General features: G+C 43.3%; 1 protein-coding gene and 11 non-coding genes across 12 annotated transcripts; 3 read left to right on the top strand and 9 right to left on the bottom strand.

Annotated features, from left to right (window-relative positions):
- Positions 1-14,810: 14,810 nt before the first annotated feature.
- Positions 14,811-14,959, bottom strand: LOC115029138. Its single transcript, XR_003834708.1, has one exon. It is a non-coding gene; the product is annotated as a small nucleolar RNA SNORA48 (small nucleolar RNA).
- A 2,802-nt stretch (positions 14,960-17,761) lies between these two features.
- On the top strand, positions 17,762-23,904 carry Gpx5 (glutathione peroxidase 5). Its single transcript, XM_021180738.1, has 5 exons — positions 17,762-17,868; positions 18,890-19,043; positions 21,022-21,139; positions 21,548-21,647; positions 22,773-23,904. The coding sequence occupies exons 1-5, from the start codon at positions 17,782-17,784 to the stop codon at positions 22,977-22,979; spliced, it is 666 nt and encodes a 221-aa protein (XP_021036397.1). The 5' UTR covers positions 17,762-17,781; the 3' UTR covers positions 22,980-23,904.
- A 4,759-nt stretch (positions 23,905-28,663) lies between these two features.
- On the bottom strand, positions 28,664-28,736 carry Trnar-ucg. The gene has a single exon. It is a non-coding gene; the product is annotated as a tRNA-Arg (tRNA).
- Positions 28,737-32,352: 3,616 nt separating this feature from the next.
- On the bottom strand, positions 32,353-32,426 carry Trnat-ugu. Its single transcript has one exon. It is a non-coding gene; the product is annotated as a tRNA-Thr (tRNA).
- Positions 32,427-37,579: 5,153 nt separating this feature from the next.
- Positions 37,580-37,651, top strand: Trnaq-uug. Its single transcript has one exon. It is a non-coding gene; the product is annotated as a tRNA-Gln (tRNA).
- A 3,795-nt stretch (positions 37,652-41,446) lies between these two features.
- Positions 41,447-41,520, bottom strand: Trnat-cgu. The gene has a single exon. It is a non-coding gene; the product is annotated as a tRNA-Thr (tRNA).
- A 4,958-nt stretch (positions 41,521-46,478) lies between these two features.
- Positions 46,479-46,550, bottom strand: Trnaa-agc. Its single transcript has one exon. It is a non-coding gene; the product is annotated as a tRNA-Ala (tRNA).
- Positions 46,551-51,458: 4,908 nt separating this feature from the next.
- Positions 51,459-51,530, bottom strand: Trnaa-cgc. The gene has a single exon. It is a non-coding gene; the product is annotated as a tRNA-Ala (tRNA).
- Positions 51,531-56,653: 5,123 nt separating this feature from the next.
- Positions 56,654-56,727, top strand: Trnat-agu. The gene has a single exon. It is a non-coding gene; the product is annotated as a tRNA-Thr (tRNA).
- A 4,291-nt stretch (positions 56,728-61,018) lies between these two features.
- Trnaa-agc lies at positions 61,019-61,090 on the bottom strand. Its single transcript has one exon. It is a non-coding gene; the product is annotated as a tRNA-Ala (tRNA).
- A 1,603-nt stretch (positions 61,091-62,693) lies between these two features.
- On the bottom strand, positions 62,694-62,765 carry Trnaa-ugc. The gene has a single exon. It is a non-coding gene; the product is annotated as a tRNA-Ala (tRNA).
- Positions 62,766-69,968: 7,203 nt separating this feature from the next.
- On the bottom strand, positions 69,969-70,040 carry Trnaa-agc. The gene has a single exon. It is a non-coding gene; the product is annotated as a tRNA-Ala (tRNA).
- Between the last annotated feature and the right edge of the window lie 882 nt (positions 70,041-70,922).

The raw sequence follows: 70,922 nt of genomic DNA, 5'->3' as shown, positions 1-70,922 counted from the left end.
TAAGTCATCTTTCTAGCCCCATCTTTTTCTTAAAGAATCTCCCCTCCCCCACCTTTAAAAATGAAATTACAAAGCTGTTTAATGAGATTTACAGTTTATATTTACAGATGAATGAGGAGTCCTAACAGAGTAAAGCTCAGAGTTACAAACATTCTGGCCCTAGGTAAGCATAACCTAACAGTTGTTTTTAGCATCCTTCTTTGAGATGTTTCTATGGAAACACAAATTATCTCTGCAGGCAATTCTGGCTTGATCCAATGTCTTGCCATTTCTTCACTTTCAGGCACCAAAATGAGCAAACTGGCTGCCAAGGTAGGGGCTTCTTTCTCTTCTTATGTCCCTTGATTTTCTCATCTTTTTGTTCTGTCTCAGGATGACTATCATTTGTTCTGTCCCTTCAAATTTCACCAAACAAACAAACAACAACAAAAAAAAAAAATGTTGAGCTTTTAATATATGAAGCCAGACTGTTGGTGCTAAACCTCTCAGGCTCTGTTACTCACTCTGGCCCCTGGAGGAAAGTTCCTTAATGGAAAGAAGAAGCAAAATGAGGGACACCCATTCACAGAGGAAGTTATCACAGAGAAGGCTTTGGGCCATGCATCAGGAGTGGCCAGGCTTCGGGCTCCCCTTCGGCAAGCATTCCCAATCATCCCTATAGGATCCTACTCTGTAACTTTAACAGACTGCAGCTTGGTAGACTGAAACTTACAATGTAGTCCAGGCTGCTCCCAAACTCACATCAATTCTGCTTCCATGACCCCGTTGCTGGAATCACAGGCGTGAATCGCTTTCCTTCATGGTAATACATTTGCTCAAGTTTTCCTTTTATTTACCTGTTTGTTCATGTTTTGCCTTATATTACCTCATGCTTCAGGAAAACTCAGATCAAGGCTGGCTGTGGCTTTAATCATAGCTTTCATGACAACCACTGACCCTAACTTAAAGTCCTCCTGAGGCTCGGTTATTATTACCAGAAATCCTACCTTCATCTGTTTATGGAAATAGTTCTAGTAGTACAGAGTAGACCCTGTAAAGATGAACATGTGCTTTCCTGGGTGATGTTCATGTCCATGGCTTCCACCACAATGTGCCTCAGTGGTCCCACCATGTGCACACATGACCAACAGCATCTGAAACACTGTGGCTCTGGCCCTGGATCAAGATGCTTTATAAACATGGGACAAAAAGAATTGAAATCTCCCCCCTGAAGTCCTGAGCTGGAGTCCCATGAAGCCCAGCTATCATCCAGAGGAAGAATACTGACAGCTTGCTTGACAGACCAAAGTTGAGACAGTAATGAGCCATGGGTGGACATAGCCACACGTTGATCAGGACTTGTTTGGCACACCCCTTGCCCTCTATGTGAACCTAAACCTCAGTTTCAGTATCCTGGAGATGCTCCTGGGAAATCACTACATCTCTTCACTTGTTACTCTTCCCACGTGGCCACAATGAATAAATTCTATTTTCTCTGCTTTTCACTGTTGTCTCTTTAATTGGCCAGTGGGGGATATAGGTGGCTGAATCTATTTACTGGGACTGCCAGGGCCCAGGTTTTGACCCTAATAACTCCAGTAATGATGTCCATAGTGCCTTTCATAACCTCCATTGGTTTCTGCTTTACATTTTTGCCCCTTTGTTTCCCATTTATGGTACCATAATTCTATGGGGGTGGTCTGTGTTACAGGGTCATTACAGAATCACACAGGAGCATATCAAAACTGCTTATACTACGTAGCTTCTTTTTGTTCTGAGAGAGTCTTTACCCATCACTAAGTTTGTGGTATTTTGTTACAGGAGAGTAACACCGATTTAGTAGAAAGTGAGGTACAACTGTGACAGGTTTCCCAAGTAAAGTCTTTGGAATTGGGAAATGGGCAAAGCTGGGGGGGGGGGGATGTGAGCTACATGATAGAAAAATGTGAATGTGTAGTTTGCCAGACTGTTGATAGACATATGGATGTCACAGATGCTTCTAAGGAGGGCTTGGCAAGAAATGAGGAAAATATTATTACAGGCTGAAAGAATAAATAAAATCACTGAATAGATATTTCTCAAAAGAAGACAGATGTGGTGCACACATGTAATACCAGGAGTTAGGAGGTTGAGGCAGAAGGATTGTAGAGTTTGAGGCTAGTCTGGGCTACATAGAGTCCTTGTCCTTAAAGGGGGGAGGAGGGTATGTAGGGGGGAATAGGGTGGAGATAGAGAAGCTATAAGTGACCAATATGAGAAAAATATCAATATGACTGATCAAGATTTAATTTCAACTTAAAAGCACAGTGAAACATCCCTTCATACGTAGGATGAATATGTAGGAAAGACTGAAAAGCATCAGAGGGGATGCATGCCGTTAGTGGAAACTAGCAGACCCTCCATTGCCTGCATCTCTCCTGTCTTGTATAGTAAAACGTCCCTCTGCCTCCCTCAAGGATACACGTGGCTGCCTATAGGGATAATCCAAATAGTCCAGAGTAATCCCTCCATCTCCAAACCCTTATCTTAATCACGTTTCCAAAAACAGTTGCCGTATAAGAACATTTACAGACTCCAGAGGCTAAAACCCTCTTTGCCCCTTGCCCCATAACCCTGAACACACGTGCACGCACACATACACACACACTTCGTTGCCTATATCTTTTTCTTTTGCTCATCCCATACATGGTCCCAAGAGACCAGACGCGTGGCTCTGACAAAGACTGAGAGCTAAGGGACTAGCCATGCGAACTCCGTGACAATAAGAATCAAATGTGCACTCTCCTTTCTCAGCTCTCTGAGATGAAGTCTTCATTTAAAGGGCTCCTGTAGCTAAGAGGAGTAGGTGAGTCAGGAGACAAAAGCTTGGGTTTTTTGTTTAGTTACTTCATTGATTTGGATTTGTTTGTTTGTTTGTTTGTTTCTTCCAGATCTTACAGACTAAAGGTTTATTGCCTTGACATTTTGCTGTCTTAGGACGTAGTCTTAAGAACAAGAAGACAACTTCTATTTCTGATCAAACAGCAGTAAATTTTACGTCCCTACAATATCCTCAATGGTGTTAATGCTTCTTTAACTAACTCACAGAACTCAAGAAAGCAATTAATTCTCATTGACTGGGCTATTATAGAAGATACAATGGGAAATAGCAAACAAAAGGAGTGTGTAGGGCAAGATCTGGGGTAGGTAGATGCAATCTTCAATACCTTTCTGTGTGAGCACTTTTCTCAGCACCCCAAGAGCTTACTCCTTCAGAAGCTCTGTGTATTGTTCTTTAGGGCATTCCTGGACGTTACCAATTAAATTGGTCATTGATGACTGAATCGATCTCAAGTCACCATCCCTTCTTTGGAAGAGGGTAGAAATGAAGGCATCACGTTTTTAATCAATCATGCTTTCCTTGATTTTTCTAGCAAATAGCATCATTTTAAAGGGACACCTGAGTTATCACACTAACAAATAGAAGACACACCTGCAACTCAGGCAATTCAGAGGGTTTTTAAACCTTTGGATCAAGAACAATGGCAAAGACTAAATACTTGCTAATGTACTTTAGACATGCTCTCACCAAGTACTAAGTTTGGCCTCAAACCTACATTCTCCTTCTGCAGCCTCTCAAATGCTTGATTACAGGCTTGTACCATTACACCAAATATTTATTTCCTTTTAAAAACTGTATTGTAGAGATAAAAGTAAAAAGCAAGGGCAAAATCCCCATACTTTATTTAGACTCGGACTGGCTGAAGCCTGACCCAGTGACTTGTGATGTTCTTTTCAAACATTCAGAACCCATTCCCAGTGACTCACTGTCTGATTCTAAATTGCTAATCTCAAGAAAAACAAAAATTTACCACATAATATAATAGGAAAAAAATGTTTCACTGAACTTCCTCTTCAGCTAGGCTCTCTGATCAGCCAGTGAAGTCTTGGGGTCTGCTTGTTTCTGTCTCCCAATCCTGGAGCTACAGCCATTTGCAGCCATGTCTAACATTTTACATGGGAGCTGGACATTTAAGCTCAGGTCATTACACTTGCAGGGAGAAAGTTTTTTTATGCACTGAGCCATCTCTTCAGCCCCTACAACAAGCCACTTTTAAATGAAGTTCTTCACACTTATCCCAAAGCAGGCACATTGCATACTGGATCTTGTAGCTCCTCTCCATCATCTCTCCTTTTGCTCTCTCCCCTAAATAGCTTTGTGTTTCTCCATTTTTCATTCTTAACTGCCATATCACTGCCATGCCCTATAAAACTAACAATAGTTATTTAATATTATTTAGGACCCAACTCGGGCTCAAACATCTTGAATTATTTCAATGCTGCCGATTCTTAAGCAAAAACATTTGATGAATATTCAAAGCATAAAACGTAGTCAGATAGTCACTGAAAAACTACACACTGGTCACCTATACACATGACAACTTGTTTATTCATCCTCCTGATGAAAGCTGTTTGTTTTACTTCCATTTTACACTAATGGAGTGTGACCTGGCAGTTATAAGATGACCTTTCCTCCCCAAGTTGCTTTTGATCATAGTGTTAAGACTAGACTGGCATGAACACTCTTACTCAAGCTTTTCTGTAAATGTGTTTTCATGTTTTCTTGAGTTCTTAGGAGTGAGATTGTCGGGTCATTGGTTCTATGTGTTTAACTTTATAAAATATGCTAATAATTCCCCAAAGTGGTTTCACTTACTTAGCTCTTTAGGGGGTCATAGTTTTCATCTTCTCCATCTGCAACATGTACACACACACACACACACACACACACACACACACACACACACGTCTGAGCACATAAGCACATTGAACCTTAAGATTCTTCTCTGCTTTAAGCAGTCATCACCAATACTGGTTAAAGATTGTTAAAGATTGAAGTTTTGTTTTAGATTTATATACTGTGTTGGCTGGTTGACATAAGCTACAGATATTTCAGGGAAGAGGGAGCCTGAATTGAGGAAATGACCTTGTCATACTGATCTGTAGATAAGCCTGTGATGTCTCTTCTTGATGGCTGATTGATGTAGAAGATCCACTTCACTATGGGCAGTCTCTAAGGTCATCCTGAGTGCTATAAGAAAACAGGCTGAGCAAGCCATGAGGAGCAATCCAGTAAACACCACTCCTCCCTGGCCTCCGCATCATTTCCTGCCTTGACCTCCTGCCCTGACTTCTGTAAGTAATGGAGTGCGACCTGGCAGTTATAAGATGACCTTCTCTCCCCAAGTTGCTTTTGATCACAGCAATACAAACCCTAAGACATATATCTTGCATGCAAAAACAAATTGAATGAAGCTCAGGATGACCATAAATCCTAAGAGGTAGAAAGTAAGAATAGGACATTCTGTGTCCTGTGGGTGTGGAGAGGTGCTAGTAGGCAGTCATTGGGCTGGGACCAGTTAAAAGAGACATTTAGGCCACAGAGTCTGAGACACTATAGTTAAAAACAAAGTAGCAAGGATTACAACTGTGGCGGCTCATGCCTGCAATCCCAGTACTCAAGGAACTGAGGCAAGAGGGTTACTGTAAGTTCAAGTCTAGCCTCAGCCACAGGGTGAAACTGTCTCAAAAATAAACACTGAAACAGCCCCCAACAAAATGCCCCCCTCGATGCTGTGAGAAGAATAAGCCACCCTAAGAGTGTTGTTTTAATAAAGGGATTTGGATGAAGGATTTGGGATAAACAAGGAAATAAGATAAGGTAAAGTTTCCCTCATCTTAATCCCATTTATTAAGTAAGCTCATAATCACATACTCTTGTGAAATACAATCCCTGCAGATCCTAGTGTGTCTCTGCACCATGGCCCAGGCAGTGGCTGTGGTTCCAACTGTCTTGTGAAGAGTGTTTCTACGGCAAACAACACTGGACAAAAAATCACATTCCTTTCAGAAAGGGAAAGTTTGCCTGCACCCTGAGGGTAGAGCTCATCTCTACTCCACAGAGAAGGCTGGCATACCCACTTCTCTTTATAAAGCACTGAGGTCCCCACTGACTCAGAATGCCTCTCCTGAAATGCAACCCATCACAAGGCAGGTGTAACCTCTCCCTCTTTGGTCACTCAGCCTCCATGATGTCATAAACCCTATGCTCTGACATCCTAGATGGCCTGGTCTGGTGTTCTAACCTATACACTCTGCCCCAGCAACCACATGTCTTCCTAGAACCACAATATGTTAGAACGCTGACTTTTAGCTTTCAATTGGGACAAAGTTTTATCACTTCACAGTTCTTTCCAGTTACATATGATGTTCTCAATGGCCGTAAAACATCTTTCTCTCCACAGCTCCATATCCTAATTTGTCAACAAGTAGAATTCCACCTAACAACAAGGGATTAAAAATAAAACAAACAAAAACCATGGGAGTTTGATAACAGAGATACCTCAAAAAAAAATAGAAATAGATGCACCTATAGGACCCAGATAAACCTCTGTTGGGCATAGACCCAAAAGACTCTATTCTACTGCAGACTCATGTGCTTGTCAGTGTTCCTTGCTGCTCTATTCACAATCACTGCAAAGTGGAAACAATCTGAATATCCATCAACTGAAGAACAGGCAAAGAAAGCATGATACATAGACACGGTGGAATTTCCTTCAGCTACAAAGAAATACAAAATGTCGTGTAAATGAATGAATCTGGGAAAATTATACTAAGTAGGGTAACCCAGGCCTAGAAAGACAAAACAGTACATATTGTTTTACATATGTAGATTCCCAGCTTCTAATCTTCAGTGTTTGACCTGAAGTAACTGTAGAAGACAGAAAGCTAGAAATGTGCCTTTGAAGGTGGGGAGAGAAAGTGCCCAGAGAGGGGGATAGTAGAGCATACAGGTGTATGAAGAAATAAGAGAGAATCATGGGTGGTAAGTGAGGACAGGGAAGGAAGGGTATGGCAGAGAAGGGGTAGAAACCCACTATTTTACAAGCTTTCTAAAAATATTTTTTTTTAAAAAGAGCTTAATTGGAGTTCCCTGCGTTGGGGCTTTTCTCCTAGAAACCATAAGTTATTAACAAAAAGCCCAGTGCCAGGTGAAGTTGTTGGTTGGTGGGGTTCCAGAACACCCGCCCTCAACACAAGGCAATTCTTCTTGGCTGTCCACAAGAACTTGACAAAAAGACCCTATTGGTGAAGTCACTGCACATTTTTCTCATTGTGCCGTGGATTTATAAACTTTGGGGCTCTGGGGCAAGCATCTTCTTGCATTTTTTTAGAAAGTTATTTCGTTGGAACGTGTTGGAAGAAGGTAAACCCTTTGCTCCAGGAAACAATCCCATGAAACGCCTGTCAGATCCTGAGAATCAAAAAGTAGCAGATTTATCTGAGCTCCCTAAATCGACAGTGGTGCCCAAAATCCAGAGTTGCGGCGTTGTCCTGTTGCAGACCTTTCTCCCTCCCCCTGGCCTTCTCTTGCATATGAGTCATAGCGGTGTGGGTGACTCGAGTTCCTGGTGTTAGGCATGGACACAGCACACCCACACCCTCCTACAGCCCACTAAATCCAGTGCACTGGACAAGAACAAGGCCTCAGGGAGGACACGTTATTCCTCTCGCCACCGCCCTATCTCAGCCTCTGAGGAGCAGACTTCCTTTTGGAGCCAGTCAGAGGAGGGATACTTGGCATACATGACAGACCCATCAGGAAGTCTGTACCAAGTCGGCTGCTTCAGTGAAGGCTCGGTTAAGCCATGTTGCCCTAAAGCTTATCACGACAGGCATGGCGGTGGGGCAGCTCAGAAAACTTAGAGCCATGAAGCTGGAAATTACATATACAAGGACCATTAGTGAGACCCCTGTCTTTTCCAGCACGTACTATGAGGAATGTCCACCAGGTTTGGAAGGACAAGTAGATTTGAATAAGAATTCAAGTTTAGGATCTGGATCTACACCATTGTGAGACTTCAATCAAGACTTTCTGGACTTGCCTTTTCCGATTTTGAGCTAATGTGAGCTAATGATGTCTGCCTCGTTTCTGCAACTGGCTGACTGTATAGCTGAATAAGATTATTGGTGTGCAACATATTCATGAACTACAAATTTTATGGAAGCATAGGTGGCACTCCCTCACAGTGGCAGAGTTGAAGCAGGGGCTGTGCTACACTCTTGCAATCTAGGGAACAGAAAGATTCCAAATGGGGATTCACATAAAATGGCAGAAAGATCTAGTTCAGAACAGCCAAGAATAAAAAAAAAAAAATGGACAAAAGTGTCGAAGTTGGATATGGGTAGTGGCAGAAGATACCACTTGAATCAGAGATTGAGAAGTATACTGGTCTCAACAGGTTGTGTGTTCCCTTTGAGTTCAGAGGTGCTAAGACCAGAAACGCAGTGCTGAACTTCAGGTGAGATTATGTCATGAACAAAGACTGAAATCTGAAGTGTCGCTCACTGGGCATGTGAGCAAACCAGCTAGCCTCGTATGAATCCCACCATCAGGAAGACCACAGTCTGACTGAGGAAACAGACCAAGACTGGGGTCCAATTCCTCCCACATCTAAGATGATAACAAATTTAAGGTCAGAAAGTTTTTAAAGATTTTCAAGACATAGTTTGGCTTAGCTTTGGATTTGACGTTTACAGATTTGATATAAGGCATATGTCCAACTACTGGAAGCTAAAATCTTATTTCAGTGGAAACCTCTGGTCCCTTCAAATATTTGTGTGCATAACACATCCATCCATGCATCCATACAAGGTTTTCCCCATGAGCGATGGGCCATCTCTGTGGTGATGTAGGAGGCAGCTGGCTGGGAGTCTTTGCCCTACTCAGGTAGAATTGGTAACTAGGTCAAGGACAAGTTCAATGGCTCTTCTCTGGCAGCTTGTTTCTCTTAGTGCTTGGGAGCAGCAGGTGAGGCAATGGGTGGCAGCAGGTGGTGCCCTCTAGTGTTGTGGTTACCTGCCAGGTCTTGGATGTCAGACTTAAGGACTAAGGACTCTTAGTCTTTAAGACTGGCCAGTGTTGCTGCTCTTGGTCTGGGCTCTAAGACCCTTGTTATTAAACTTAACAGTTGTCCAGAGCCTCCTGGCACTCAGGGCCTGCAGCTTCTCTTCTCTGGCTCTTTCCAGCTCTTGCCAGTCTTCACTCTCAGCTCTCTGCCCTCCTTTGCCATCTCCCCACTTTCTATATTCTTTCTTCCCCGGCTGCATCCGAACTGTTCAATGGCTGCTTCAGTCATCAGACATCTCCTCTGCAAGATGTCGATGGGAGTTTCTGCTGCCTTCACCGGGCTGGTTTTCTTTCTGGTAGCAGCTCAGCCTTCACTACAAATGTCCACAAGAAAAGAGCACTGAAGAAGAGCCTTTTATCAGGCCTAATGCTAGCACACCCAGAGAGGCAGTAGAAGAATGCCTCCCAGCCTGCTCACTGAACTCAACTGAAGCCCAGGAAGGAAACTCTGCACCAATCATAACCACTTGTTTGGACAACACTGTTGTAGACTATTCACAAGCCCTGTCTTTATCATCAGACACAGGAGTCCCTCTGCTAAGCCATCAGGAAAATTGACACTCTGACATAGACAGAAATGATTGCAGGGTCATCTAGAGTTCAAGGCTTATCATATCAAAGAGTCTGGTACAAACTGTTTCAAACATATCCTGGCTGGGGATATGCCTTCAGGGACTGGGACAATCAGTTGCAGTGATTGTTTCCAAGGTGTCTATAAAGTGTTCCAGGTGGCTGAGGTTGGTAAGGATCATCTGGCTAGCAATTTTGACCCATAGCCCTTTAGTTCACAGCAACCCTGGCAGCATGGCAGACTCCAACAGCTGCTAGTTAGGGAGTGAGATGGCCTCATGGCCACCTCTTTGCTTCAATTCAGGAAGATGGACATCAAAAAGAATGCAATAAGAACTTACAATAAATAATCATAGTAATTTTAGGGTATTTTGTCAGCATTTTACTAGTGTTTAATACTTGCCTAGTGTCCCATAGGTTCCATCTCAACTGTCTCAATAGTGCCCCATAAGATTTATAACATAAGGGCTGAAGAGATGGTTCAGTGGTTGAGAGCACTTCCAAGGGACCAGATTCAAATCCCAGCACCCACATGGCAGTTCACAACTGTCTGTAACTCCTGGACACCTTCACATAGGCAACACAGACATACATGGAGGCAGAACACCAATGTAAATTTTTTTTTTAAATCCCATAGCCATCTTTGTATAAATACATGAGCACACACAGCTCTGTGTTCAAGGTCAACAATCTTAGGTCCAAAGCTTTGGGGAAGTCTAAGGAAGGAAGCTGAGCGCCCCACACTGGGGCAGCTGTCTGGATTGGTTAGCATGCCTGGTTTTCAGAATTTCCACTGGGCATTGGGTATTAAAAAAAAAAAAGAAAAGGAAGAAAAAGAACCCAAAAGAAAGAAGATGATCTCACCATAAAGAAGGTGATTTCACCATCCAGAAAGAAAATAATAAAGACTTGATAATCGCCTCTGGTGGGAGGTGTAAAGAGATGCAGTAAGCCACTGAAATGGCTGGTAGTAGGCAGTGCCCTGGCCTGAGCCTCCTGCTGAGTCCAAGCTCCCAAGAATCGTTTTGGCCTCTGGAGAAGAACCCAAAACTTTAATCAAATCGTGTTTTTCTGCTTAAGCATGACTATCTTCAAAGCAATCAGAGTCTGTTAAATTAGCAACCTGAGAATTTGCTTGTCTCAGGCTAGAATTTGAATAAATCTTGTGTCTCCTCTATTTTTAAAATTAACTACTCATGCTGGTTAAGTTTTGTCAGCCTGAAAAATCAGAGTCACCTGGGAAAAGAGAACCTTGACTGAGGAACGGCCTCCATCATATTGAACATGGGTATGTCTGTGGGATATTTTATTGATTAATGATTGATGTGGGAGGGCCCAGTCCACTGTGGGTGGTACCAGCACCGGCAGTCCTGGGTTCTATAAAGAAGCAAGCTGAGCAAGCCAGTGAGCAATGTCTCTCCCTGATCTCTTTTCTCCCCAGATTGCTTTGATCAGGGTGTTTTATCTCAGCCACACTGAAGCAAGTGCTCACACACTGCATAAAGTTTCTATTTCTCCAGTTAGACAGATGAGATGAGATCCAAGGCCCAGAACACAACTTAGTCAAAGTCTAGGTGATTGGGAAAGACTGAGAAACCAAAGTGTGTTGTTCCAGGATTTATTATTCTAATCTTTACGATTGGCTGAGCCAAGACAGAGATGGAGGGCCAGACAGTCAGTATCTTTAAGCAGCAAGGTGACTTAAAGGATTTGAGGAGCTCTGTAGGTGGATCAGCCTATCCTTGTTTTAGGTTCCTCCCCAGAGATTAGAGGCCTCCAAGAAAAGATCAAAGGTCTGACAGGAGGAAAGGCTTCAGGTTCCCAGATAAGCCATGAATACTCAGGCTCCCAGGCGTAGAGAATAAGTTCCCACTCAGATTTCACATCGGAACAGGAGGTGAATGCTTTGGTGTGAACCTGAGAGAGGAGAGCTACAAAGGGGGCAGTCTGGAAAGATAGCTTAGAGCTGGAGAGAAATCCTTTCTCATTCCGGTAACCATACTCCCAAGGTCTATGAAGCTGAGCTGCTGTGGAGATCCTATGGGCAGAGGGGCCAGAGTTCAACGTGGGAAAGAGGGAAAATTTGAGAGTCTTTTGCTAATCTAAATATTTTTCAGTATCTTTTTGTCAGTTATCTCATCGGAATCGAGTTAGTTGCTGGATTTGCCGCCTCCTTATAACCCTAAAGCCTTAAGAACAGCTAGCCCAGACGAACATCCACCCTTTCTTCTTTTAATTTTTCCTCCATCTCTGTCTACATAGGCAACAGTTTTTATCAAATCTTTTGTTGGAGCATAAGCAAGATTGTTATCCTTCCAGCCTGTTGTCTCTGTTTGCTTGGTGCTTCTACTCTCTAGAAGTGGGTGTGGACTCAAGATAAATATTTTTATAAAAAAATACAGTACTGTGACGCTGATGGAAGTAGGCCAAAAGTCTCACTTCCAGAAATGACTTCCCTAGGAGCCTGGTGGAACTAGGCCAAAGGTCACACTTCCAGAAATGACTGCCCTAGGAGCCCACTAGCCATTCAGCTCCCAGGCTTTAACTACAGTCCCTGTGGAGCTACTGTATCCAGGATGCAAGCAAGTCTGTGCCTTTGCCTCTCAGATATCCAAAGTGGGGACTTGACAAAAGGCAGTGCATTCCACAGAAGGCAAATCAAGGGTGCTCTGCCACTGCAGCTGCTATCACAAAGCTCTAATAAAGACAGGAAACTTCTTCAGAATCAAACCTCCTCCAAAAATGGTTCTGGAGATTAAGCCTTTTAAGAGCAGGCTGCTTAATATCTCCAAATAAAACCAAAGAAATGTCCAAACTGACTGAGATGTAAGTTGCATCACCAAAACAAAATAAATGTGAAATGCCAAGGCAGCATGACTCTGAAAGACCATAAAATTCAACTAACTATATACTAAGAGAAACCGAAATAGGGAAACTGCTGGATACCTGTTTCCAAAGTTTATCAGTAAAACTTGTCAGTTGCCTAAAAGAAACTGGAAACCAGCAGATAAATTCAACCAAAGGCCTGGAAAAAGCATAGAAGAAAAAGCCAGCAAAACGGATGAGGAAATCAACGACATGGATAAAATGAGAGTAATATGAGAGAATTACTAAGAAAATGAAAAATTGGGGAAAACCACAAACAAATAAAAATGTTAGACATAAAAAAATTCAATGAACCAAATAAAAACACAGTGGAAATCATCACCTATAGACTCAATCAGAAGAAAGAACTTCAGGGCTGGAGGACAATGTCAATGAAATACTACATTGAAACATCAATTACGAAATAATGTTGCGGGGCAGTGGTGGCTCACACCTTTAATCCCAGCACTTGGGAGGCAGAGGCAGGTGGATTTCTGAGTTCCAGGCCAGCCTGGTCTACAGAGCAAGTTCTAGGACAGCCAGGGCTACACAGAGAAACCCTGTCTAAAAAATAAATAAATACATTTTTTTAAAAAGAAGAAAGAAAAAGAAAAGAAAAGAATGTTGTTGGTAGAGCATGCCTGTTATCCCAGCACTCAAGAGACAGAGGCAGTCAGATCTCCGAGTTTGAGACCAGCCTAGTCTACAGAGTGAGTTTTGGGACAGCCAGAGCTACATGCAGAAACCCTGTCCTGAAAAATCTCAGAACTATAAAATGAATGAACAGAGCCACAACTTCCAAGATATCTGGGATAGAGTTAAAAGACCAAATCTACAAATTCATGAGATAAAAGAGGCTGAGATTAAAAACCAATGGCAAAGAGAATCTATACAATGAAATTATAGCAGAAAAATTCTCAAATTTAGAGAAATGGACATCCCTATGAGTTACATTTTGTTGCCATGAGAGAAAAGATCATGACCAAAGACAACTTAAGAAAGACCATTTATTGGGAGGCACAGGTTACCAGGTTACTATGCAGACATGGCCAAGTCTAAGAACCACACCACACACAACCAGTCCTGCAAATGGCACAGAAATGACATCAAGAAACCCAGGTCACAAAGTTAAGAATCTCTTAAGGGGGTTGACCCTAAGTTCCTGAGGAACATGCGCTTTGCCAAGAAGCACAACAAGAAAGGCCTGAAGAAGATGCAGGCCAACAACGCAAAGGCAGTGAGTGCACGTGCAGAGGCCATCAAGGCCTTGTGAAGCCTTAGGCCATCAAGCTCAAGATGCCAAAGGGCCCCAGCCAGAAACTCAACGGCCTGGCTTTCATCACTCACCCCAAGCTTGGGAAGCGGATTCAAAGCTACATGGCCAAGGGGCGTAGGCTCTGCCAACCAAAGCCCAAGGTTCAAATCAAGGCAGAGGCCAAAACTCCAGCTAAGGCCCAGGCTTCAGCTTCACCCCAGGCTCCCAAAGGTACGGAGGCCCCTGTGAAGGCCCCATAGAAAAGGCTCCTGCTAATATGAGGACATGGAGTGCTGTGACACACATACTACACACTGTTTAGAGATGACCAGTATCCTATGCTGTTTTTACAAATAAACTTGAGGTAAGTAGAAGGAAAAAAAAAGACCCTATGGCTTATGGTTCCAAAAGGAAAGTTCGTAATGGTGTGAAAGGCTGAAAGGCACAGAAGCAGGCATCCAGAGCAGGAAGCTGAGAGATCACATCTCCAGCCCCATGATGGTCTCAGAGAGAGCAAACTGAAGTGAGGCAGGGCCCACTCTTCTGCTCTCCCAAGTTCTGTCTCTTGGGGCCAACTCTCCAGAGCACTGAAGCCAGGGAGGGGCAAGGCTTCTCTAGTGGCCTCAGACATCGACACCTGTCGCTTCATAGCTATAGACCCAGACCTGGTCCTCAGAGGCAGCTCCAACTGGGACCTCGCCATGGCCCCATGAACATAGCAGGGCTGGCCACTCACAACAGGCTACTCCTCTCCACCCTCGTATCTCCAGTTCCATCTTGCTTCATAATGCTCAAGCGGCTCCACTTCTCTGTCTCTCCCATCTGTGCACCCCATGCTTGCACACTGTGGTGGCTCCTGCTGCAGGCTGGCCATGTGGCTTGCAGACCCCAGGATGACATCCTCAGCCTTTGCTGCATGGTGTAACAGCAAATGTGTGTCCTCAGGCCTACCTGTGCTGTGTGCCAGAGGGCAAGTCCGTGGGTGTTGTGGTAGTTGCATGTCTCTGTCTGTCTTCCTCCTTCTTCAGTGCTATTCACGGGGCCCTATGTGTGTATGACCCACCTATACTATGGGGCAGAGAGCACGTTTGTGAGCATGTTCCCCTGCCTGCACCGTGTGACCTGGAACACAGGTCTATTTTCCTCCTCTCTTGAGGCACTGCCTGGATTTGATTTGATTTAGTTTAATTTTTATGTGTCCTAGGCATAAGACAGATTTTGCTACCAAGCCAGGCATCAAGCTAGGAGGAATGAAGCTAGGAGGACTGCCAGCTGCTCTACCCTTGACTGATAAATGAACACCACCAACAACAAGGTGTCTCTGCCCATTGCCAGGGAGACCTAAGTCCGATTCTTATCTCTAAGAAGCATATCTCAGTGGTAAAGACACTCAGATAGACTCAAAGGATGGTGGACAGACTCTTGAATGAAAGAAAGCTGAAAAACAAAAGGTAGTCTGGTGTCAGATAAAGTAAAAATCAAGCTACTATTGGTAAGAAGAGATAACGAATCTCATTACATATTAATAAAGGGAATAATTCATCAAGAAGACACAACAGCATTAAGTATATATGGACTAAACATTGAGGTGCTCAATTTCATAAAATGAATATAAGAGAAGTGAAATATCCAGCAGGTCTTGATTCAGTACTAGTGTGTGATGTTGGCACAGCATCCCTACAGACATCATCCAAACTAAAAAAATCAGTGAACTGTCCAAATTAACTGTAGTTTTACAGCACAGATCAAATGATGCCACCTGGCACACCCAGACTACTCCATCAAAGGAAATCAGAGCACACTTTCTTTTCAGAAGCCCACGGAGCCATCTCTAACATGGAGCACATTCTAGGTCACAGGTGTCTAAAAAATAAAATAAAATAACTGTACACAATGTAGCAACGCAGTTCACAAGTTAATAACACCATAATAGGATGACTTGGCATCATTTCAAACAGAAGAAAGGGAGAGCATTCCCAGTTACAAAAATCCTTACAAGTCTTTAAAACCTTCTAAGTGGACCAATGTAATAAATACATTCAGTGACTCATCATGTCTAATTCTCGCAGGTTATGATTTCCACTCATCCCTCACACACACACACACACACACACACACACAGAGACGCACACACAAACTAAGTACATAAAATGTAATTTTTTTAAAAAGTACTTTTTTTAAAAGAGTATCTCACGTTGCTGGTGACGCACTCCTGTAAGCTCAGAATTTGAGAAGTGGAAACAGAAAGAGTTCAAGGTCATCCTTGGGTACAGAAAAACTTAATTCAACCAGGACGACACAAGCTCTTGTCTCAAAAATAAAAAAAGAAGATGTTCAATATCCTTAGGCATTAGAGAAACAAAAGTAGAAACCGTCATAAGATTCCAGTTCATCCCAAACAGAGGCCTGACACCCGCAACGCCAGCCAAGATGGGGAAAGAGGACGTCTGATTGGCCCATTGTGAAGTAACCTAGTGCAGCCACCATGAAACTCAGGATGGAGGATTCTCAAAATCTAAAATCCTTGAAGAACCAAGCTCTACCTCAGAGCTACTTTACCTATGTTTGTTGCAAGGATTGAGCCCAGATTAGGTGCCCATTAACAAACATAGAGTGAAAGAAAATGTGGTACATATACATAATGGAATTTTATTCAACCATAAAGAAAAATAAAATTGAGGCATAGAAATGAATGATACGAGAAATTACTATGTTAAGCCAAATAGCCCAGAGTGAAAAAGACAAATGCCATATTCTTTCTTTCATATGGATCCTAGTTTTTTATTTCTATATATGCACATATGTGTATGAAGGGTTAATATAGGTCATGAAACTAGACAGGGGATCATGAGAGGAGGGAAAAGAGGTTTTAAGTAAATGGGAGAGATTAAAGGTGGGTAATAGAATACTCACATCATGAAGGTCACACGGGGGCTAGTGAGCAGGAAGTAGATGGGGGGTAGGAGAGAGGGGGACGTGGGTGGGGAGGAGCATCAAGAAACACACCAGTGCTTTATATGCTAATTTTAAAAACATTCCCCCCTCAAAATTAGTTCAAAAAAATAGAAAGCACTGCATTCAGAGTAGCCACCCAAAGAGTTGACAATGTTCAGCTTTCCCCATCCCCCGCCTACTGTGTGCAAGAGCACAGTTGCCAGACTACACCCAGGCTGAGTCCCACCAGTCCTCTTAACTCCTGCCAATCTGATAAACACGGATGTATCTTTTCTTATTCATAATTTTTGATTATCGTTGAGAGAGAACATTGTATCCTACCACAGATACCACTGGCTTTCATGAGTTTTGCCCATTTCTCTAACAGATTTTTTTAAAATTACTGATTTATAAGTTCTTGAAAGCATTTCTATAAATGAGCATATCAATGTGTTGTAGTTTATTCTCAATTCCTGCCCCACTCCCCACCTCCAAGTTCTCTTGAACAGATTATAGGTAGATCTATCCTTCAGGGCTTTTTAATTTTTTTTGAGGTTTTATTTTATTTATTGATTGTGTGTGTGTGTGTGTACACATATGTGCACATGTGTATGTGGGTACCCAGAAAGGATAGAAGAAGGCTTGAGGTTCCCTAAAGCTGAAGTTGCTGGTAGTTGTGAGCCACCAGATGTAGGTGGTGGGAGCCAAGCTCGATTCCCTTGTAAGGCCAGCAAGCACTGTTAGCACTAAGCCATTTCTCCAGCTTCTACCCTTTGGGGTTTTATTTTAAGCTAAAATAATAAGCAGTCTTTCTGTTACTGCCCAACCCTACGCAGTATAGCAGTGTAGCATACATGAACTACATATCTCGAGCCATATAAACAGTATTTCCAACATCCATGTCAACTATTTTACAAGGAAGTTTGTCTTTATCTCTCAACATTTACATTCAAGGGCTTGCCACAACTGTCTGATAATTCTGATAAATCCTGATAAAGTTCAGGATTCATATGAGTTCCAGGGCCTCACCACACTATTGAGTTCTGAGTGCTTGTGTGGGCGTGTAGGCAAGGACATGACTTAAATTCTCTAGGTTTGCTGGACAGGAATACTTACTGCCCTGTGATTGGTCTTGATAGGTGTGGGCTGGTCTTTGTCAAGGTATCAAAACACTGGAGAGATGAACAAAGACTGCAGGCCCTCAGACCAGAAATCGGCAGTACTAGTCATGGTTACACAGTTAAGAGTCTTCTATCTTGTTCCACTTCTTCTAGCCAGCTATGTGCAGACAACCCCCAGGCCGGAAAAGATGAAGGTGAGTAAGGTCCAGAGAGAGCTCAGCAGGGCTGAACACAGTCACCTTTGTCCCTTCAGCCCGTCTTGGAAGAGCCTTGCTTTAGTGTTCTTCTCTGGTGGTCACCTTGAACCTTTCTTCTATTCTTCAATGAGCTTCCCTTTCATAAATAGGAGTTGTTGAGTTGCATACGGATAAGGAGGAAAGAGTTCACTAACAATCTATTGACCACAGTCATCAAGTAGGTAGGAACTGGGGTTTGGAGGAGTTGACTAATCACAGAACGAATGATGAACGAAGGAAGGGCTTCTTTGTAAAAAAAAAAAAAGAATAAAAGAACTCATGGGGAAAAACAATAACCAGAATCCTAAAGCAATTAGGTTAGGAGTGATGGGTGTCTGAGAATCTAGTCCTAGCTCTGCTCCAAGTTTGGAGCTCAGCTGTTTTATCGACAACCTCTATCTGTGTAGCAGTAGAAAGGGCAGTCCACAGGAGGATAGAAACACAGAAGAGGGGACACTAGACACAATCAAACATTCACTCAGAGTGGAATAGAACTTCTTGTCTTCCATGAACAATTTATAGCCGCCTGCCCCCCAGCACAGTCAGTAGATCTGGCTGTGCTGGGGGGCACCTGTCAACCTTCACAAGGCAGGGACTCAGCTAAGGCAGAGACAGAAATAAAACTAAGACCTACCTTGTAGAGAAATTTAACATGAGGATATGCAATGAGAATTGCACATAGAACTTGTTTACTTTTAGTTCCTTCCCTTCAGATTCATCCACACACAGCCTCCATCCCATGTCACCACTTATTTGTCGCTCCTATGGAGAAAGCAGTGACCTCTCCAAGCCCCTCCTTTCTCTACATAAGCAATAGATTTTAGCATGGAGTCCCACTTTTCGGTTTTCTAATCTCTCACTCAATTCTGTTTGTTCTCTGAGTCCTGGTTGCCACCTTCGCTGTCCACGTGTGCTTTGGGTGATCAAGCAGATGCGACCGCTGCTGTCACTCATAACAAAGCCTTCCAAATTCTTCCAGATGGACTGCTACAAAGACGTGAAAGGCACCATCTACGACTACGAGGCTCTGTCTCTTAATGGGAAGGAACACATTCCATTCAAGCAGTATGCAGGAAAGCACGTCCTCTTTGTCAACGTGGCAACCTACTGCGGGCTGACAATCCAGTACCCTGGTAAGAATTCAGAGCCATGTGACCTCAAGCAGAAATTTTTTAGCTGACTATATTTTAAATTACATTGGATATCCTCTTCCAATTCCATATGTCATAGTAATTTACTTTCTTTTCTGATGTCTTCAATCAGCAAAGAATGGCCCACGTGCCAAGCCTAGACAGTTTTTGTCACAGGTTCTATTGGAGCACAGCATATACTCACCTGTGACTGCTTTCACCTCCTAAGGCAGCGGTCAGTAGTGGTGTGGACACTAGTGATAGAGAGCATGTGATCAGCAAAACCTGAAACACCATTCAGCTCTTCACGGAAGACACTGGTCCTTCCCCTACATAGGCCTGGTGTCTTGTTTGAGACTGCCACTGGAATCAATATATGTGAATGAAATTTGGTAATATATCAATGAGTTAGGAAATTCCAGAAGTTTCCTTGGCAACTACAGGAGAGAAGATCCATGTTTCTGAGATTTTTCCAGGGCAAGATAAAACAGGGAAGAGGGGCCTTGTACCTGGTGTAGCATATGGCCAGCATAGAGGCTGGTGGAGAGGGCTTCTGATTGTGTGAACTAATAAAGTCTTCTTGTGGATTATTATGGTATGCAGTGTGCTTTGCAGAAGTAATATATTCACAAAGATCAAAAGTCAACGGAACAAAATCTTTCCGCTTCTTGTCCCCAACCCCTGAGGAAACTGTCACATTTGTGAGAGATGTTCTTTCTTCCCAAGCCCCCATTGTTAACATCGTGAGCACTATGTGATGACTTTGAAATAATAATGTACATTTGAAGTCAGCCCAATTCCTCATTCTCTTTTAGTTGAAGACTAATCCATCTTATCAGTTCATAGAGCCTTAAGAATGAATGATATCCTGGCGTGGTGATGTGTAGCTGTGATTCTTATTCTCTGAAGGCTGAGGAAGGAAGGGCATGAGCCTCAGGCCAGCCTGGGCTAAGAGGATGACCATATCTCAAAGAGGAAAGAAAAGCAATCTCCTCATTTAGTTTTTACTTGGTATGTAGTAGATGAGTAAACCAGGAAGAGTTTCTATGGGGCTGAAAGGCAGGCTTCCTAATGTCTTCTCCTTCTCCTGGAAAGAGTGATTGTCTGGTAAACATGACAGAGTGGGGAGGAAGAGTGGAAAGTGTGTGGAAATATGGAGGCAATCTCTAACTTTAAAGGGGTCTCTGAGAGAGTTCAATTGACCAAGCTGGATCCTAGCGTGATAGGCTCATATTTGTAGAGCCCAGACAGGGTTAACAAAGGAAACAACTGTGAGAGTCTAAGCAAGGCAGTTGGGACAGTTCATGGCTGTGGACAATAGGAGCACTGAAGTTTGAGCATTACTTCAACTTTGGGGACTTTTTTTTTTTCCAAGTAGAATCCATTTTTTATTTCCCCAGGAAGTTCAGCTTGAAGCTCTTAGATTCTGCTACCTGCCAAATTTGTCTGCATTTGCTCAGTGTGAGTTAGCCTGTACCCAGGAGAGAACCATGCCTATTCCTTTAGAAAAAGAAAGGCCCATTCTATCCGTTAGCCAACAAGGAGGGCTAGATAATGAGCCATAGTATTCCCAGCTGGTTTTGTTTTAAATACTGTCTGAGTTTTGAGTGACAACATGGGCTGGCACCATCTTGGAGGAATGGATTTGGAAATGGGACCTGAGAATCCCTGTTTGAAAACAAACAAACAAACGAACAAACAAACAAACCTACATGTGGTTGTGAGTTTGAGAAATGTTGCACAGTAAAGGGGCTCAGAGTGCAGGTCTAGCCACAGTCATGATGTTCAGATTCTCTGATCTACAGATGGTTTTCTTCTTCTGGTTCCTTCTCTGTAAAATGACTAGCCATAGGGTCTTCCTCTGTTCAGCCTGGGCTATGTATATTCCCATATGTTATTGTGGTAGCAACAGACCCAAGGGATCCTTCCTGGATAGGGGTCTCCAGGTCTGGCCATCACCTTGTCCCCTTTCTAACCACAGAGCTGAATGCACTCCAGGAAGATCTGAAGCCACTTGGCTTGGTTATATTGGGCTTTCCCTGCAACCAATTTGGAAAGCAAGAACCAGGAGACAATTTAGAGATTCTTCCTGGGCTCAAGTAAGTACCTATGCTAAAGCTCAGTAAGAGATCTCATTGCCTTCTCTGTCTCAGAGACCCTTCCGATCCTCCGAACTGCCAGGGAGGGTGGTGATTCACAGGTTTGAGGCACTTGCAAGCAGATTTTAATTGATGAGAATCTGATGAGGCCTCTTCATGCCTGACAGCCCTGGAGGGATGGATGGTGGAGAAATTGGAGATCAGCTATTCCTGAGACAAGAGCAGTTAAAGGGGTGGAGACTAGAATCAAGAAAACGAAGAGAACCAAGGAGACCAACACACAAAGCAAGCCCTTTGGCTCCTCCATGTCACCAGCCCCTGCTGCACCTCTACCTCTTTCTGCCCTACCTATCTGCATCTCACCATCCTAACTTGTACCCTTGTGTCCCAATTTTTGGCTTGTTGCAGGTATGTTCGTCCAGGAAAAGGATTTTTACCTAACTTCCAGCTTTTTGCAAAAGGGGATGTAAATGGTGAAAACGAGCAGAAAATCTTCACCTTCTTGAAGGTGAGTGAATGGCTGGAGTTTGCCCAATTCCTCCCCTCCAGACTTCCTACCATCCCTTAGGAGCTTAAAAATACCCATAGGTTGGTTATGGTTGAAACAGACTCAAGGGCTTATTCCTGGATGTTGGGGGTCAATCTTCCTGGATGAAATCTGCTCATCATAGAAATGTGAGCTCATATGTCATAGAGATATGAGTCTGTTAGCATCCACGGGACTCTGGCTTTGGGAGGAATAGACAGTGTGCAATGGCAGCTTTTACTAGACCCGTTGCTCATTGGCACTCATTCCCTCATTCATCCAAGGAACTTTTTGATGAATCTCTGCCACCTCTATGGTAGGCTACATAGTAAACAACACAGAGAACTCAGAGCTTTGCAACAGCATGCATGGCTCTCCAGGAACTGCTAGAAAAGTATGAGGAGGGCTTCATGAATCCCATCCATCTCATTTTAAGATTTGCCTTTATTTGAAGGTCATGGGCCACATGTAAGTTATTCTTACAGTGATCTTTTTTAAATTAACAGACAAAATGTGGCTTAGCCTTTTTTTCTTCTTCTTCTTTGATAACAATTCTAGTAGCTCTAAGTTGTTCCCCAAAAGGTATTTTTTTGAAATTCCACCGGTCCTCAGAACCCTAGACCTTGGAAATTACATTCTAGTTCAAGTCATTCACTATGCAGAAAAGGAAAATGAGACTGTGCAGAGGAATTCATCTGTGGCCCCGGCACTGGGAGGTAGAGTCATGAGTATCAGGAGTTCAAGATCATCTTCAGAGACACATTGACTTTGAGGTCAGCATGGGCTATGTGAGATCCTATCTCACAAAACAAACAATGACAAGGACAAGAAATGAAAGCTTGAAAGGCAATAAACACATCTTAAGCTATGTAATGTGAATGGGATGGAGCCCTGGGGTGAAGGACAGAAAGAAGGAATGTGCTTAGGCTGTGAGATCAGAAAGTTCTTGACCTCTAGCATCACGATGAGGAGCAGAGTTTGTGGGGTTTAGCAGGAACCATGGGATATATGGGTGTCACAAGGAGGGAATTGCCTGTGAATGAGGAGACCCTGGATCATCTAGGAACAGAAATAATGTGTTTTCTCTTCTCTGCTTCTCTGCTGCAGCGCTCTTGTCCTCACCCCTCAGAGACTGTGGTCATGAGCAAACATACCTTCTGGGAGCCAATAAAAGTCCATGACATCCGCTGGAACTTTGAGAAGTTCCTGGTGGGACCGGATGGCGTCCCTGTCATGCGCTGGTTCCACCAGGCTCCTGTCAGCACTGTCAAGTCTGACATCATGGCGTACCTGAGCCATTTCAAAACCATATAGGAAGGCCAAGCTTCTGACCTCTTCCTCCTTCTCTCTTAAAGACTGCTCTGAAAAAAAGACGCCATCTTCTCAGCACACTCTTCACTGAAATGGACTCTACCTCCCCAAGTCACCCCTAGATTGCCTAAGTTCTTCCCCTGCACAAGTAGTTTTGTGTCTGGGAAGCTGTAGCTGTTTTTCCTTGTTAGATTTATGAGTTGAAGAGAGAAAATAAAATAAAAAAGGAAAAACTGAATCCAGAGACCTCAGTTACAGGTTTGGCTGGGTATGTTAGTACTCACCTATAATGTCAGCACTCAGCAGACATTACGGACATTTCAGGCAGAGACAGGAGGAACATGAATGGCAGGCCAGCCTAAGCTACAAGAGATCGTGTGTCCAAAAAAAAAAAAAAAAAAAATCCATCAACAACAACACAACCCGATTGAACTACTCTAATTCATCAAAGGATATGGGGATAGCTTGGCTGGAGACTGTATCTGAAGGAAGAGTCCCCTTGGCCATTCTGAGTCTTTCTCTTCCCAGCCTGAAGGTAGAGAAAGAGCAATGGAGGCTGGTCAGACAATCTAGGTTGCTCCTCTGAAACTGTGTGTCTCCTGAGACAAATGCCTTGTCAGTTCCTGAGGTCTTTTAATTCAGTCTTCATCTCTGTCTCCATCCTCTCTGCCTTTCTCCTGTGGCCAATCTGAGGGAGAGTCTGAGCAGATTGACTCACACAGGAAGAGGGCATCTCTCTGCTGCCAGGATCCGGGACTTGTCCCTGATTCTGCAAAAGTGTTCCTTTCTGTGTGATCTTCACTGGTTCAGCTAGTGCTTATGAGTGGGGATGCAGAATAGGACCCCCCCACACACACATACACACCCCAACCTGGGATTCTTCAACTTCAGAACTAGACATATTATTTCCAATAAAATGTTTTCTGAAACATTCAAGACCTTTGTGGGTCATTCCTAATTGATGCTTATGTTTGAATCTCTCCTCCTGTCCACACTATAAGTGACATCCACATTATGAACTTTTTCAGAGACAGTGTATCAGTCAAGGCTCTATAGTCACAGAACTTAAGGAATGAATATATAATGTGTAATACATGATTATACACACACACACATTAAAGGGAGTTTGTTGGAATGATGTATAGTCTGCAGTCCAAATAATCCAACAATGGCCAGCTGTGACTGGAAAGTCCAAGAACCTAGTAGTTGCTCAGTCCTGTGAGGCTGGGTGTTTCAGCTGGTCTTCTAAATGAGCTAGAATCCTGAAGAAGTAGGCTCCAATAGATGTACTGGCAAAGTAAGTACAAGCAGGCAAAGAAAAAAAAACCCTTTTTTCTTCCATTGTCCTCATGTAGGCCTCCAGCAGAATGTATGGATCAGATTGCCTCTAGATCTGGATTAAAGACATGTGTCTTCCAGCCTCAAGATCTGGATCAAAAGCTTGTGTCTTCAAGCCTCAAGATCTAGGTCACTGGTGTGCCCTCCATTTCTGGATTGTAGTTTATTCCAGATGTAGTCAAGTTGAAAACATCTCAAACAGTATTTATCCTCCTAGATGTTTAGAAAGTTGTCACCTGACGCTCATGGCTGGCACCTGGCTTTAAGAATTGCCTCAGACCAAGTTGGTTGCATCAGGTCTTGGCCTCAAGGGTTTATCTGAGGCCTTTCAGCTCCAGAGGCGTCTGGGGAGTTGGCTGATACCTTTTGTCCTTGCCCTGCAGCCCAGTCTTTCTCTCTGATAAAAACCACTTCTCTAACTTGCTGTGTGTTCTAGTGTCACTCAAGATGAGCATCAAATTCAGAATGTATGTATTAATTGGAACCCCAAGCCCAGGTGTTGACAATTCACTAATATCCTGGTAAAATTTTTTTCTTGAAATGTGAGTGTCAAACTGGAACTTGCTCATGATGGTAGATCCTGTAGGCACTGAGTCACACACCCCAGTAATCCAATAATGAAGGTGAATTAAAATCTCCATTTCACAGTCTTCTTTTTAAGAACTCCAATGTGCAATTATCAACACAGGGGGGAAAAATGCCTATCTAAGGAAGAGATGCTAATGTGACTTTTTAAAGGCTAAATTATCCACACCTAGTTAACAATTAAAAAACAAATGTAGCACAAATAGCTTCTGCCACAAAGTAACTGTGATTATTGAAACTCCCCTCCAATTTGAGTGGTACAGTTTACCATGAAGGGAGACACGCTAGTAACATGTTAGCACTGAAAGTGGTGGGTGGTAATAGAATGGTTATCATTGCAGAAGGAAGTCTACAGTTTGGAGAGACACAGTGAACAGTTGGAACGACATGTCATGAAATAAAAGCTAAATGTGAAACCATTCCTGCTGGATCCTTAAAAAAATGTCTCGGGGCCAATGTGTTGATGCACATTTATAATGCCAACATTAAGAAGGCTGAGACAGGAGAATCACCCACTCAAGGTCAGACTGAACTCCATAGTGAGAACCTGTCTCAAAACAAGAAAAGGTGGGAAGCAGAGGGAGAGATAAAGGAAGGGAAGGTGGGAGAGAGAGAAAGCAGACAGAGAGACAGACGGACACACAGAGACATCTTTCATGTTCTGCTACTCAACAGCACAAGAAAACTAAGATGCACATTTGGAGTGCTCCTTTACACCAGCTGGAGAACTGGTTGGAAGAGGATAAATCCTCTATACACAGATGTTTTGATGCATCAACACTTCCATTAAAACAGATGTCCACAGATGTAGGTTTACTCACTGATTAAGAGTCTAAAATGTCAGGGTCCCACCCCAACAGTCAGATACTGAGGAAGGCAGGGTGGGGGGCATTGATGGGGGCCAAAAGCAGGTGACTTTTAGCAATTTAACTCTCTCCTGTTATTCAAGGACCAAAAGCTGATCAGCTTCTGGCAATTGACTCCTGCTGAGAGCAGCAAGGGAATTAAGAAAAGAAACTTAGTGACTTGGGCTCTTTTCTCTTTGACTCAAAGGCCTCTCAGTGGCCAAGCAAGAAGCTCAGAGCTCATTCAGGGGAGGGGGTGGGGGTGGGGTGGTGGCTGTTCATTAACCCTTTGTGAGCCAGAGAGAAGAGAAAAGAAAAGGGAGGGAGGGAGGAAAGAAAGAAAGAAGGAAGGAAGGAATATAAGAAAGGCACACACAGAGACACACACTGGATGAAGCAGAAAGGGCTACACTGCCACTTAATTGTTCTTAGTTGTTATACCTTCTCAGGATAATCGATCACAGAATTTTCTAAGCACGTTTACATTCTGTAAGTTTATAGTAAGTTTAAGACAATAGTTCATGTCCTAGGTTGACAAGGCTTAAAGAATTACAGCAGAATTGCTTACATGTCTTTCCATTAAGACTAGTACCTGACCAAAAATTCATTATCTGTTTTCAAGCTCCATGGGTTCATTATAAGTTTAAGCAATACTTTTTATGTCATAAATTAGCACGGTGTTGTCAAAAGATAAATCATCTGCCTTGTGTTTTACTATTTTGAAGTCTTGTATAGATAAACTAGTCCACCATTTATTTTCTGTCCTTGCACCTACAATAAATAGCCCATTCCCTGTTTCTGAACTTTAGTTACAAGATAATGGCCTCATTTATTTTATATGCATAGGTGTTTTATGTGCATGTATGTCTGCATACCAGAAGAGGGCATGAGATCCCATAAAACCACAGTTATGGAAGGTTGTGAGTTACCATGTGGGTGTTGGGAATCGAACCCAGGACCCCTGGAAAAGCACCCAGTGGAGCATCTCTCCAGCCCAGCAACAACAATAGCAACAGCAACAGCAACAAGTGTGTTAAAAAAGAGTTTCTCTTAACCACTGAACCACTTCTTCAGCCTGCCCCCAAGCCAGAAGTCTCAAAACAGACCAATGACTCATTGCAACACAAGTTAACATGGAAGGAGGGAAAATTTGGGCTCTCACTCCCAGACAAACTATAGGCACCTGTCTTAGTCAGAGTTTCTATTCCTGGACAAAACATCATGACCAAGAAGCAAGTTGGGGAGGAAAGGGTTTATTCGGCTTACATTTCCATCACCAAAGGAAGTCAGGACTGGAACTCAAGCAGATCAAAAAGCAGGAGCTGATGTGAAACCCATGCAGGGATGTTCTTTACTGGCTTGCTTCCCCTGGCTTGCTCAGCCTGCTCTCTTATAGAACCCAAGAGTACCAGCCACCTTGTGGGATGGTCCCACCCACAAGGGGCCCTCCCCACTTGATCACTAATTGAGAAAATGCCTTACAGCTGGATCTCATGGAGGCATTTCCTCAACTGAAGCTCCTTTCTCTGTGATAACTCCAGCTGTGTCAAGTTGACACAAAACCAGCCAGTACATGACTCGGCAGTACTGACTGCTGAGAGAAGGGGAATTAGCCTCTTCCAGGGAAGAACCTCTTATAATTGTTCACACAGAGTGCTCAGTCTTGAAACTAAACCCACATCAACAAATGGACTTAGCAAGTTGTATTTATGTATACACACACACATGTGTAATAATAATAGCCAAAGAATATATATGTAACAATGATCAAAGAAAAGAAGATCTCAACTTGAGTGTGGAGGTAGGAACATGGGAGAGGTTCTAAAGAGGGTAGGCTGAGAGGGGCTGGAGGGGAAAATGGGAAACTGATAGAATCCTATTTTAAGTAAAAACATATTAAAGGAAAGAAAAGAAAATGCTCCACCAGACTGGCCTATAGGCATGTATCCAGGACATTTTCTTGACTAATAATTGATGTGTGCACCTGTAACCTCAAGGTCTCAGTACCTTGACAGTCTCAGGTCAACCCCCAAAGGTGGAGGTGGAGGCAGGAAGACCAAGAGCTCAAGGCCATTCTTGGCTTCATAAGGAGCTTGAGAGCAGTGCGCCTATAAGCTTCCAGAACATGGGGAGCGGAAGAGACAACTAATCCAATTTATTTCATCCCTCAAGACTTTATAATTAGCTCGAATGGAAGTCAACTCACCATATTGCTCTAATAATGGGTTAATTTCCTCTATTTGAACTCACCTATTCAGATCAGTGTCCTTGTAGAAGCCTCTTGTCTGCTTCACATCCATCTTCTCATATTTTTTAATGTATGTTTTCTGACTCCTCAGATATTTTGGGTTCTCAGGCTCCAACACATCCCCCTGATTAATGTAGGTGATCCGGATCCTTTGAGGTAGGAGAAATTTTCTTTTCCAATAGAGGCGACCTTTAAATGGACCTGAAAAAGAAAATTCTTTTTTGTTTCATTTTGTTTTTTTGAGACAGGGTTTCTCTGTGTAGCCCTGGCTGTCCTGGAACTCACTCTGTAGATCAGGCTGGCCTCGAACTCAGAAATACACCTGCCTCTGCCTTCCAAGTGCTGGGATCAAAGGCGTGCGTCACCACTGCCCTGCTGAAAATTCTTTTTATATAAATTATTTTTATTGACAATTATATGTCCAAGGTAATTACGGAGAAGGTGGGCGGCACTGCAACACCAACATTTTACACTTGGGCAAAAGAAGACTTGATGCAGACTGGTAGGCATCCACACACCAACACTGCTGCCGCCACAGTGCTAGCTTATTCAGAACTTATGGACCAGACCCCATGCACACTCCAAGTTCTAAAGACTTCTTAACCAACCGGTCATTTAACATGCAGCAACTAGAAAGTTGAAATTCCAGCACTAGCGAGATGAAAAAATACCAACCACGAAGGGATTCGAACCCTCAATCTTCTGATCCGAAGTCAGACGCCTTATCCATTAGGCCACGTGGTCGCACACAAGCTTAGGGATGAAAAAGGGTAACAAATGTTCGATAATGAACAGCTGGTTGTCTATATTCTTTAGTTTTAACCAGGTGACATGTTCCTCGCTGCGAACACTATTCTAAAGATATAACGGATGCTCTAAAAATCTAAATCACTTCTTGAATGTCGCACCGTAAGAAGCAAAATGATCTCACGCATTTAATCCCAGCACGCTGGAGGCAGAGGTTGGCAGATTTCTTGAAGTTAAAGCCAGCTTGTCACCAGTGAATTCCACAACAGCCAGTGAGAGCTACAAACCGAGACATCTCAATACAAAAACAAACAAACAAACAAACAAACAAACAAAGCAGAGTCCATTGTTCTTCAAACGCCCAAAAGTAAGTAATTCGCCGCGTGCCTCTCAACTGATAAGGGTTTTAGTAAAGAAACAGAAAAGGGAAAGACTCCATCATCCCTCTGCAATCCTTGCTACCCAGTTTAGTCAGGTCTGAGACCCTCTGGAAATAAACAATAATCATGTAAAAGGAGAAGAAAGACCTTCCCTGTGACCCCGCCCTACGAGCCTGCCACCAGCCCACCAGACTGTGGATAAACCTTGCTATGTATTCTCCAGTGTGATCACTGGAGTCTGAGTATAAGGTGGTGGTTGGTTCATTGTCAATTTGCCACTCAGAATCGCGTGACCAGGGAGCTTCGCCTGAAAAATTATCTTGATTTCCACATCAAATTAATTGATATGGAAAGACTCACCCCTAAAGTGGACGGTACTTTCTGATAGCAACACTGATTTGAAAAGAAAGAAAAAAAGGAAAGGAAGAAAGAAAGAAAGAAAGAAAGAAAGAAAGAAAGAAAGAAAGAAAGAAAGAAAGAAGGAAAAACGAGAAGAGGAGAGAAGAGGAAGAAGAAGAAGAAGAAGAAGAAGAAGAAGAAGAAGAAGAAGAAGAAGAAGAAGAAGAAACAAATAGACAACAAACAAATACAAAACTCTGCATGGTAGGAAGATCATTTGCCTTGGCTGTTATGGACCAGTATTTTCCAGGTTTCCATCGTTGACTAAAGACTAAGAAACCTCTAGGTTTTCCGTGTCAGGTCTGGACTGCTGAGGTCTCCAGCCTGGTGGCTTCTCCGATTTGAAACTGTAGGTTTGCATGACCTCAGAAGCACCTACGTCAAGGACGCACCAACTGAGAGGCAACTGTTGTCACTATTTCGACATAAGCTGATTTCTACATCCATCCACTCCGTTCTTATCTTCCAGAGAAACCTAATACAGACCCTCGCTTGTACTACCAAACACTTGTGCTTCCCAGTTGTTACAGAGGCCAGGCTGCTCTAGGAAACACTGAGAAATTTCTTTCTCCAACCAGGCTGGGGTCCTGGTCATCTGGGACTCTTTTTCCCAGTTTTGGAATTGGGGGAAGAAACATGATTTTCTGAAAAGCTCAGCCAATCAGAAACTGCCTCCTCGGGTCAGTGGCTGCCACCCAGTCTAACAGGGTCAATAGACAGCCAGGATCAAAACTTATTTTGAGACCTAAAAACATGTGAGTTTCTTGTTTATTTGTTTTTTTTTGGCTTTAAGGATCAGATTGGAGTGTATTGAGCAGCATGAACACTATTGGGGAGAATTTTTGCCCAAATAACTTGAATTTTTAAATAAAACCAATTATGTAAGGAATGTCAATTACAAAATTTGATTTAAGAAGAAATGAAAACCATTAATATCTCTAAAATCAAATTTTCTCAGAGAAAATGTTAAGCCCATATGTTTAGTGGATTGCTCTTCAAAATAATACCAGAATAACTATTTAACCAGGCACAACCGCTTACAAGCACAGCAGCAGAGGGAAAACTTCCCTAATTCATGAACCCTGCCTTGTCCTAACTCTAAACCAGAGACAATGTGTGCTGTCAGAGAGGAGCAGTATTCGTGGTGTTTAATTAGCGTTGGAGTGTCCCCAAATGTTCATACCTTGTCAGATTGGCTCAGTGTGACATTCTTACTAAGCAAGGACGGCTCCCCTAACTACAGATTTCTACCCTTGCATGGGCCAGATAGTTGCCACCTTTTGGAAGACTGCTGACCTACTTACACGTTTTTCTTATTGGTTTCAGCAGGAACTCTTAGGAGAAAACGACCAGGTCACTGGGCCATCTCTCTGATTTTTAGTGCACATAAATAAAAGTAGCACCAGTGTTCTCTGTGTGCACCGCTGTGTGGATATATATGGACTATGAAGTAAAATTCCATCCATTCTTTTCTGGGAAGAGCATCGCCTTGCAAAAGCCCCCTGTGTTTCTTTTCGTACTGTAATAAGTCAGTTTCTTCTTCCGTGTCTCTTGGAGTGCTTCTTGGCTTTGTATTCGCCGCGATGTAAACTCAGCCCAGAAGTCTGATTAAACTACACAGTGCTGTCTCCGCAGAAGCATTCTCCAACCAGGTCTTTGCTCACCCTCATGTCCACATTTTCTGCTCTGCTAAGCATATTCAAATCCATAAGCAATAGAAAAGGTCGTCTTTAAATGTACAGAAGGAAAGTCATGCTAGAATACGTGTTATCCTGAGTTGCTGTTTTTTCACTCAGTGTTGTGAGAAAATAAAAATACCATTACTATAAGATTGTTCCATTGCTCCTGTTAGACGATCATTATTAAAAAGAAAATTCCCTTGCCAGATATGGTGGCCCGCACCTTTAATCGAAACGCTTGAGGCAAAGGCTGGAGGAACTCTGAGTAGGGCAGCCAGGGCTACACAGAGACCCTATCTCAAAAACAAACAAACAAGGAACATCCATTTCTTAAAAGAAAGCATCCCTGCATTTCTACAGCAGGAGCAGAAAGCCGAGTGGGCAGGAAGCCGAATGGGTGGGGGAGGTGGGCTCCCCTCGCCCGCTGATGGAAGTTTTGGAAAAAGGAAACTGTGACCCCTTTTGCACTTGCGACCTCTTCTGCACCAGCGCTGTACAACTAGCTTAGACTAATGATTCCTTAGTGCCCCCCTACCCCCGCCCCCCCTCCCACACCGTCAAGACCCCAGGTGACGTAGACCCAAACCCACTACTGAATCTCAAAGCAAGCTAGAGAATCGAAAGAAGCTGAAAAGAGGCGGAGAGACCTGCCTTTGACCCGAAAGGTAAAAAACACAGAGACAGGAGACATCAATTCTCTCACTCATTCACTCAACAAACCGCGGCAACCCCGCTTAAGGAGCCGCTAGCGGTCCAGAATTGGGCTCTTTCCAAATTGTTATAATTGATGGTTGGGCAGGAGTTCCCTGAAACCCGCTAGAGTCGCCGAGTACCACAAGCAGCTTCCAGGCCGGCAACACACTTTTTCCGTTCTGGGACACCAACTGAGGTATCCTATGTCCCCTATCTCCCGCTGCTGGGCCATTGTACGCGCGGAGGGCCCAGGCATCAAACGCTCCTGGAAATTCTCTTGGCCCACGTTTGGCTTCTCGCTCTTTTGATTTTTGTAAAATTTATTCATTTGGAACGAGAAGAGAGTTTGCGCAAGTCTAGGCATATTCTTTGTTGTCCCGCCATTTTCAAGAGGGAGAACGGCACCTTATGGAGAGTATTATCTTCATCCACAAGACTAATAAAATTTTCCAAAGAAAAGGCAGGCCCCACTGGGATTCGAACCCAGGATCTCCTGTTTACAAGACAGGCGCTTTAACCAACTAAGCCATGGAGCCAACTGCTATACCGGGCCTGCAAACATACCCCTATTTAACTTCTAAGGGTCATTTTGTTCATTTATTTTTAATGTAGTTTAATTGAATGTTTGTTTTGGGGGTTGAGGGTTTTTTACAACTGTATATTTAATTTCAATTTATTGTGTATTACTCACGTGGAACGCTCTCGAAAAGACAAAGAATATCAATTGTCTGTGAAAGTGCTCAGCCTTCATTCGATTCCTGTCGCACAGGGTCCCTGCTCCCACTGAGCGAGTCGGGGAAAGGAGAGGGACACGGCACAGGACGGGTCCTATGCCTGCAGAAACCCACTTTCTGACTTGTGAATCCTCCCACCAGAGTCTTTGGGACCAAGGGGACATTTACTATCATTTCCCCCTTTGATCGCGGTTGTTTGCATGTTTAACTAATTAACTTCTTTTCGCCTTGTTTTGTTTGAGATACGATCTCAGTTTTGTAGCACAGACTCGCCTTCAATTCAGGGCAATTCTTCTGTCCCGAGCGCTGGGGTTACAGGTGTGAGCCGTAACACCGTCTGTCTCTATCTTCAAACGTTGGGAAAATTCGGCTGGTTACTTTTTTAAATCCTGACGTATCTTTTCATTCTAAAAATCCCCTAATTACTCTTACAACCCAAGATTATGTGACCCCTTCATCAAGTCAGCTAATGTATAGAAAGGCCATATTTTCAGAATTAGGATAACGATAAACGCACAGTAACTTTCGAGTGGTCACCAGAGGGACCCAAAGGGTTGCTTACAGCAGGACAGAATGAAGATAGTCTACAGTTTCCATCCAGCACTGCTATACCAGTGCGGCTTACATTTCTTTATCCCAGCTTGAGTCTAACTGGCTCAGCCGACGGTAGTGCGGTGGGCAGAGTAATCTCACCCAGGAAGAGGGAGCAAATGCTCTGGCAATGGTCTACTCCGACGAGCAGCCGGGGGTTCTGTGTGCAAAACTCAGAAAAAATGCGTTGTTGGGTTTCTTTCCTGTGTTTCTCTCCCTGTGTGTGTTGAAAACGCTAGGTGTTGTGATTTTTTAAACTTGTACTATTGAACACGCGAGCATCCATTTTATAAAGGTTAACTGAATTCTGCAGATGATGGTGTTGCTTATCTATAATCCCAGCAGTCAGGAGGCTGAGGCCGGGAGTAAGGGACCTCGCTCTGTAGCCCTGTGGAGGTTTCTTCAACGACTGCTGCAGACACTCAAGTGGAAAAATACTTTGACAAAGCTATAAGAAAGAAAGAGAGAGAGAGAGAGAGAGAGAGAGAGAGAGAGAGAGAGAGAGAAAGAAAGAAAGAAAGTCAACCTAATATGACCAAGTCACTGATCTCCATGGTCCCAGGGAGTCCCACAGAATAAATAAGATGCTTTTGGAGGCAGTTGTTTCAATAAAAGTCTCTCATGAAGATTCTCAAACACTTCATTCTGCCCTGAATCACTTGCTGGTCGCTGTTTCTCTTTACCGCTTCTCGAGCATCTCTTTGCCACGGAGAGCTGTGTTTGTATGTTAGTTTCTCTCTCTTGCTTTGGCATTGCTTTTAACATGAAGAGTCAGGGCTTGCTATCAGCTCCAGAACATTCTTACCGTTGATCTAGAAGCTTGCACTCACCTGTTCTCCCCACTCTCTCATGAGCAGGTGGCAGAACTCTTCAGTCTTTCCTCCGTTACTTTAATTCTTCTGTGATATCCTTTTTCCTTATCTGTTTGACTTTCCAGATAATCCCTGTCAGCTCTGAACAAAAGATTAACTGAGTCGCTTAAATTTTAAACATTGAGATCACATAACAGAATAGATGTGCAAGTCCCTCGACACGGTGCACGGATAAACTCCCTGTAGACATCACCCATCCTATGAGCAGAGTACAGACTTAGTGGCTCTGCCAATGGCCATCCTTCTTCCTCTACTATGCTAAGGTCTCTTCAAAATTCTGCAACCACATTGTGAGCGCTTTCTCTTTAAGTTTCTATTCTATAGAATCTCTAATCTATGCCGCCATTTACAATTCGTATATAAAAGAAACAATACTTTTGTATCCTCCTACAACCTGACTTTTTAAAAAATTACACATCTTAAACTTAACCCATAGTGGTCTGCGTAACTGTAGGCCATTCGTTCTTACTTACTTTTAACTTACTTGTTTATTACTTTAAGACAGGGTCTTGCTATGTAACCCTGGATTGCCTCAAATTTCTAGCAGCCTTTCTGCCTCTGCCTTTTCAGCCCAGGGGCTGCTGGCTCGAGTTAGCAGGTACCTACCAGCCTGAGCTGTCTTAGGTACACTTTCTACTGATGTGATGAAACATCACAAACAATACAACGTGAGGAGGAAAGGGTTCATTTCAGCTTATATTTCCAGGTAACAGTCCATCACTGAGGGGAGTCAGGGCAGGAACTAGAGACAGGAACTTAAGCAAATGCCATTAAAATGCTGTTTGCTGACTTGTTCAGCCCGTTTTCTTATAGACCCCAGGACCACCTGCCCAAAAGTGGTACCACCCACAATGGGTTGGACCCACTCACATCAATCACCTATCAAGAACAGGTACCAAAAGGGTCTGAAAGGTGGCTAAGTGATTAAGAGCACTCACAACCCTTCCAGATAGCTCAGGTTCAGATCCTAGCACCTACATGGTACCTCACAGCATCTTCTATTCTGTGATAAGGCCAAGGATCCTGTTTTGTCTGAGTCAAGGTCAGTAAAATATTAATAGTTTTCTTCAGTGCTGCAGGTAACGGTTCAGAGCTGTGCCTGTCTTTGCTTTGCTTCCCCTGACAGATGTTCTTTGAATCACTATTGTGGTTACCAGAAAATCCTCCTATGGTTTGTGGTTCTCCTGGCAGTGTGCCCTTCCAGGAAAAGTATTTGATGGTGTTCAAGTCTGGCAGCTCTAGGGTAGATGGATCTAACCTACAAGAAGAAAGGGTTGTAGGCTACCAGTGTCAGCCAGAAGATGGGAGCACAAGACTCCTCCCACATTCTAGCCTTGCGTCCACTTTCCCTGCCTCATCCCATCTTACCACAGATCTTAGGAGTAATCAGTAGACAAAAAGATGTCTGAGAAATGCTGATGAACTTATCTGTCCTCTTTTTCTTTCTTCTTCAGTCTCTATTTGATTGTTCATATTTTGGCATTTCTAATTTGAGAAGTTTTGTGTAATCAGAATATTTAAATAGATTCTTATGAGGTCTGGGGCTGAATGGTCACTAATTCAACTATATTTAAGTATTTTGTTCAAGTCTTCAGATCATCAGGAATGAGACAGAGCCTCCGCTTCCTTTTCCTGACCACAGTTAATGTGCTGCTGCCCTCAGCCTTAGCATTCTTCTGGCTCCTTCGCACTCTGCATATTGTAATCACAGCCATAATTTGCAGTCAATATAGATTGAGAGTGATTTATAAGAAAGTCTCCGCCGGGCGTGGTGGCGCGCGCCTTTAATCCCAGCACTTGGGAAACAGAGGCAGGTGGATTTCTGAGTTCGAGGCCAGCCTGGTCTACAAAGTGAGTTCCAGGACAGCCAGTAGAAAGTCTCTTACTGAGGGATATTTGGGTTTTGTAGATTTTTTTAAATTGTAATTACTAAATTGATATATACTAGCAAAAAACTACGAAAGGCAAATACCACAGGCACAGCAAAAGATGAAAAGTTACTTCCTCTCTGGGATGAAGCCAAGAATTTGGTATAAATCCTTCCAACCTAGCTTCAAGTGAATATACATTTCATATATCATGACTTACTACACGTAATGCCATACTGACAAGAAACAAAGGAACAAATCACAGCTCCCGCCTTAAAAACACTGAGATAATTCATTCTGAAGTTAGTTATGTGTGATCACAGCCCTGGAACACGGTATTTAGATTACCAAGTTTCCAGTGTGGAGCAATTTCGTTTCATGACTATAGTAACAGAACGAAGAAAGTTCTACGTCAGCGCACTTTTCGAATGCATCCACAGAAACATCAGAAAGGTGGGTTACAGCTGAGTGGAGAAATGTGAGTTACAAGCCCCAGATGTTGTCTGAGAGGGCATTCTTAGTTCTTCAGTTTGTCGAAATAAGGTTTTAGTAAGTTAATAGATGCCAATTGATTTTTATCTGTTAGTCCACAACACAGGTGGGCAAGCAATAGCTATTTAGAGGGCTGCAGATGACTCAGGATGGACTGTAATTGGGCTCTGGATCTGCAGCACTCAAGTAATCATGAGTGGCAGACACACCCTCTTTCGAGGAACTGTCCGATACACTGTCCTCAACACGTCAACGATAACAGTGTCTTGTTTGTTTAACTTAAACCCCTGTTCTCCAAACTTCCAAGTAGCACACACGACTATCACATTCTTTTTTAATAGCAGTTAAGTAGACTTGCATTAATCCAAGTTTGTAGGACACAATGACTACTCTTGGACATAATTTTGAAAATATTTCTGGACATTTTTCGGGGGAGGGGAAACCAACTTAGATTATATTTAAATTCAGTTTGTGATTTATATGTGTATGTGTGCGTGCCTGTCTGCTTGTCTGAATGTTATCACCTGTGTGCCAGTGTCCTTGGAGACCAGAGGACGTCAGAGCCCCTGGTTCTGGAGTTTTAGGTGGTAGGGAGCTGCATGATTTGGGGGCTGGGAACTGAACCCCGGTCCTCTGAAAGAGCTGCCAGTATTCTTAACTGTTGACTATCCCTCCAGCACAGGGAGAGTATTTTTATATTCATGGTTAAATCATAAGTTAGAATGATATTTATCAAGTGTTAAATTGTCAAAATTTCTCATCAGAGGGGTCCTTTCCGTAGCTTTAGTAGAGGTCTCTCTAAGTAAAGTGTGGTTTTGTAAAATCTGAATAAGTGTATTATAGTGCAAATCACCTGAGGCAGGAAATCTTTGCTCCAGTTTTATCCTTATACATCATATTTGGCTGCATCTGATTCTCTGTTGGTGTCTGTCTATCCTTTCTCTTACACGGGCCTTAAATTGTGTAAGAGAAAGACGGCAATTTCTCTCTAATTAATTAACCTTTCTCATTAATTAACGTGTTACCTCCTCCCACCTCCCCCTCCCCCCAAAATCCTTGTCAAAATTGAAGCCTTGGCCTTCAGTGCATAGAAAGTTCCACAACTCTGGTTACATATTCATTATCTTTTGTGGGTCCCATGGTGTAATGGTTAGCACTCTGGACTTTGAATCCAGCAATCTGAGTTCAAATCTCGGTGGGACCTTTAAAGGCTCTTTTATAAAGGACTTTTTATAATTTCCCACCTGAGGTCTAAAAGTGGAAAAACTTGTTCCTCTACTCTATGTGACATTTGACTCAAAACACAGACACAGAGGTAACAAGCCCTGGAGAAAAATTCCTTCTGAGGTAGAGAAGTCCCAACAGCTGTAGAAAAGCCTTTTTCAGACTGCCCTGCCCTCCTCAGCCCTGCTCCCTCATGTTTTCTCTTTGTCTTTTTCCTGTCCCCACGTAAAATAAAATAAAATAAAATCTCCCACCGGCTGGAGCCGGGACAAGACCTGTGATGCCTGTACACACGGCCGGCCCTGAAACTGAACCTCTCCGAGGTTCCCCAGCTGAAGATGCTGCTGACACAGCATTCCTTCTAAACAAACACCTCACCGCATTTCTGACAAGTAGTTCTCCTGAAGAAACAACCTGAACTTGCAATGTAAACTAGGAATGAGCTGATACGGCCTCATTCGGAAAGGAAAGAATTCTCTCAGCAGGATAGCAACTAAATTAGGAAGAAACAAATATCTCCTGGGTTTTTATGCTTTAGTTTATTTTGCTTGTTTTGATTTGAGACCAGGTTTTCTGTAGGCTACTCTGGCCTCCATTTCCCAAATTCTAGGGGTACAAGCAATGGGCCATCACATTTGCAAACTTTAAACATAACATGCTAGGTTGTGGAGATGGCTCAGAGGTTTGGAGCACTGGCTGTTTTTTGAGAGGTCCTGAGTTCGATTCCCAGCAGCCCCATGGTGGCTTACAATTATCTGTAATGGGGATCCGATGCTCTCTTCTGGTGTTTCTGAAGACAGCAAACTTAAATATATGAAATAAGTAAGTAAATAAATGAATAGAAATGACTTATTAAGTCTGATGATCATGTTCTTCCTTTATGTTTTATTTTTTTCATATGTAACAGGAAATCAAGTTGAGTCCTATTTCACAGTCCAATTGCCCATTAATCCATAGATACTACATTAGCTGATATTATGAGTTCCCAGGGGTTACAAAGAGAAACTGTAACAAGTTGTTTCTAACCTTGTAAAAACAAATCGCCAGGATTCCTGTCATGGTGGTACTTACTTTGTGTGGCCTGCTAAGGTATCACTCTAACCGGAGGAGGAGATGACCCTTTTTCCTGCTGTTGCCTTAGTGGAGGTGCAGAAGTGGTCCTGTCTTCACTCTGGATGAGCTGTCCCTCAAACAACTTTCCTTTCCTGAATCCTAAGAGCATCCCTCTGCCCCTTGCCATGCATGCATGATGCTTATAACTGCAGGCATTCTTGCGACCAATCCAGCCAGCCAGCCTATGGTGTCCTGAGGGGCCCCTGCACTGCTTTCCTTCCTAACAAAGTAACTCTTCAAGCAGATTCGAAAGGCCAAACATCTTCCCGGAACTTTATGAAATGACAGAAACAGAAGGGTCGGTTTTCAAAGTTAAAAATAATTTAACGTTGTGATTCTTACGATCACATTTATCAGGTGCCCACTGCCTTAGTTCAAATCTAACAACTCAGACTTTATCAAAAAGCCTCCAAAGTGATGTGATAGAAAAGCCCGGACTTTACGTGGTGCAGAACAGCCACAGAGAGCCTGGGACACACAGGGATGCTTCTCTCACTGACTCAGGCGCCCCAAGAGTTTCCCTATTCCTTTGGGAAGCTGAGAGACTCCCTTGGGAACAAAATGGAAACAGCATGGTTACAAGGATGCAGTCTTGGCCAAACTTTAATTAGGCTTCTTTGAGCCCTCTTCTCAACTAGGTCTCATCATCTTCAGCCAAATTTCAATAAGAATCTAGCTAAGCCAGTCCAGGCCCAAGTGCTGTTGATATCTAAGCAGTCCTCTCTTTCTCTAACCTTGGTATGGGCTCAAAATCATCTTGGGAATTTTCTGTCTAATAGCTCTCACCCTCCCATTGGCTGTGAATCCCCATCTGCTCCTGTTATATTGGGCTCTAAGTTCAATCTTTCTCCCTCTTATTGCAGTACCCTTGAATGCAGCCCTCTTGCTTGTTTAACATTATTGGGTATGAATTTTGATACTTTACTCAAAGAAACTCAGCTCAGAATTTAGAATGTGATCAGCTTTTCAAAGATGTCAGGAACAGACGTCTAGACAAATTATTGGTAGCTAATTTCCTGGAGAAATGAAAGTATACCTTCAAACTTGTCCTAAACAACAAAGGGAATGACACAATAATAAAATAATGATAAAGGATCTTACAATCAATCTCCACATAAGCAAGCAAAACCACTCAATGGAATTCAACGTCTGTCTTAGTTTGGGCTTCCATTGTTATGAAGAGACACCATGACCAAGGCAACCCTTATAAAGGCAAAACATTTAACTAGACTGGCTTACAGTTTCTGAGGTTCAGTCCATTATCATCATAGCAGGAAACATGGCAGCATGTAGGCAGACATGGTGCTGGAGAAGGAGCTGAGAGTTTTGCATCTTGATTTGATGACAAGGAGAGACTGGCATCCTCAGGTAGCCAGGAGGTGGCGCTCTTCCAAAATGAGTGGAGCCTGAGCATAGGAGGAGACCTCCAGAGCCCACCACCACAGTGACACACTGCCTCCAACAAGGTCACCCTACTCCAACAAGGCCATATCTCTTAATAGCACCACTCCTTGTAGGCCAAGCATCTTCAAACCACCACAATGCCCTTGCATGATTAAACAACAAACAAACAAACAAACACTTATCAACAAATTACAGGTAGCAGAAATGAGCTTCATTCAACACAGTAAAGGCTATAGATGACACACCCTTTGTGAATGTCACACTCAATGAGGAAAGCTTAAAAAACTATTCCCTGTGTCAAGGTCAAGGCATGAGCTTTCTCTCACCAGTTCTTTTTAGCATAGTCTCAGCCTCTAATAGTCAGACAAGAGGGAAAAATATTAAAAAAGAATCCTGTTAGGAAGGAAAGAAAGAAGTAAAATTGTCTTTCAATCCCTAGTACCACAATTTTTACTAAAAAACAAACAAAAAAGAAAAAAAAAAGAAGGAAAGAGAGAGACAGAGACAGAGAGAGACAGAGAGAAGTTATCTGGCTTTGCTAATGAGATGATTTTACATAGAGAAAATCCAAAAGACTCCACTGAGAAACTGAACTTATGAACCCATTGAAGGTGAAGAACATGAAATGTGCTTTAACGAGATGATAGTGTTTCTACATAGTGGTATTGTAGTGTCTGAGAAGGTAACTAAGAAAACACCGGAGATGGACACATAGCTCCTTGGCAGAGAATTCACCTAGAATGTAGAAGGACCTGAGTCTGATCACCAAGTCAGCATCAATGAAAAAGAAGAAATAGAAAGAGGAAGGGAGGGAAGGAAGGAGGAAGAGGAAAAAAAGATGTGAACAACAGTTCCTGGAAAGAGCCGGTGCCTTCCCACTGAACCTTCTGCAAGGCTGATTAACGCTTCCCCTGCAAGTGTGCATAGTAATGCTTACTTTAATGAGTACTCCTGTAGAGAAAAGACACAAAATGCACTTTGGAAAGTGTCCAGTAAGCTCTGAGTATTTTTTCATCTATTGTGGTTTAAGGAAGACTGCTTAGAGTTTGAGAAGTCAGTAGAATATTTTATATGAATTAAATTGAAACATTTCCAATTTTCTGTTAGAAATTCTCTTAGACCTGTGCTAGATCATTAGAAAGGTTGAAGTAGTTGTCTTGGAGGAAGTGGAAGTAATGGTCAAAGAAACTGAAATCCCAAGTGATAAAACTAAAAATGATTTCAGGCTAAGAATCTGGTGGTTTCAAAAGTACTAACCAGGCCCCACTGGGATTCGAACCCAGGATCTCCTGTTTACGAGACAGGCGCTTTAGCCAACTAAGCCACGGAGCCACCTGGAAGACCCTTCCTAATTTTGGCTCAAATTGGAGTTGACTGGTGAGCTGCTTTGTTAAATTATTGTGCACGTATTGTTCAGATAGATAAACACTGTTACCAAAATAAAAAGACCCCTTTAGAGCCAACGACCCTTGAGCACACTCAACTATTTGGAAAATGCACTGAGAGAGTCCCCGGATGCGAAGAAGCCGAGACCCGAAGGGATTCCGTGAGATTATTGCTCCGAGAGACGCTGGACCTGTTTCCAGTTGTGGTAATTCAGAATCGCCAGTGCCTGGATGTTCATTAAGCGCTAGTCTCAAAACATAACAGTCAAAAGTTTTACCAAAATCAATGGCATTACTTGGCAGGATAGAAAATCGTACTTTTGAGTATTGAAAACCAAAACCCAACGCTTTGTTTTCAAACAGAGTCGACTCAACTGCAAAAAGCTGCAAACCAGAAGGCCTTTCTGTGGCGCTCGCTCCATGCTTCTAAGATGCAAAACCCAGCGTCCATCGCTGTCCTTTTGGCTCATAGGAAAGCTCTGAGATGAGTAGCAAGACTTGGGTTAGGGTTAGGGTTAGATAACTGGGATTAGATAACCTACAGCCGTAGGAAGGAGTCCCGGAACTGCTCCTTACCTTCTGCCTTCCTCGTTTTTGTGGTTGCTCTGCAATGCTCCTCATTGGACCCTCTCTTGGACAAACTAAATTCTGGAGAAGCTGAATGCAGTACTTACTGTTTTACAGAGAGGCTCCAAGACCCCGCCGGCGCCAAAGTCAGCGGGCACTCGAGTATTTGTACAAAACGTGTATTATTAATATTTAACTTTATGTGTATCTTCCGAGCATCTCTGGACTATCAATAAAGCTCTAATTCTTGAATGTAGGTCTATGGCTCGTTTTTAGTTCGTTTGTACTAATGGCGTAAGGTCCATTTTTTTCTTTTGTGTGTGAATAATTTAGCTGATCAAACAGCATCTGGGATAGTTCATTTTGGTTGTCAACTTGATTTGGACTAAGGCCCCCTGTGCTTTAGAGAGGGGCATTTTCAGAGAGGTAAGGAAAGAAGACCCACCTCAAATGTGGGTGGCACCATCCTCTAGGCTTAGGTTTCCCATTAGGAGTTTTAGAGAACAGCTAAAGGCAGACTATCCCCTATCTCCTTCTCCTCATCTGCTCAAATGTGAGCAGTTTCACATGCTCTTCACCATGGAACCAACCACCAGAATGGACTACCCTCTTTGAAACAAATCTTTCCTGCCTTAGCTTGTTTGAGCCAAGTATTTTGTCAGTGACAAGAAAAGTTTACTGTGGGGGCTGGTGAGATGGCTCAGTGGGTAAGAGGACCGACTGCTCTTCCTGAAGGTCCAGAGTTCAACTCCCAGCAACCACATGGTGGCTCACAACCGTCCGTAACGAGATCTGGCGCCCTCTTCTGGGGTGTCTGAGGACAGCTACAGTGTACTTACATATAATAGATAAATAAATCTTTAAAAAAAAAAAAAAAAAAAAAGAAAAGAAAAGTTTACTGTGACTCACAGTTGGAGGGTACAGAGTCCATCAGGATGGGAAATCATGAGGGCAGAGGCTGAAGTCCCCCTGTATCTGCAGTCAAAAAGCAGAGGGAAACCAATGCTCAGGCTCAGCTTGCTTCTCCTTTTAAACTAAGTCCAGAAGAATAAGAGTCCTAGAGCTCACATCAGGCAGGCACTGCCACCCCAGCAGAAGCTAAAGGCTTATATCTTGAACTGGGAATGCTGTGTGGCCTTTGAAAGCTCAAAGCCCAACCTCAGTGACACACTTCCTCCACCAAGGCCACACCTCTTAAACCTCCCAAACAGCATCACCAGCTGAGGACCAACCATCACACTGCCTGACAAGATTCATGTGAAAAAAAATCACATGAAGATGGCAGTACCTCCATAGAGACAACACTGGGGCAAACAGGAGCTGGACAGACACTGGGATGCTTTGTTTCTTGCAGAGGAAATGTTGCGGGAGTCCTTCAGGAGTAAGCACTCTGACACCAAAGAGAGTGGAAGAGGGGAGATGTCACTTTGGGGACCAAAGCCAGGACAGTCCTAAAAGGCCTCCATCCGGATCCAGTTGGCTTTCTCATTTTAGACTCTAAAACCACAAGGTGAGGTGGGCAAGCAAGCAACATTGTACAGATGTGTATGTGGTAATCAGCCCATTTCTGATTGGCTATTTCTCCGGGTCATTCTGGTCCAGGTAGCAAGTGAAGTCATGCTTGACAAATACACAGTGCAAGCAGTGCTTTAAGTAAATCCCCAAGTAAACAACAAATCCATACCTAATAATTAGCCTTCTGTACCTAATTCTACTTCAGAAGAACAAGGGTCCAGTGGTGAAGGAGATCTGATGCAGCTGAAGACCAGATAGCATCATGTGCCTTTCTAAAGCAGACTAGCTGGGAGCCTCTCTTAGCTACTTTCTGTTGCTGTGCCAAGACATCCATGACCAAGGCAACTTACAGAAGAAAGTTTATTTAGAACTTACAGTCTCAGAGGGTTAGAGTCCATGGCCATTCAGGCTTCACCTGAGTGGAGGTTGCTGAAAAAACTCAGGGTGTCCCAGAGCAGCAAAGGGTTTCATCTCAGACTTCATCCCCACTCCTGCTGCCTCTGATACTTCTTCTCCACATAACGTTTTACTCCAGAAGAAAGAGGAAGAGGAAGAAGAGGAGAGGGAAGAGGAGCTGGTGAGATGGCTAAGTGTTTGAGAGAACTGACTCCTCTTCTGCAGGTCATGAATTCAAATCCCAGCAACCACCTGGTGGCTCACAACCATTCATAACGACTATGGCCTCGAGCAGAGGAAGAAAAAAAAAGGAGACCACCTCCCTGCCTTTGATTTTAAAATATTTCTAGGGATTGCTTGTATGTCTGTAACTATTTTAGTGGCCAATGGTGTCTCAGCCAGGCTAAGAATGGAAGAAACTTGCAGGAAAACTTCTTGACGCTGCCCATATAGGTGTCCCCCTTTAGTACTCCCGCTAAGGTGAAACTGGGATCTAGACTCCTTCATGAAGAAGGAGGATTTATTAAGAAATATGATTGCAACATAATGCAAACTCTAGATATGAGAGTAGGTGTCCAGAGAAATGCCTATATGTTGGAACAACAGTAGTGAATGAATTTTTAATTTTGTTTGTTTTGAAGATATAGTCTCAGTGTATAACTCTGACTATAAACCACGATGACCTTAAACTCACAGAGATTTGCCTGCCTCTGTCCCAAGTGCTGGGTGCCTTGGCAGTCCCAATCTGGTGCTAGAGTCCTGGAGGATACCTAAGGAACAGTTGCTCTTTAGTCTACGTTGGAATCCCAAAGAAGTTGGTTCCAATACCAGCAAAGGAATAGCTCAGCAACAGGATAGATAGACTTGCCATAGAGTGTGAAGGCAAGCAAGCAAAAAGCAGAGTTTCCATCTTCAGAGTCCTTTTATCTGGGGTGCCACCAGAAGGCGCCACCCAGATTTGACATGGGTCTTCATGCTTCTGATAATCTGATTAAGAAAATCCCTCCCAGCAGTACCCAACAGTTTGTGTTTCAGTTGAGATATATTCAGTCAAGCTGGCAACCATGATTGGCCGTCACAGTCACACTCTGCTGGTGGCCTCCAAGTGACATCAAAGGAAGGCGGAGCATGGAGTGAAAGGTGGGTAAGGAGTAACCACAACACAGCTAGTTACCAAACCAGGAATGGTGGCCAGAGTTGTCATCCCAGACACTCAGAGGCAACCCAAAGTTGGAGGCTAGCCCGAGCAAATTAGTGATAGCTTGTTTCAAAATAAAAAGTAAAAAGAGGCCTGGGGATATAGCAAAGAGTTCAGAGATGGGGTGATTCCCTAGCATGCACAAGATTTGATCTCCTGCCTTTCCACCAATAAAACAAACAACACCAATAGCAAAAAACAAAAACAAAAAACCCAAACCCTAAAACTGATGAGTAGAAAGAAGCCTTGTATCTGGCCAGTTCTGGTTAGACTGTAGAAGAATGATGTAGCCCAATGGAAATGACAGGCACTAACGAGGAAAAGGTCTCTGGACTCTTAGTCTGTGGCCTGAGAAGCTGATAAACACCGTGGTTATTTTTGAATTAACTATTTAAAGCGTTCTTAGAAGTTAGTAGCTTACGGTTACATCTCTCAGACCTGTAATATTGGTCAGTAGTTGGCAGCACAGGGTGATTTAACCAGAAGGATTAGCAAGCTCAGCCTAAGACCTTAATGTCCTCCTTCCTCAGGGCCAAGTCGCTTCAGGACAAAACCCTATTATAACTGATTGCTCAAAACTGCTGTAGTCAGACGGAAGGAAGAGTAGGCTTCTATTGTTCTCTTCAAGAACTTGACTAATCCATAACCTAACCTGGTAATCCTCCACCAGCCCTCCACCTCCAGGTTTAAAAGCTCTTGATTCATCTGTAACCAAGAAGAATGCCAGTGAGGCTTACTCTGGGCTTGGCTGGGGACGGGGTGAGGTGGGGTGGCGGACAGAATAAAGAAAACTTTTCTAAACTCCTTTGACTTGTTAATATCAGTGTCTTAAGTTGCAAGTAAAGCCAAAAGTTCAAAGGAGGAATATCTCCTAGACAAACAGCCCACTAGACAAAGCCCCTTACAGTAGTGCTACAAAATCAGTCACCATCTTTTATAAAGTGGTGGGTTTTTCAGTGTGAGGGAGCGGGAAGAGTCAGAACATCTCCCCTCCGCATTCAGAGGTGCAGTTATGCATCTTCCCTGACCCCACACTGGCGCCATGAGAGGGTCCCCGAGCTTGGTGCAAGTACAGCGCCTAATACAGCCGGTTAACTAAGCCCGTGAGTTTGCGAACAGCAGTAACAAATTAGTAGGAACCGCTACGTCGCTTAACAAAACAGACTAAAGAGAGGGTTGGAATCCTTAAAAAGGAACGCACCTTCCTTCCCCACACCTCATCAAAAACCTGGAGATGCTGGGGATCGAACCCAGGACCTCATGCATGCTAAGCATGCGCTCTACCACTGAGCTACATCCCCACCACTCAGAGGTTAGTGTTTCCTACTCATCTTTATAAAATTCAAGATCCTTCCTAGACTTGGTACTTTTATTCGTCAAAATTAAAACCAAAAAAAAAAAAAAAAATTTTTTTTAATAAAAAAAAAAAAAGAGCGGTCTTGTAAGAAGGGTATTCTGATCAACCTGCACTTTCATCATACACAATAAGGGATGTGAAGAGTCTAGGGTTGGAGACCTCAGTTTAAAAGTGTGCGGGATCCTCTTTTCTTTCTACAGAACCAAGGAGAGATCCTTCCAGGAAAGATGAGGAACCGTTTGCCAAGATTAATTGCTCAGAGGAAGAAAGCACTCATCTGCCGTTGCCATACCGTCTCTGCATTCTGTTCCGGAGCTACGAAAGACAATGAAAAATAGGAGCATTGGAGGACAGGATTCTACAATAAAACCCAGCTCCCCTGTCTCAGCTACGGAGAACGTTTTAAGAATCAAGATGTTAGATTCCCCTTCCTCCGATCCTCGCCGCTCCAGGCTTTATCCAAAGGAAGCCAATGAAATCCCCAGAACGCGAAATCTCAGACTCTTCAGTGACTCTTGAGAGGAGACAGGGATGCAGTCAGGAGTGCGCTTCCTCGCCGGCTCAGCTCGTTTTCTCTGGGGTTTACCTACTGTACACATAGTGGCCCTTCCACTTTTGGAAAGTTCCACTCAGGAAGCCGAATCTTATACCTGCCTGAAGAGTTCAGGAAATTTCCTCGTATACACAGAGACCTTTCAGCAGACCAGGAGAATGGGAACACCAGGGAAACTGAGACAGAACTAAGGATTCAGACGGAAGAGGATGCGCCTTCTGCTCTTCTCCTATTTTTCCTTATCAAGAGGGCTTAATTTCAGTGTTAGAGTAGAGTTTTGTTTTTTTTCCACCAAAAAGTGACTGGTCTAAATTAACCACTCTTTTCTGTTTCCTTTTGTAGGTGACTATTTCACTAGGGAGATCATGCCTGGGGCAGTCACCACATATCCTAGGCTGCCTGTGGTGTCTCTCACTTGTGATCCTAGCATTGGTGGCAAAACCGGGATGATTGCCATAAATTTAAGGCAAAGCCTGTGATACAAAATGCCTTTAATCCCAGCACTTGGGAGGCAGAGGCAGGCGGATTTCTGAGTTCGAGGCCAGCCTGGTTTACTGAGTGAGCTCCAGGACAGCCAGGGCTACACAGAGAAACCCTGTCTCGAAAACAAACAAACAAACAAACAAAAGCCCCGTTACAAAAGACCTTAATATTTCGAGATTAAAAAAAAGAAAAACCGGAGGAAAGATCCACGACCATTATTTTAGCATTTTTTATTCTAGATATTCTGTTGGATATCAAGGAACGTGATCTATGTGAAACCACATGCATGGCTAGCTCTGCCTCTCCCCCCTCCCCCTCTCTCTCTCCTCCTCCCCTCTCCCCTTCCCCTCTCGCCCCTCCCCTCCCCCCTCGCCCCTCTCCTTCCTCCTTTCCCTTCCCCTTCTTCCCCATCTCTTCCCTAAAGAAATGTGTCTCTGTCCTTGTGTTTTAGAGTTCTGCTGTGGTATGGCACAGCACAACATCTGTAACACGGTGCTTGGGAAACGAAGGGAGCAGAATTGCCACAAGTTCTCTCCAGGCCTAGAAAGCACGGGAAAGGGGCAAAGGAGATAACAGTAATGAAGTTGTATTCTCTGAAAAGAAGCCATGATAAAGCACACATGCACAAGCATATAGAATGAGACAGACAGACAGACAGACAGACAGATGAGAATGTATGACACACGGGTCCAGTAGAGGATGGAAGAGGGTATCTGTTTCCTGGAATCGCAGTTACAGAGTGTTGTTAGCTGCCATATGGTGTTAGGAATCAAACCCTCCATCCTCGGGAAGAACAGCCAGTGCTCTTGACCACCCAGCCTTCTCTCCATGCTCAGTAGTTCTAAAGACAAAACAAAACAAATCCGGTTCTTAGCTGAAACTATAGAGTGTATGCAAATTGATGAGTCTGGGCATGTGTGTGCACCACTGGAGCCATCCTCATGGTCAAGGAAGCTAACACACTCATCATCTCCGAAAGCTTCTTTTTGGTTTCACCTGTGTGTGCAACTGTGTGTTCATTGTTTATGCATTTGTGTGTGCACCTGTGTGTGTAAAGAACATTTTACTTGATTTCTCCATTCAATGTTTTCTAAAATATAGTACTGTAAAAGAGAGGACCATTGGTCGTGCAAACTTTATCTGCCTCAGTACAGGGGAACGCCAGGGCCAACAAGTGGGAGTGGGTGGGTGGGGGAGTGGGTGGGGGACTTTTGGGATAGCATTGGAAATGTAAATGAAATAAATACCTAATTAAAAAAATACAGTACTGTTAGCTACAGTTGCAACTTTCCCTCTTAATCTTAAAAATCATAAAAGCAAGACCTCAAAAGGTCCTCTGAAGAGATTGCACACTCTATACAGATTTGGTGAGTACAAGGTAACTCCAAATTCCTAAGTAGCACCAAGTGGTGCCCAGGCTGCCTGATCACACTCACCTGACAGTTCACAATGCTCCCCCAGAGTCCCTATATGCTCTGCAAAAGGCAGGATATTAAATGCACTGAGAATAATAATACAAATAGTAAATTCTGTCAAGAGGTGGAACTTTGGATGGATGTGTTTTGGAGGATGGTCCTCCTTCTTCTGAGCAGCTTTTCCTGAAAGCTGTGACCAAGCATCACTAAGTAAGCCTGATCAGTAAGTTTGTGTCATCAGGTTCTCAAGACAGTTTTAGTTCCTTGAAAGTCTCCACTGAACTGAAAGAGCAAAGGAGAGAGAAAGGTTGTTTAGGTGAAGTAGTGCGTGTCTGTCTGTCTGTCTGTCTGTGCATGTGTGTGTGTATGCATGTGTGTGTGGTGTGTATACATATGTGCCCATGTGTACACCGGTGTACCTACCTAATCATAAGTATGTGGAGGACAGAGGTCATTCTCTATAACTCCACCTTATTTTTAAATTTTATTTATTTATTTATTTATTTATTTAATCTGTGTCAGGGGACAATTTGCAAAAGTTGGTTCTTGCTTTCCACAGCATGGGTCCTGGAAAGCCAACTCAGGTCATTGGGATCAGTGGTCGGCACCTTTACAGGCTAAGACATCTCACTGGCCCTTATTTTATTATTTTTCTTACATGTTACAGGGAGGATTTGGGGGCTGGCTTATGTAGTATCTGAACCTGAGAGAGGAAGAACCTGGTAGTCACTCACTGCAGAAAGCTGGGTGGCTGGGTGCCTCTGCAGTCCTGATTTGCTCACCTGAGTTTTTGAGATGTCTCTCACCGAACGAACCTGCAGCTTGGCCTTTCGGTTAGCCAGTCAGTGGTAGCGTCTGGCTTTACTATGCATATGATGGAATTCAAGCTCAGCTCCTGCTCAAGCACCTCGCCGGCCACTGAGCCTTCTCCCCAGTGCCTGGATTTTTATTAGTTGGTTTGTTGGTTGTTTTTGACGTTGCTTATTTGTTTGTTATTTGAGAAACCCTCTCACTCTGTAGCTTTATAGACCAAGCTGGGCTTAAAGTCACAGTGATCCTCCTGCACCAGTTTCCTAGATGCTGAGGTTGTACGATGTGCCTCCTCCTCCATTCCCTGCTGAAGTGAAATCAGATGGATAAGGAACAGGTCACATAAAAACCCAGAAACAGCACATCTGTGAATGTGAGAAAACAAGCTGCATGGCGAGAGAGTCATCGGAGAGAAAGGGCGTGGTTGGTTTAACTTGAAAACACAGTCCAGAGGTCAGGGTTTCAGGATGTTGGGAAGGGTGAGTGAGAGCTTGGATTTCATATAACTAATGTTATCGATCGATCAATCCATCGCAGCTCCTCATCTCCTCCCAATCTCCTGCTCACACATCCCCTTTTCTTTCCCCTTCATCTGTGAGTAAGGTGAAGTCGCCCCTGGGTACCAAACCATCCTCACACCTCAAGTCACTGCAGGACTAGGCACAAACTCTTCCACTGAGGCCAGCCAAGACAGCCCAGTTAGGGGACAGGGTCCACAGGCAGGCAACAGAGTCAGGGTAAGTGTCCGCTCCAGCTGTTGGGGGACCTGCTTGAAGACCAGGCTCCAAGCCTGCTGCATATGATGCGGGGAAGAGGGGCCTATGTCCTTGTATATTCTTTGGTTGGTGGTGCAGTTTCTGGAAAGGTCTTTTAGGGGTTCGCATCAAGTTGTCCTACAGCAGTGTTTTGTTGTTACAGTGGTATTACTTGGTATTACTGGGGCTTGAATCTACAGCCTCTCACCAGATAGGACTAAATCCCCAGCCTTTAAAGTTTGATTCTAAGTTGCTCAGGCAGACATGACTTAATAACTTTTGATCCTTTTACCTTAGCCTCTGGGAAGCTAGGCCTTGAGGTCCAGCACCATCTTTTCCCTAGACCTCCCACAGTGAGGATGATCAACTGTCCTGCACAAAAGCAGTTAATAAAACCAAAGGCAGGGGGAGAACTCGAATGGTAACTGTTAAGTACCTCCAGTGTGTGAGAGACTCTCTATTCAGGAGACCCCTGAAGACCTATTCTCAATGAATATTAGCAATGGATGCTATTAGTACCTCTCCTAGTCCCACAATTTCCCAAAAAATAAGTTAGAGTCATTCTCTTTTTACTAAGCGTATCCTTGGTGAGGATTCAGAAGCCTTTCTTCTGAATCCTCTCACAGGATGATTTTTTTCTGTCCAACAACCACCTTCAAGCTGTCTCTAGGAAGGCTGCAGTGTTTGGATAGTCAAATAGAAACGAAACAAACATACGAATATAAAATGCTTAAAGAAATTATCATAAGAAAAAAAGGGGGGAGGGAGAAAAGAAATTATCATAAGAAAGGAATTTAAAAGGACCAAAAAATACATTTTGAGAAAAAAAAAAAGTCTGGAGATGCCGGGGATCGAACCCGGGGCCTCATACATGCGAAGCATGCGCTCTACCACTGAGCTACATCCCCCTCTGTGGTACAGGAGTCACACACAATTCCTATCTTTTAAAACATCCAGCGTGCTCTTCATAACGGTTCCGTTTTCTGGGAAGGCACTATCTAAGACAGGTTTCAGCTGCACGGAAGCAGCTCCTTTTGGGACCCTCAACAAAGCTCAGGATCGCCGGACAGAGTTTCAGAAGCTTTCTCCACACTACCGATTCTTCTGGTGACCAAGTCGCATTCCAGGCACAGGCAGATTAAGGGAACCGAAGGATTTCCCACCTCCCTATTCTGGAACATTTTCTTCAACTCAGAGGCCCCAAACTGAAGTCTGATTAAATCTAATGCCAATGAAAATGTTGTAAGATGAAAACGTTAACACCCACCCTGTTCTTTGTTCACATTGGCAAGGGTTATCTAAGCCCACCTGACTGTAAAGCAGGGACCCGCAGACTTCATCTTCACCGGGTAGGAGACCTAGAAGGTTCTTTCTGCGCCTCCTCAAAGGGCCCTGGCTGCAGCACCTTCACCCTGGATCCGTACAGCCAGAATCTCCGACAGGTACGAACGCCTCCGAGTCACTAAACGCCACCTCAGCTCAGCGGTCGCAGCCGCAGACAAAAACAAAGGTTCTGTTTCTCGGTTCAGAAAGTCTGCAGCAGAGAGTGGGCATCAAAGACACGATCCAGGAAAGCGGTCACTAATTAATATATCGAACTTCATTAAAAGTAAAACGGAGCCTGTAAAAAAAAAAAATTAAGACAATTTCCTCAGGCTGAGGAAAAAATACTGTTCTGTCATGCTCGATAAATAGGATATCCTAAATATTCAAAGCATGATGGTGAAGGTAACTCCGGAGGCTGGAGCAACAGGATTGCTGAGTTTGGAGGAGTCTGGACCACATATTGAGTTCCAGACCAATCTGGACTACAGAATGAGATCCTGTCACAACATAAAACAAACTACGAGCTGCCTTGAATTACTCCATTGTGTTAAACTCCACTGTCTCTGACGGTCTGCACTCTGAAATGTGTGCTGGGTAGAGGCCTGGAAGTCTATACCACAGAGGTTCTGAGTTGCACAAACTCCTCCATTCCTTCACAGTCAAGCTTCAACTTTCATCAGAAACCTATGGGCAAATTCCTTGAAATTACATATGTCATTTTAAATTCAGGGTTTTATCTATAGCTTTATAATCGACTGATAAATTTTGCCTGACGCTGGGGATATAGCTCAGTGGTAGAGTGCTTACAGAACATTCATGAGGCCCTCCCTTGGCCCAATGTACTACAAAAAGGAACTTTCAATCCATTGTTGCATTCTTTCTACACGGTGCATTGGCATACGATCCTATGAAAACCTTGCCCTTCCCTTCCTTTTTCTTTTCCTCTCTCTTTCATACCAATGCAGACTCGGGTGTTCTTATATTCTCTAGATCATTGTCCTTTATCGTTCAATAACTGGTTTCATTCTTGATGTCTCTAAAGCCTATAGAAAGCCCTATGACCTTTAAGCATCCCATTAGTTTCTACTCACTTCCTTACACTCTGGCATGGAATGATGCTCTGGGTTTATATTGTATTTTCCCTGTCCCAGTTCCCCTTAAAACAACAAATTTTCCCAGAACACTGGTTTTCTTTTAGAGGTCTCCATACTAAGAAATCGATATACAATAGTTCATTTCAGTAAGCTTATTATTTAAGTTATTTTAGTAAGCAAACCTAGAACAGAGATGTCCTTTGTCTTTGTTGAAATTTTGTGTAACACTTCTCTCACAGTGAGAATACTGGTTTGCAACATTGGCTTCATTCAAACACACACAAACACACATACACACACACACACACAATTAAAATTATGTACTAAATAGAACTCAGGATCCAAATGCCATTCCATGGTATCTAAAGGGATCGTGTCAAAGTGCTGCACGTAATTTTCACTAGAATTCACCCTCTTGTTTCTATTGTGTCATATTTTTTAAAATATATTCAATGATGTTTTGACCGTCATACATGTATACAATGTATTTTGATAATGTTATATTTTTGAGGGCTTTTTATTTTCCTGCTGATATTCACATTTTATAAATGCTTTCCCTTTCTCTGTGTTAAACCTATTTTTAAATTTTAATGCATAAGACATAAATACGTTTCCAAGGGGCAAATCTATACAGTGGTATCAAGTTGCTGTGTCTTGGGATGTGGTCAGGTGGGCCAATGGGAGTGCCCTTCAGGCATCATCTTAGGAGCTGACTTAGGGGCTAAGAGTGTAGCACTTAGAATACTGCCTTAGCCTTGTTAACTGTTTCCTGGTTTGGCTTCGAGGTAGAACATAGTCCAGCAGGTTCAGAAAGAACCAAGGTGTGTCAAAGGCTCTATGTAGCCAGTACATTTCAGGTTCTGAAAACTCAGCGATGGAAAAACCTCGCTGGGGTATTTATGAAGCAAGGTTTGATGTTGCTAGTGTAGCTCAGGAGAGGCAGGCTGAGCATGCTAAGACCCTGGGGTCAGCACCATCTCTTCCACCCACAAATCCATGTTTCAGGCTGAAGACCCTGAGCTGGGATTCCTGCAGTTCTTAGCTTACTCACATGTTGGCAAACTTTCGCAGCATATTTGTTAACCTCTTTGAGATTTAAGAAGCTACCTTGCTCATTTCTATAAACTTGGACTTTTTTTCACGAGGTATAGTGTTTTGTTTAACTTGGCAGATTCTATGTACTTTCCATGTGCAATATGATTACTTGAAATACACAAATTTTAAACATATATTCATACATAAAGTTCAAAATGGCTTAATAGAATTTATCAGTGTATGTGTCTTCAATCTTATGAAGACCTTTCTCCTTCCATCTGTCCTTCCTGTGAGTGGTTGAGAAGTGGGAAGGGGAGGGAGAGAGGGAGAAAAGTTGGAAAGGGAGGACAAGGAGCAGGTGAAAGAGGAAGGAGGGGAAGGATGGTCTATGAGACGCCTTTGTGGAAGCTCAGAGGAGGGAGTAGCCATACATCTACACTTACTTGGGGCTCTTGCTTTGTCCTTCTGGATGACCTCTACTAGCAGTCTAAACTTGAGGTCCCAACAAGTACATAGAATCTGCCAAGTTAAACAAAACACTATACCTCGTGAAAAAAAGTCCAAGTTTATAGAAATGAGCAAGGTAGCTTCTTAAATCTCAACAAGAACTTTGATGGACCAACACAATTTTGATCATACAATTCAGTTTATGAAGCAAAATTGTTTCTGGGTATCACCTAAATGAAGAAATATTTTAGAAAACTGAGTGTAAAACAAGGTTTGAGAAAAAGATAAAGGACTCTCAAGTTCTAATATCTGACAAGGGGAAATGACAGTTGCTTGGTTTGCTACTGTAGGATGGAGTCGCTGTTGATGATAGGTATTCAATAACGTGATACACTCCAGCATCTCCACAAACTACCTTCTGCTTACACTTTCATAAGTTCTTAACCTCATTCAAGAAAAGCTTTTCTGTCCCTCTCATAATTTTACACTCACCACCATTATGTGTTAGTAGATTTTGCTTCATGCTTTCATGAACTATTGTTTCTTAACTCCTTAGAAAACATCCGTGTCTCTAGTTGTGCCATGAGATGTTTCATGCACTTTGCTCTCCAATCACTTTGAACTGTCATTGATTCTGACTGAACTTCAAAATAATCTCAATAACATCCTGCACTAATTAAACATCAGGGAAAGAGGAATTGCGAGTTTGAAGCCATCCTGGTCTATCTAAGGTGTAAGTTCTAGGACAAAAGTCTTTTGAAGAGATCTGGTTTTGATGTTTAAAAAAAAAAGTTCACTTTTACTTCTCTGGTTTGTGTGTGTGTGTGTGTGTGTGTGTGAGTTTGAGATTTGGTGGCATGTAGTCAGGCTGGCAATATTTATATATATAATCTTTCATCAAAGCTGTATTGCCAGGGAACCTGAAGATCTTTAAAGATTATGAGTAACTAAAGAACTAGATTAATAGAAGAATGTGCCTCGCTGGGAGTGGTGGTGCAGGACTTTAATCCCAACACTTGGGAGGCAGAGGCAGGCTGATCTCTGAGTTCGAGGCCAGCCTGTTCTACTGAGTGAGTTCCAGGACAGCCAGGGCTACACAGAGAAACCCTGACTCGAGAAAGAAAGGAAGAAAGAAAGAAAGAAAGGAAGAAAGAAAAGAAAAATGCTCCTAAAGAATTTCTTTCAGTTTCTTTAACTCTCTGAGCGGTGCCTTCTAGGATGTGGGTAATCAGAAAGGTGTCTGGGACTCCTGTCTGCCTCTCCCCACAGCCTTTTCCTCCACACTGCCAGGGAGGGCTCTAATCGGTACTGTAGAACAGAGACTCCAGATCCTTCTGAATGGGGAAGCTGGGTGCATTGGACAACTAACAACACTTTTCAAATCTCAAGCATCCTAGAACGACAAAAGGGTTGAGAAGGGAAAAGAAAACTGACAAGAAATAAAAGAAAAACTCTTCTCCACGTGACTGTGGTGGCTCTGCTGGGAGAGCATGGTGGGAAGACCTGAAGAAGGTTCTAGGTTCAATCCTGAGGCTTGGTGAATCGGACTTTTACTAGTGTGAGATTATTCCTCTGTAATATGGGAATTTCGAATGATTAGTACAACACTCCGGTACCGTTGGTGTAATGTAGTCTGTTGATGTTCAAATCTTCACCTAGGAAAGCTACAGTTTGATTTTGTAATGATTTAATAACTCGATAATTCTTTCTTTTCCTCCTTCACCCTCTCTTCTTTTCTTCCTTCCTTTGCTCTTTTATTTTTGAAATACTGACAGTTCAACTCTGGGCTCAGCACTTAAGACGTTTTTAATTTGGTAATGAGCTTGACAATCAAAGCCCACGTCTATTGTTTTGACTGCACATGCATTGGTAAGGAAAAGTAACCGAATGTGGGACACAGACATAAGTGACTGTGGGAAAGAGTGAAGCGGCACTCAGCCGCTACTGTTCAAGGGCCCACAGCAACTGGAGAGGAAAAATGTCACATAGCATCTCCAAGGAACCCGAGCTGTCACCGTTATCGGGTCATCTGTACACGAGGAACAGAAATCATTTAATTTTCAGACTCGTTTGCCTGAAACACTGCCTACCTATGCTCTCTTCTAAGAGGAACCACCTTTCTTTGTAAGGGCTCTGTGGCTTAGCTGGTTAAAGCGCCTGTCTAGTAAACAGGAGATCCTGGGTTCAAATCCCAGCAGGGCCTTTAAGAGCCTGTCAACCTTTAAGGGTTGAGGTTTTGACAGTTTTGTTACTAAGCAGACCCACAGTAGTACCCTACTGTATCTGTTACCATTATCAACCAAACCTTTGCAAAGCATGGTCTTAACCCAACTCTGCCAGAAAGAAGTAAAGACAGACCTGTGTGTGCATCCAGGCTTTTTTATTATTATTATTATTATTATTATTATTATTATTATTATTATTATTATTATTATTTTATTGGAGGAGGGAGATGGTTGTTAATTTTTTTCAAAATCAGCTCTTCCACTGGAGTTTTCTCACTCATCATTACCCTAATTTTTTTAGTCGTGATTTTCTCTAAAGAACAAAAATGAGTACCTCAAACTCAGAAAGGGTCTGTGGACCCTGCACGTGGATTTTAGTGAAATGCCAAGAAACTTGTAGAGAAATACTATGAATGATGATTTAATACGATTGGGGCCCGCAGCGTGTGTGCCGGCCCAACGTACCCAGAACTAAGTGGAAGTACCAGTTCTTAGTCACTCAAACAAAAATTGAGTTCTTTCTCAGGTTCTCCTCCCCTCCCCACACCTCACCTCCCATCCCCCACCCCTTCACTGAATTTAGCTCTAGACCAAAGACTGCCTCAGATCCTCTCAGAAACTCAAGTAGGAGAGCCTTCCAAGGTTCCCAGCCCTTCCCCTCTCAGTCTCTTATTTCTGAGTAAAAGAAATTTCCAGTGTTTAATTATTTTTTTTTTAACATCCGCAGTTTGTTCACCAAGTGTGATTTGGCTCTTGAGTAAGTAGCATCCTCAAAGCAAGTCTCAATGGTAGGTGACCATCAACGGAGGCAAACCCAAGACAGAGTAAAAAGAGGCATAGTAAACACCACAGGGCAGCCCTGGGCTTCAACCCCATGAGTGAAGCCTAATCCAGAGAAAATGCTCAGTGTGGCCATGCCCCAAATTTAAACTCAGATTGTTGTGAGCAAATGAAACAAGTGTTTGGTTTTAGTCCCTCAATTTTCAGTAGTTTGCTACACAATGGTGGATAAACTCTGTGTTGTTTCCCTCTTATCTTTTGTCTTGCTGACAGTCTTGTAAACGGAATTAAAGGGAACTGAAAGAAAAACAATTGTAACAGAGCACATTCTGGTATTTTTCCTGGGGTGTGGGGGGTTGGGGGGGGAGGATCTCAAAGAATCACAGGAGCAGACCTTGGCACGGACTGCCTGCCGGAGTGGGAGGAAGAACCAGCCCTTCTAAGATAGCATTCAGAACCAATGGCTGCTTGCAGGTGGAAAAAGGATCGCGTCTGGATATTTTGAAAATCGGGAATCCAAATCCTTCCTGTTTGGCCTGAGAATAACCAGAAATGAAGCCAATCACATTTGCTGCTAAATAGCATCAAGGTGACTGTATGGCTCAGAGGTATATTGCAGGCTAAGCATCCAGGGAGTCAAGTGATCTTGGACTCCTTGTTGCTTTTCTTTCTCCATATAACTCAATAAAACGTCCAAGGTTCTCATCTTTAAATTGTCTTGAACCATATTTTTCCTCGCTGATACGCCAAGCAAATCCATCACTTGACAGTCTTTGAATGCATTTATTTCACTCTAGTTCCTGGAGGCTGTAAGTCTGGGTGCATCAGCACCGGTGGGGCTTGTGCCCTCCACCATCAGTACACAGTTTCCTAGAGAATAGAAAAGAAAGAAGGAAAGAAAGAAAGAGAGAGAGAGAGAGGGAGGGAGGGAGAGAGAGAAAGAAGACAGGCAGAGAGAGAGAGAGAACCCAGGATCTCAGTCAGGGTGAGTGAGGTCCTTGGTTCATTTCCTATGATAACAAAGGGACGTGCCACACAGCCCATCTCTAGACAGAGCTTTAGTCTACAAAGCCATAGAGCTCTCTACTGGACCTCCTCTGTATACTCTTGCCAGAGGTCAGTTTGTGATTATTCTGCTAATTAAATTTGGGAGCAAGGACAAAGAGAATGAGTTTTCATTTTCCTCTAGTCTCATCATAGAGAATTTAAAGCAGAGAGAATTCCCTTGGGGTTCCCTTGGCTTATCTTGCATTCTGCCAAGTTGTGACAGCATTTTTTTTTTAAGCCAGCCTGGTCTTGAACTCATAGAGATCTGCCTGCCTCAGGAAGAGGTCCCTGTACATAGTTTCCCCATTTTGGTGTGGTGCAATCTGCTGTATCTTCCAAGCTGTTAAGATTGGGTTAGATTATGTTATGAGGGTTAAGATTCCAAAAGCAAACCACAGTAAGTCCCAGAGAACCAATATTGTGGACAATCTGTCCAAGAAAAGAGAATAACTGAATGCTTGGAATCTTGAGGCCTCAGCATAGACAATGCCAAGTCCAGAGTAGCTCCTGGTAATCCCCAGTTTTTGTTGAACTGCAGAATTCCATACAGTCACACCAATGTCCCACACCACAGCTTCTGGCTTTCAGTCCATCAGAACTGCTAAGCGACCAGTGCAAAAGAACAGAACCAGAAAAGATGTTTTGGGGAACTTTGACACAAATGAGTTGAGATGTCAATTCCTGAGTGGCTGGGACTCAACCTGATCAAGGAAGTAAAGACACACAGACACATGGACAGAAAAACTGGGATCCCCTAGGCTGTGCTTGCTTTGGTCGAACACGCCTACTTCTCAATAACCAGAAACTTCAATGAGTTTATTACATACAGTACAGGGGGAAGAGTTAGCTACTAGACTGTAGGTAACGAGGCTGTAAACATCCTGGAGAAGGAAACTGCATCTGCTAATTTTTGCACACACTGTGGTCAGTCGTAACACCTGTATCTGCACACTGTCAACATTTGCACTAGGACCAGGGAAGGCTTTGCCAAGCTCCTAAGCCTTACCTATAAGGGGGAATCTTTGCCACTCCTGTGGAGTTGAAGCCTTGGTCCTCCGCATGCCCTCCCAGGGTTAAACACTCCAAGTAGGATCGGGACCTCGGGACCTCATTTGCTTCTTACACACTCACTCACTTGCTCTACTCTCTAAACTGAGAAAAACAAACACCAGTTTTACTTCATGCCGAACCAGTCTCTGCACACAATCATGCCAAAAGGGGTTGTGGTGGAGCAACCTGGGGACAGCCTTCGCTCTGGGGTACCTTGTAAGCAGGAAGGAGGACAACTAGAAGTCCTGTTCCTCTGTGTGCTCATGTCTGATTATTATTAAGACACCGAGAAGAAAAAGGCAGAAAGACGAGAAAAAGACTTTTATAAAATTCCTTTAGACTTTACCCTCTCCCACGCCCTCCTGCCCTGCGACAGCGAGCAGACCAGATGCACAAGAATCCTCCCCCCCCCGCGCCCCCTCCCCACCGCCAGTTGTGGCCTGCGCTTCTGAGTTGCTTCTGAGACCCACACAGAAATATGAAGGTGACATTTCAGATCCTGAGGACTGCAAAGTGACTTAAACGTTTGCAATAACCTCCTCACCCCTAGCCCCCGAACAGATTCTACAACCGCAGCTGGCTCAGAAGTATAAAGAATGGATGTTTCTTGCTATTTCTAAAACTTCGGGTTTCCTCACATGGCCCCATGAGTCTTTTATATTTCCTTTCATTTCAAAGTTACTGCCACAGCGCTGAGAAGACTAGCCGCTCTTCCTATGGCGGGGGAGAAAATTGACATGGGAAACATCTTTCCTTGGGAAGGCACCCTAAACACTGGTGTCCCAGAGGAAAGACTGGTACACCGAGTCAAGGTTGTGTCCGGAAGTCCTGTTCGTTCGCGCTGTGGGTTACAGGTGAAGGAGAAATGGAGGGGACAGGTGGAAGAAAAGTCGGGCTCAGGGTGCGGGGCCAACTGGTTAGGTTGACTTTTTAAACGTATCGAGATTCTGTGTGGTGTGGGTGGGGAAAGCAAAGTTGGGGACAGGAGGGAGGGATTTTCTTCTGCTCATTGTCGCAAAGCAGGGGGCCGTGCGAGGGGATAAAGTCCATAGGAATTTGACAAAAGCCTTTCTCTCCTCTTTTGGCCCTTTTCTTCCCGGTGTCTTAATAATAATGAGAAATGAGTCCACAAGGGAATGCAAGTTCTGGGGTGGCATGCTTCCTGCTTCGATGCTTTCATGAAATCTTCAGTTGGCAGTTGCTTTTCAGCACATGGCCTCCCAGTCGTTTCCTTGCGGACAAGCAGTCCTGTTGTAGAAACCCCGAGGAGCCATAGAAGAAATAAATAAATAAATAGCGAACAGTTTACATCAGTGTGAATGGGAGAAACACGGACTCGAGGGAAAAAAGGCCTAACGACAGCACTATGATCTTAGAAGTAGGCTACTAGAATGGAGGTGCTGGGGATCGAACCCAGGGCCTCGTGCATGCTAAGCACGCGCTCTACCACTGAGCTACACCCCCGCTCACGGTCCTCCTGACTGTTCTATATTGTAGTCTACATTTTTTGTTTAAGGTTGGGCATCTAATGTTTAGATTCTTGAATTTCTGTTTTTTAATTTTTTAATTGTTCGTCTAGACACAGAGAGATGTTCTGTATGAAAGACCTTAAAATCTCCTCATGGTTGCCTCCTACAAGGCAGCAGATCCCAGCACACCTCCAGGACAGACCCCAGTACAGCATCCTAAGTGGAACTTCATATTCTCCCTTCTTACAGGAGTACCCAAGAAGCTGTCGAAAAGACTCCAAAAAGGAATGCCAGGACTTTTTTTTTTTAAGGAACTTGTGACTTTTCTGAGAAATGTAGATACAAGTGGGAAGATAGAAAATGAACTGAAAATAGAGCTAAGTATAGCACATTGAGGACTCGATTCTATGAAATTTCTGAAAGGAAAAGCAAGTCCAAGACTTTTGATAGGGGCTGGGGGCTGTGATTCAGTGGTTCAGCACCTATCAGCACCTGAGTAAGATGTGCAGGGAAGGGGTGGACACAGAAGCCACAGGTGTATCCGTTCACATTTGCATGTCAGTATGACAATATATAGACTCACTACGTCCATAGTTTGCAAGTTAACGTCATAAGCAGAGTTAATAAAATTCTTATTAAAGTCCGACAAGAGGCCGGTGTGTGTGTCAATGATAGACTGCTCAATGCCCACCATTCTGTCTAACAGCAGTGTGTGTGTGTGTGTGTGTGTGTGTGTGTGTGTGTGTGTGCGCGTGATGTGCATGGGTGTTTTGCCTGCATGGATGTATGTTCCTGGTACCCACAGAGGCCAGAAGAGGGCATTGGACCCACTGGAACTGGAATTATACAAGGCTGTGAGCTGCTGTGTAGAGGCTGGGCCTTCAACCTGGGTTCTGAAAGAGCAACTAGTTTGTTTACTTGTTTTTAATCACTGAGCCAGCCAGCCAGCTCCACAACCATGTTTTTTTTAATCCCAGCAAAATATTTTGTAGATATAGAGTAGACGATTTTTAAATGTGTATAGAAAGTCATAACAACTCTAATAAATGTGTATACAATTATAATAGCTGAACCTCTCCTAAGCAATGTATCACAGGACCAATCTACCTGATTGGTAGATAATCTACTATTATGTAACTGCAATTCCTAGGACTGTTGATTCTTCTGTTCTATTCTATCCCGTGTCTCTGTGTCTCTACAATGAGCAAACTCCCACAGAGAGTCCTAACTGTTTTTATACAGAGCGGCAGAAGTAACACCGTTCAGGGAAAATAGACTTCTAAGAAATGGTACTGGAAAGTTTGTGCGTCCGAGCATATGAATGAATGGATGAACTCCACATCTCATATGAGAATTAAATCTAAATGGATTATGGGTATAAACTTAAAACCTTGAGGAAAAATGGAAGGAGATCTTGCTGTCTTGGGAGCAGGCAAAGACAGCTTTCGGCTGACAAGAGGTTTAAACAGCTAAGCAGGTAGGAACTATCTTCTGTATCCGTTGACAGTTCCCTGGCGAGATATCCTCAAATAACACCAACAGTTTTAAGCAGTCTGGCAAGGTATCTTGTAAAGGTTTGACACAGGACAAAAGGGAAGTGGAGGTGCCGGGGATCGAACCCGGGGCCTCATGCATGCAAAGCATGCGCTCTACCACTGAGCTACACCCCCTGCTCCTGAAAAGTCCTCTTTAGTGATTCCCTAGAAATGATTTCAACTCTCCAACTTTATTTCAAGTGTCAAGATACTTTCAACACAGGACCTTGAATACAGGAAAAGCTCTAAATGACCACAGGAAGCTAACTTTGAGTCGCAAGCATCTCCTATTGCGCCTGGCGAAGAATCCAATTCTGGATTCTCTTAATATCTTCTAGAATTCCTTCAACCGAGGCACAAAGTGAACGAAACATCCCTTTTCCCCACCCGGAAGGCTTTGTTTCTCGTTTGTTCAATGGAAATATAAAAAGCAAGGGCTGCTGGAAGAAATGCATTGTCAGAAAACACCCTGAAAGAGACTGTGCTGTATTATAACTATCCACAGAACAAGTCGAAAATTACACATTTAAATGCAAGAGAATCCACACCCTGAGCTTCAAGTGGAAAGCCAAGATGCTTGTTTGAAAGACCTTCTTTGCAAATGCCAAACCTGCCATGCTTATACTATATACTTATTTTTCTATGAATTGGTTCACAAGTCTTCTGGTAAAAACACCTCTTCTATACACACACACACAACATCATAGTAGAAATAAATTGGAATTGTAACAGTGTATAGCACATTGGACTTCTTATTCTTCAAAGCTAGTAATATTGTAGGTTTAATATTTTCAATAAAACCTACCCTATGTTATTTAAGACTTTACAAGCCTTAGCAGGACATGCAACCAAAGTAGTGGAGAAAGCATACATAACTTTGATTGGGTTTGCAAACCAGTAAAAACTATAGTTATATAGTATATACTTTTGGGTATGAGATGCAAATGTTAAAGTCATCATAGTTATCAATTTATCTGCATAGTTATCAATTCATAGTTATCAGTTGAATTTCTGGAATTCAACCAGTGACCTATAGATCATTATCCTCTTCCAATTGATCTATTTCAACTACCTGGAGTCTCCTTTCTTAACTATTCTCTCAGAATATTGAAACTTCTATGTGTAGGATCAGTGTAATTTTAAAATGTCTTTCTTTACCTCAGGACCAGCCACCATTCAAACCCTTAATGTTGGCTCTGCGGTCCTCTGTGTCTGAGAATGTGTTTACGTTTGAAGTTAAATCACTAAGTTCCTTCCACAGGTGTTGGTGATGGAACTCAAGTGTTCCAGGATTTTTGATTATTGTACATAGAAAACCTAATTGTTAGCAACATGTAAAAGCTTAAAAAGATACTGAGGTTGTCAGATGCCCTTAGCTAGTTATGTCCTGAAGAGAGACAGTTCGGTGTGCCTCTAAGAGCCTCCATTGAGTAGAATGATAAAGAATGGAGACTTCCTGCCTATTTTAAGGCAAGTTGCTTGGTAGAGGTCTTGTTGTCTTTGCTCTATAACCTGAGGCAATGTCAGCTAGAGCTGACTTTGGCCTAGACCTAGCCCACCATAAAAGTTAAAGGGTTTGAAATTTGGTCAGTTTAAAATGGCAGTCATGTGTGCCGTTTGGAGGCAGAATTCTTGAACATCTTTTGATGGTATGATCTTACTATATAAGAAAAACAAAACTTCATTCTTGTGAGTCATTTAAATGTGTACAATGTACATATTGGTACTAGGAGTTTCTGTTTTTATAAAAACAAAAAACAAAAACACAAACACAACTACTCTTTGATTAAAAAAAAAAAAAGTGAAATGGTGAGGCCCTACTGACTGGGCACCGGCCTCACCACAATAACAGTGTCATGATTCAGCCTGCCAAGGGTGTAGGGACAGAGCTAAAGACTTCTTTTACAAGCAAAGGACCTTTGATAGAGCTCTGGTTTTTGGCTTGGAAGAGCCTTTGTGGAAGTGTAAGACCCCGGAAGTTGGGCCTCCACTCAAGTCCCGGGATGAGCTGTCCAGCACCCCAATGACCCAACCACACCTGATGCAAACTGCAAGAGGTTTTATTATCAGCTAGCTGAGGATGAACCCTTCCACCGTGCAGGGCAGGGGAGTTCAACCCCAAGCTGCGACAGTAGGGGGGCTTTTAACAGCTAGCTGAGGAATTGGGAGGAGTTGGGAGGAGTTGGGAAGAGTTGGGAAGAGTTGGGAGAAGTGTTCTTCTCTGCCCGGATGTCCTTGGTAAAATTACAATTATCGCATCTCTGGCTGTAAGGCTCAGAAACAAAAAGGCTTTTTACTGGCTATAGAGAACAAAGAGCTTCTTTCTGACTGTATTTTTAGAGATCAGGGAAAACAAGCTTGGGGAATGTCCAGGGGCTTTACCTTCTAGGGAGAAATGCTCTAAGTTGGGGTCTCACAGAAGGAGCTCCTAAAAACAGATAGGGATTTTCTCTTTGGGCTTGCAGGAAAAACAGAGAAGCAGCTGCAAGGCACAGGTAACACAGTATTCTAGGAAAGAGAGCCAAGGGGCCCTCTTGGGTTTGGAGGCGCTTAAGAGAAAGGCAGACTAGCTCAGTAGAATGACACATAGAGACTTTTTTGTTTGTTTGTTTTTTGTTTTTTCGAGACAAGGTTTCTCTGTGTAGCCCTGGCTGTCCTGGAACTCACTCTGTAGACCAGGCTGGCCTCTGACTCAGAAATCTGCCTGCCTCTGCCTCCCAAGTGCTGGGATTAAAGGCGTGGGCCACCACGCCCAGCACATAGAGACTTCTAAAGAGCTACTAGTTTAGTTGTAGGATCGGGCTTGTAAATAGATACTTTGTATATAGTTAAGAAAATAAAGTTTTCTCGGTGAGCTAGCAGGGTTTTACCTCTGGTGTCGTGTCGTTATTGGTATAAATATTAATTTACACCCAAGTTCTCACATGGCTAGGCAAATGTTCTGACTCTAGGCCTCATCCCCCAACTCGTGTTTACCTTCCAGGGACATGGTAGAAAGAAATGAAGGAGCTGGGCTTGGAAGGTGGATACAGTTCCTGCTTCTAATCGAAAACAAAACAAAACAAACAAAACCCCAACAGCAGCAGATCCCCGTGGCTATTTTTTTGTTGTTATTGTTGTTGGCCCGCCCCCTTGCGTTTGTACTGGTTGTGTTGACAGTCACTCAAGCTGGTGCCAGACTCTAGGTTGAAACAGGAATGGTTGTTTACAGGAGCACATTACCAGACGCACAGTTTCATCCCAAGATGTCAAGAAGCCCCTCCTTACAACGTAGTCACAGTTCATCTTTCTTGCTGGGTGGGGTGGGGTGGGGTGGGGTGGGGTGGGGTGGCTGAGACCTTGAGAACACACATAAGGAAGCATTTTCTTGTTTGATTCAGGAACCCCTGGTTTCCACAGCTCCTAGGGGATTTCCCAGTATCCTCTGGATGGAATCACTGGATTTTACTGCTGTGAAATATAACGCGGTAAGGGGATGCCTGGCGGGCCCATGCTAATGTGTGCCTCTGAGAAATTATGCCACGCAACAGATCTGATATAAAGAGGGAAGGAAGGAGAATGAGATCCTGGGGAAAGGGCAGTGGCAGACAAGTGGACAGGTAGACAGGCAAACAGACCGGAGCAGAGCCATGAGGGCGGGGCGGGGCGGGGTGTGGGAGGGGGTGTGCAGAGAAGGACAGAAAGGCTTCAGCCACAGAGCAGATGAACTTGCCAGCAAGTGTGAAGACAAACAAACGAAAAGCAAAAGCTCTCATCTTTCCTGTCCTTTTCTGTGAGGTGCCACCAGGAGAAGCTCGGATTTAGAGTGTGTTTTCCTATCTCAAATAATCTCATCAAGAAAGTCTCTCCCGGATGTGCTCAGACAGTTGGCGTTTAGTTGATTCCAGATGTGGTCACATTAGCTACAATCACTCCGTCTGGGAAACTAAGAGACTGTGTGAGTGTACATCATCTACTCTGACATCCGCCTAAGAGGTTCTGTGGCTCACAGAGTCTGCCGCAGTTTTGTTGCTGTGATAAAACTGTGACCAAAAGCAATTTAGGAAAACAAGATCTATGACATCTTAGAAGTTAGACTCCATCATAACAGAAAGCAAGGGCAGGAACTCAAGCAGAGGCTATGTAGAAACCAGTTACTGGCTTACTCCACTTACTGTTTTGTTTTGCTTTGGTTTGGTTTGGTGTTTTTAGAGACAGGATTTCTCTGTGTAGTCCTGGCTGGCCTGGAATCCCTCTATAGATAGACCAAGCTGGCCTTAAACTCACAGAGTTCACTTGGCTCTGCTTCCCTAGTGTTGGGATTAAAGGCACGTGCCATCACCGCCCAGCTTCAGTTTACTTTATTATATAACCCAGGACCTTTTGCCCAGGGCTGGCACTGCAGACAATGGACTGGGCCCTCCCACATCAATCATTAATTAAGAAAGTGCCCCCAGCGACTTGCCTACAGCCAGTCTGATAGAGGCAATTCCTCAACTGAGAGTTCCTGCTTCCCAAGTCGCTTTTCTGTCAACTAAAAAAACCTAACCACTACAAGGTCCAAATTGTGTAGGTTTAAAATAAACATTTTGTATCATGTGTTTGTGTACAGGAAATGAAAACCAGTCAGGGAACTGAGTGTTTCTGTGGGGGACGTTCAGGAGCCTGCACTCAGCCCCTGGGCATCGCCCAACCCATCTCAAAGGTAGCACTCAAGGTCCTTCCAGAACCACCTTGTTGTAGTCTTTGGGCCCCCATTCCTGGCTTAATTTCTTCTTATCACTGGGTGTAAGGAGGCACTTGTGACTTCAGATCATGGAACCTGGCACTGTGGGAGACTTTAGTCAGTAGAGCTTGAATTGGGATGGGTAATATTGGAAATGCCTTTGAAAAACACTACAGCACGGCATTTTGAATGGGAGGACAGCCTTAAGGACATTTACATCCACACAACTTCCACCCCTCACAGGGAAGCGCTAGGCCTCACACAGCCACACCCCCTTTCCTTTCAGACTGTCGAAGGCTTGAGCTAGAATGGGGCTTAGTGGTAGAGGGCTTGCCTAGAGGATCTGAGTACCACAAACAAATTGTTAACTAAAATTACAAAAACTTCCCAATCTCTCATTTCTCCTGGAAAAAGCAAAACAGAAAAGATGAGGTTGTTGAAGGACAGTCTTAAAATAAACAGAACTGGGTAACTGTGTCTCATTGGGATCAAAATTCAGCTGGGCACAACGGTATTATCCTCAGGCAGACCTGTGGGCCCTATTCTTAAATCTATTTTATTGGGTTCTTATACCTACCACCCTTCCATGCCTTATTCTATCCTAATTCCTTCCAACCTCCCAACACTAGGTAGAAGAGGAAGAAGGTTAGAGGGAGAAGTGGGTGTAGACCTTTTTAGACTACTTCCTGCTAATTAGAATCATTGGGGTTCCTTGAAGCAAGTCCAATCGTCATGTCAGGATATCTCCAACTTCTTGTCTCTTTGCTCACAACCATTTGGCAGACTACAACCAAAGGAGGAGGAGCAGCCTTCTTGAATCGCCAAGGTCCCTCGCTGGCATTTATCCCCTCTCCACAGTCCCCAGAATTCCAGATGTAAACTGTTTGCACCTAGCAACAATTATGCCCCTACTAGAGCACGAGACAGATCATAATCACCTGCATAAGCAGCCTCTTATCCCACACCTGGGATTAAAACAAAAACCCACTGACATAACAGAACTGGATTTTTAAAGATACCCAAATTCTTTACATGGACCTCTTGTGAGTTCAAGATCAATCAGAACACACTGTTTCCAATACATACACACACACACACACACACACACACATATATATGGAGCATTTATACTTCCTATGACATTCTCAGGCTAAGCATTTGGCCTTATTATTTCTTTGCAGTTCTGAAATGGAACCCAGGACATCACTGTGTCTAGGCAAACTCTGCCTGAGTCACCCCAGTTCTGGTCTAGGTCTTTGTCCCTTCTTTTCTTCTTCCTTAAATGTCAGAGGTAAATGTGCCCCATGAAATTTATTCCATGTATGTAGAGCCCTAACAGGAGACAGAGGAACAATGTCAGTAACCAGGGCCTTTTCCCTCCTATATTGATCATATTCCTTTCAGTATGCAGACTGGTGCAGTCCCCATGGCTGGAACTTGCTAATCATTTTCTCCAGGCACAGTGGTGGCAAGAGATGCTGTGAAACTCAATTTTGGAAACAAGAAAAGAGAAGGAGTACAAACGCATCAACAGAGCAGAAAACAGGCTATTTTCTCTGTCAGAGAAAGCCTGGATTCTGAACGGCAGTTGTACCCTCTCTTCAGAGCCAAACCCCCAGGTAAGACACTTTATTCTGAGAATGCATGTCTTTTGAGCCTTTCTGAAAACTCCCTGGTGACATTACAGGCCAGCTTCATCCCTCAGTTCATATTTTCATTACAGTTGCAAAAGATTCTAAATTAAAACGATATCTTTCATAGCTTAAAAGTGTTAATATGAACATTCTTGAATTGTAGAGAGAACAAAAGCAACAAACACAGATTTTTATCTTATTTAAAAATTGAAAACAAAGACACAAATGTTCAGGTTTACATTATAAGCTATCAGTCTTAATTGCAACATTTTCAAAATTTTTGAATTAAAAGGAAAATGAATATCACATATTCAACTGTGTACAGTGATTCAGAAATTACAAACATCTTAATAGCACGAAGTGAGAAAACAAAACAGGAGCAAGAAGATTATTCAGACGTAGAAATCCATAATTCCTATCTTCTTAATCTATAAGTACATTTAAATGGAAGCCTCGTAAACTTTAATGTCGAAGTATCGGCCTGGATTACCATTTAAAATATGGTTCTAATTTTTGTACACTGCTAACCCAGATTGCGATTTCTCTCTAGGGTCTCGACACCGTCTCTCCGACAGACGGCGCTGCTGTCTCAGGTGAGTGGATTCCAGGGATCATCTGAAAACAAACCGGGAACCCAGTTGCCGAACTGCAGGGCGATGCGGTAAAAACAGCTATTTCAACAGGAAAACTTTGAGAACCTGTGCCATTCTCCTGTTATACCATTGATCCTTTTCTTTCCTGGAAATGAAGGTAGATGGTCTCCTGAACCTTGCCGTTTTTGGACTGAGAGAACCGCTGTTCCTAGCTGTAACTTCAGATTTTCCATCTTCTGATTACACAGCTTTGAGATGGTATCGGCTCGGCAGCAGTGAAGTCAAAGTTTGCTGTTTGTCCCGCACCATTAATTTTGTATGAAAGGGTTTGGCTTTCTCTACGAGCAAGGAAAAGTGTAAGTAAATTTCTCAGGAGAAAAGCGAGCAGAAGAAGACTTGAAAACACTGGAGGTGCCGGGGATTGAACCCGGGGCCTCGTGCATGCTAAGCACGCGCTCTACCACTGAGCTACACCCCCGACACGGCTAAACTCTTGGGAATACATTCAAGACAGAAATCTGATTTTTGCTAGGTTTTTGGAAGCATGAATAGAAGCCAAAGGCCATAGTTATTTTCACCGATTTTTTGAAAACCAAGCCAAATCCTGGCATCTGACCATCTGCGCGCTCCCGAGTCCGAACCAACAGCTTTTCGAAGCTCTGGGTCCTGTGTGTGCATGGATCCACCTCCCTGAGCCCGGGAAAGAGCCAGGTTGAATACTTTTTGTCCGACTTTATTCCCCTCTTGCCCACCGCCTAATTTTAAGTGTTTGCAGAGCCCGGAACGTTGTACCTCCTCTGTAATCCCAGCGCTTGGGGTGGAGACAGGAGGATTATCTAGAATTGCAAGACAAACCAGAACTATACCGTGAGACTCTGTTTCCAAAACTGAAAAATGAGAGAGGAGGAGCGGGGAAAGTGAGGGAAAGAGGGAGAGAGAGAACTAAAGGCGTTTTTTGTTTTGTTTTGGTTTTTGGTTTTTTGGTTTTCTGGGTTTTTTTTCAGATCGAAAGTTGTGACTCCTGATGATAAATTAATGTGAACAAAGGATATAGGTACATATAATTATGTGATCACAGATGACATAAGTGTGGAAAAGTGAGCTGTTTAGAGGAAGGGAGAGGACCAGCCAGAGGGGGTGGAGCAATGGAGAAGTTAGTGAATGATATGAAAATGCAATAACGAACCTAATTAATTCGTGTGCTGACATAAAATTAATAATAGTAATAATAAAATTACAGTAATGTACTTTTTCTTTTTTTTTAATTAGGTATTTTCCTCAATTACATTTCCAATGCTATCCAAAAAGTCCCCAATACACTCCCCCCCCCCGTTCCCCCCCCACCCCCACCCCTTGGCCC

This window comes from Mus caroli, chromosome 13 (genome assembly GCF_900094665.2).
Source record: "Mus caroli chromosome 13, CAROLI_EIJ_v1.1, whole genome shotgun sequence".
In the NCBI taxonomy this organism is placed as follows: domain Eukaryota; kingdom Metazoa; phylum Chordata; class Mammalia; order Rodentia; family Muridae; genus Mus; species Mus caroli.
This window is presented reverse-complemented; position numbering and strand designations above follow the sequence as displayed.

Excerpts from the sequence above, each read along its gene's own strand:
- Gpx5 (XM_021180738.1), top strand. The coding sequence starts at position 17,782 with ATGGTTACACAGTTAAGAGTCTTCTATCTTGTTCCACTTCTTCTAGCC. Across the intron at positions 17,869-18,889 it reads CCAGGCCGGAAAAGATGAAG|ATGGACTGCTACAAAGACGT; the intron begins GTGAGTAAGGTC and ends AAATTCTTCCAG. Across the intron at positions 19,044-21,021 it reads GCTGACAATCCAGTACCCTG|AGCTGAATGCACTCCAGGAA; the intron begins GTAAGAATTCAG and ends TTCTAACCACAG.